Source organism: Alosa alosa, chromosome 12, assembly GCF_017589495.1.
Source record: "Alosa alosa isolate M-15738 ecotype Scorff River chromosome 12, AALO_Geno_1.1, whole genome shotgun sequence".
NCBI lineage: Eukaryota > Metazoa > Chordata > Actinopteri > Clupeiformes > Clupeidae > Alosa > Alosa alosa.
The window spans coordinates 30,706,532-30,778,620 of record NC_063200.1 but is presented as its reverse complement, the minus strand read 5'-3'; the positions used below and the strand labels follow the sequence as shown (position 1 = coordinate 30,778,620).

General features: G+C 41.8%; 2 protein-coding genes across 2 annotated transcripts; both read left to right on the top strand.

Annotated features, from left to right (window-relative positions):
* Window positions 1–20,575: 20,575 nt before the first annotated feature.
* clic3 (chloride intracellular channel 3) lies at window positions 20,576–25,489 on the top strand. The gene is made up of 6 exons (XM_048259002.1): window positions 20,576–21,507; window positions 23,033–23,142; window positions 23,439–23,564; window positions 23,798–23,904; window positions 24,119–24,294; window positions 24,590–25,489. Exons 1-6 carry the CDS (start codon window positions 21,472–21,474, stop codon window positions 24,752–24,754), a joined length of 720 nt encoding a protein of 239 aa, XP_048114959.1. The 5' UTR covers window positions 20,576–21,471; the 3' UTR covers window positions 24,755–25,489.
* Window positions 25,490–26,243: 754 nt separating this feature from the next.
* On the top strand, window positions 26,244–68,711 carry pnpla7a (patatin-like phospholipase domain containing 7a). Its single transcript, XM_048258660.1, is given in 36 exon segments — window positions 26,244–26,356; window positions 27,047–27,142; window positions 27,453–27,540; window positions 27,820–27,902; window positions 28,226–28,314; window positions 28,621–28,761; window positions 29,096–29,255; window positions 29,591–29,671; window positions 30,279–30,407; window positions 32,514–32,594; window positions 33,461–33,602; window positions 33,778–33,858; window positions 34,157–34,242; window positions 34,480–34,632; window positions 35,396–35,473; window positions 35,816–36,021; window positions 38,785–38,916; window positions 39,248–39,371; window positions 43,348–43,461; window positions 43,908–43,974; window positions 44,127–44,276; window positions 46,756–46,819; window positions 48,145–48,313; window positions 50,280–50,462; window positions 54,965–55,083; window positions 56,860–56,958; window positions 56,960–57,014; window positions 57,771–57,887; window positions 58,227–58,296; window positions 59,075–59,191; window positions 59,882–60,030; window positions 62,649–62,801; window positions 64,613–64,729; window positions 64,976–65,060; window positions 65,768–65,880; window positions 66,689–68,711. Coding segments are annotated over 35 exon segments (4,041 nt in total). The 5' UTR covers window positions 26,244–26,356; the 3' UTR covers window positions 66,839–68,711.
* Window positions 68,712–72,089: the final 3,378 nt, after the last annotated feature.

The window sequence follows — 72,089 nt, the reverse complement described above, 5'->3', positions numbered from 1 at the left end:
GAAAAGCAAACAGGTGTAAAGGGAAATTAAAGGGCCATCACCGTTTTTTTTTTTGGTGTCACAACCTGGTGGCGAATTGATATGGAAATTAGTGCGTGACGTCATCTAGCGACATTTAGCGACTTTTGGAGCTGGATTTAGCTACCTTTCCATTTGAAATAGTTGGCAACACTGCTGCAGAGACCTGCAGAAAACATGGCCGAAGGTACCGAATACGCAGACGGATGCAATATGGAGGACTGGGATTTTGAAGAAGATATGGTAGAAAAGGATGTTCGTGGTTATCTTTATGAGCCACAATATAGGGAGGGAAAGTGAAAACCAGCGCCCCAAGTGGTTGCGTTCCTATCAAAGAGCAGCTCCAATGTTAAGTCCCATAGACCTATTTAAAAAAAAAAATATTGTGAAGCCAAATCAGCGATGTTATCCACCAAAAATATTTTTCAGTGTCTATACAGTAATAATATTCTAACTGTGAAAATGTCAGACCCTATTTTGCCTTATTTAAGAAAATCGAAATTGCTCCTTTTGTTTCATAAACGAACTACAAAAGAAGTCACGTGACTTTACCCTTAAACGTTACTCACGGTAGCATGGTTTGTTTATTAGCCTGGTTAGCATTGACACTTAACACTTACAGCTAGCTCTTCATGTGAGTAGAAACACAACACCAGTTATCCTGACATAAAGGTTTTCACCACACGGTTTACATCACGTTCCGTTATTACAAAAATATGTTAAGCCAGTTAAGCAAATTGCATATTGATCAGTTAGAGATTAAAAGCCCAAACATGTGACGCCACATGCAGCTGTAGTTCCTCATCACCGTGTTACGACAAAAACTCAAAACAATTCAACTGATCCTAAAAATAAGGTATGACCACTTAAAGCAATAGAGGTGACCCCAGTGCCTAACATATGGAAGGCATTCAAGATCCCAATGTGCACCGAGATATATTTTTCTAAAAAAAAAAAATCCCATCCACTCCGCTAAACTCTAGGAACGCAACCACTAGATGGCGATGAGATTACTTCCCCTCCCTATAGCGACGAGCAGCTGAGGGCTATGGAGGAACAGATGGTGTGGAATGCACTTCCACCTGTTTTGTAGTGCCTTTCATCCGTTTCACCAACTTCAAGGGTGCTGGCACTGGTATCAAGGCCAGGTGTACTTGGGCATGGTGACTATAAAACAAACAAGAGGTTTCTTTTCAAACTATATTCCACTAATTTAAATCAGACAGTAGTCTTAGATATACTAAAGATAGGTGTAGTGGTGAAATAAGAGGTGGGTAGGCTAAACTGCAGTAAGGAAAAGCGCTACTGGATGTTTTTTTTTTTTTTTTTTTTAAATACATAAGACATTCAGAATATATGAGAATGGTGAAGATTACTGTTTACAAGTGGTATGGCTACTAGTAGTAGATAGTTCCCTGAGTGCATACACACTATTAGGAAGTGCATTGAATGTATCAAGAGGTGGATAAACTATTTCTGAAATTCAGTGGTGGATAAACTGCGTTTACTTGCGATTAGAGATTGTAGTACTCTGCAGAGAGTAGTGCGCTCAGCTGAACGTACTATAAGAACTCAACTCCCTGCTCTACAAGATATCTATTCCAGAAGAGTACTCCTAAGAGCCCAAAAGATTCTGAAGGACTCTTCTCATCCTAACAATGGATTATTCCTACCGCTGAAATCAAGAAGACGCTTATGTAGTCACAAAGCCAGAACTGAGAGGCCATCCCCAGGCCATGAACTCTGAACTCACACTATACTGACTTTGCACACATTCACTCCTCAGCACTCTCAAACATTTCCCAACTCTGAACTCACACTATACTGACTTTGCACTCATTCACTCCTCAGCACTCATGACCCCCCCACACACCCACACCCACACACACCTACAAGACTTTTTAGCACTTTTACATCCCTCTCCCTATGCTACAGACCTTTTATTTATTTTTCTTATTTCATCACACGCCAAAAAACACACACACACACACACACACACATATCTGACTTTCTCCAACTTTTGCACACTTTTTATTGATTATTTTTGATTTCTCCTCCATCTACCCATGTCCTTGATTGCCTAGCCTTTCTGCCCCCATCCCCAACACACACACACTTACATCATCACTGTCATCACTTCACATACATACAGCACACTGCTTGCTACAGTAAGCCTCCTCTACATACTTGCTGCACACTGCCCCCACCCCCCCCCACATCCACAGCACATTGTCTTCAGGATCTTCTCCAACACACATCCTCTACATGCCTTACAGCACACTGCCCCCACCTACCCACACACACACACAGTCACTGCTCCACTCCCCTCCCGCCCACACACACATCTTCACTGTCATCACTCACATACATTACATACAGTACTCTGCTTGCAATAGTAAGTCCCTAACCCCAAACACACACACTTACATCATCACTGTCATCACTTCACATACATACAGCACACTGCTTGCTACAGTAAACTTCCTCTACATATTTCATGCCCCCCACATACACAGCACATTGTCTTCAGGATCTTCTCCAACACACATCCTCTACCAGCACACTGCCCCCACCTACCCACACACACACACTTACACACACACACACTCTCCCTGCCCACACACACACATATTCACTGTCATCACTCACATACATTACATACAGTACTCTGCTTGCAATTGTCCCTCCCCGCCCCCTACATACACAGCACATTATTTCATCAGGAAGCTTCTCCAACACACATCCCCAACATACTTACAGCACACTGCCCCCCAATACACAGCACATTGTCTCCTCTCCAACACACATATTGCACACTGCCCTCTCCCCACATACACAGCACACTATCCCATCTCCCCTGTCATCCCCCCAACACACACACCAAGACCCTGGGGTTGGGTTAGCCCCCTTGAGCGTGGATCTGCCCAAGGTTTCTTCCTTGGTAGGGAGTTTTTCCTTGCCCCTGTTGCTCTTGGGTGCTCCTTGTTGGTGCCCTCCACCCAATCCCAATCCTCCCCACCTTTTTATGCAGCCCTTGCCTTAATCTACTAAACCCTCTTCTACTAAACCCCATGAATGCACAAATAGGCTGACACCAGACATAATTTCACTGCATTTCTTACTTCCAGTAACTATATGCATGTGACAATAAACTTCCTTGTATCCTTGATTAGCCTCCACTGCAGCCATGATTAGAGATAATATTATTTAGGCTACTTACAAACTGTTCTTGTAAGTTCAGTAACGTTAAAAACATTTGAATAACGTCAGACTAACACAGTAAAACATGGTGGATTTACATCGCTAATAGCAAATTTATGCAGTTAACACCATAGACTGTATATAGAACAGTCTATGGTTAACACACAATGGACACGATATTCATAACTGTCTAACGTTACATTGCTAACTTTGCTTCCTCGTTGCTGACGAGTGGAGTTAGCGAGGCAGCAAGCGACCAAAACATACACGATATTTACTTTATAAACAGCCAAATCATATGAGATGTGCTGCTTTACAGCAGACGACTATATCAGTGTGTTCTCAGTCGAGAAGTAGAGTCGAGTCAGAAAAACCTTACCTCCAGGCAAAATCGTTTTAGCGCAGCTAGCACTGCTAGTTCCAGAAGTTCCTGGCTGTTCGTCGACATCATCTGGCAAGGTATCGACGGAATTGCGGTTTTCACAAGCGCGGGTCTCTTCACTCCTAAAGGGTTCTTCTACCTTGAAATGTAGACTGCACACCGTCAGATGTTTTAGTGCTTCAATGGCAGTGTCCTCTCCGAACTTCGGGTTATTGATAGCCCGTAGCCACTTTTTGCACAACTCCAACTCTGGGTAATCTATGAAAATTTACTCCCGTGTATTTTCCTTGTGCCGGCTGAACATCCCGGTAACATGCAAGTGCACACCATTTCGAAACACAAACGAGGAGTAATTCACTAATGAGTTCGCAAACTAAGTCTTCACTAGAAATGGTTTGAAATGATTTCCAGGTAGCGTAGAGTGGAGCTCAACGCTCGAGCCTTGGTTGACAGATTATGGGCGGAGTTGAACAATTGAGTTCGACAGTGGGAGTGGCCTGCGGAGCTGAGCATTGTAATGCACTATGAGGATTGTTATCTGCAATCCACAAGCACTAAAAAGTCGTTTTCTGCCTTTTCTCGGTCAAGAAGGCACCAAATTAGACATTTATGCTACTATTCTACTACATATATGACCCACTTTCAAAACATATTCATGTCTCCACTGGTGGAATGTCCCTTTAAGGAGAGACGAGAGCATCACATCGTCTTCACTAACAGAGTGGAAGTCACACACGTTCTTTCACATGTAAGTAGACAATCACTTCTGAAACATCACTTTTTGTAAGACTGTTAAGTTTATCGATGGTCTATGGAGTTGGTATCAAAATGATTAGATAGGTCACAGCAGTGATATAACTCAGTGCATGTTAAGTAAGTGCATGTTAAATGAAGACTGTCAAATTGCTGAGCAATAACAATGCTTTCCCGATAACGTTCACTCCAAGACTCCAACAGTAGCGGTAGACATATTAATATAACACTAGGCCTATATTAAAACTAGAAAATGTAATTCCAAGGCAGGAATTACCATTGCATGTAAATGCAAAAAGGCTGCTGTGTATAACATTATATAACTTACAGTATGATTCTTGAAAACCACTGTGGTTGTGGAGGATGGCGATGGTTAGCAGCTGTGAAGTGTTTTATTCTCAAGATGGCATGGTGTAGGCTAGCCTACTATCTAAACGGAATCTCTACGGAAACGTAGGCTAAATATACAACTATCTTATCTACAGTCATCCAAAAATGAAATGGCAGAGGCAGTAGCGAGGAAGGGGGGTGCTGCGGAGGCTGCAGCCCCCCTCCTCATCAGCACCTCCTGGTAGGGGGCTGCGGACTAACATGATATTGTACTTAAATAACATAACATATCATAACATAACATAAATACTGTTATGATATGGGATTAAAATGATGGGCAGTGTATAAGATCGAATGATTAATTATTTTAATATTTCGTTGATAAAAGGCTAGCCTACTAGGTCTACAGCCTAGTGCTCTCAAAAATTAACATGATATATCAATAACAGTGAAGCTATTTAAATGTATCTTTGTACTTTCGGTTTTCCAAAACCCTTTGTAAAACCCTTAAAACCCTTTTGACCCGTATGTCTGATTTTCATGAATGAGGTAGGCTACCGTTGGAATCCTCGAATGAAGCCCAGTTCCATGCCTTGCCAGCACCAGTTCTAAAGGTAATGTAAAAAAAGATGGCAGAGCGCTTCGCTTTTTTTTAAAGCCAATCCATGTTGATACAGGTCATTAAAAAAAAAATAATATAAAAAAAAATATATAGGCTATATATATATATATATTTTCCAAATCCATTCAGCCCAGTTCAATGCCTTGCCAGCACCAGTTGTAAAGGTAATTTAAAGCCAAACCATGTTCATATATGTCATTAAAAAAATAATAAAAAAAAGAATTTTCCCAATCCAGTCAACCCAGTTATATGCTCAGCTAGCTCCATTCAAACCTAGTCATGTGTACAGTTGTATAGATTATAACATTGAGAAACACACATTCATACAGATATTAAGCACATCCACGCAGCACTACCATTCAAGTTGAGTTACTCATCATTGCCCGGCAAGAAGTCCACAATCAATTCAATTGTCTTGCCACGATCTGTGGAGCTTACAGACAACGTTAAACCAGAGACGGTTGATAAAGAAAAACAGTACCGTTCACGTCTCGTTCACATATACTTACAACCAGACCCGCGTCACACAGAGCAGGTTGTTTGCGCCATGCCCCTTTTGAGGGGAAAACATTCCCTCAGAACAAGCCAGAGTGAACCGGTAGACATGTACCAACCACACAGCTAAGAACCTAAGAGCTAAGAACAGCTAAGAGTTTCTTTTGCCTACCATGTCCTCAAAAAAAATCCTGACTGAAGAAAATTATGGCTACAAGCCATAAGAAGAGAAGACCCGTGATGACACTTCTGGTCACTGAGTGGGGTTGTTGCACCACTTCGTAGCCTACTCGGGAGACTGAAGGGACATGTTTTTATATTAATTGAATTAAGCTTTTGTAGGTATCTTTCACGGTCAACGACCGGCAAAGTGGTTATGTATTGAGTGGTCATATTGATTTGTGGTATTTTTGTTATTATTTACTCCCGCGATTTCTGTACTAATTACGTTTATTGACCCTAATTTGGCGTTGGAGTTAATGAGAGGGGTTGTTTGTTTTCCCCGAAAGGGCGGAACGCTTGTCACGAGTCAAGTTCCCGGATGTGCCGGTCGTGATACACAATCTTTTGGTATACAGATGGGCGCCATCCTGGGAAAACACAACTCTCTGGGATGTGGCGTAAATCTCGCGTGAAACCTTGTTGCCGGAACAGCAGGGAAGAGGCAACAGGATAGCAGCACCAAAGATACACACGAAAGGATACACACGGAGGCAACAGGATAGAATAAAGATACACAGGAACGAATTTGAAGAAGACATCGAAGAACAAACCCTTTTAGTTTGATGGACGCCCTTATCAGTCTATGGTCTAACTTATGAAGCGGTCGGGTCAACGCCAACAATAAGTAAAGTTAGGCTAACGTAAACGTTAGCTATTTGCTGTTGTCATATGCAACCTATTAATGTTAGCTAACATGCTAGGCATTGAAAATGAATGCGTTAGCAATAGCCACTGCTTTTTTTGAGCTGACAAGCCCTGGAAATGCGTTAACGTAATCAGCCAAATTGACTCACTTCTTAAGACCCTTGGTATGGTGTTACAGCGATGTGGAGTCGAAATGTAAATTGTTAGTATGGTTTTAATGTGTAAACAGACCAACCGCGATTTTGCAATGAAGTGAACGGAGTCATTTTAGGTACTACTTTTACGAGGTCTGTAGTTCTGTCAAAATGTATCTTATCTTTGAACAGACTACATGGTTGTCTTCCTTAGACTTCGTAGATGTAGTTACTACAATTTGGAGGCGAAATTCGAAGTGTAATATGGTTTTAATGTGTAAACAGAACAACAGCGATTTTGCGAGCTAGAAAAAAGGAAGTGAATGAATGAATAGTTACTGCTTTTCTGAGGGCTGGCGTTCTCATAAAATCGACGTAATCTTTGAACAGACTACCTGGTTATCTTCCTTAGACTTCGTAGATGTAGTTACTACAATTTGGAGTCGAAATTTGAAGTGCAAATATGGTTTAAATGTGTAAACAAGACGCCTGATGTTTAATATATGTTAATGAATGGGCACAGTATTATTGTGTACAGTAATGGGCTATCAGTAGTATGCAAACAGTTCATGTGTTATGCGATTTACATAAACTAGTAAACATGTTAAACTAGTAAACAACAGAAATGTTAAAAGCTGGTATTGTGTTTCCTGAATTCTTACATTCAGGCATTCAAATGAAATGTAATTAAATAGCATATATATACTCTATCAGTGTATGATGCTTGCATTTGACTGTATTCTGGCATTATCTGCAAAACAATAATGGGTCAAAACATCCCAAAACAACTCTATAGGCACCCATATAATTGCTGTTGTTTTGAGAAGTATTTTTCATGCAAGCATCATGCAACAATGCAAAAACAATGAAACTAGTGTAGGCCTAATTATATTTTACATTAGTAAAGCAGTACTCTTTGATGATGTGCATGCTTTCACAAACAGTGGATGTTGTTTTTTGTGAACAATCTTAGCACTTTAAACATTGACTGTTTTGAAGTGCATGTATAGCAATATTCATCTATCATGTAGGCTATTTTGCAGAACACTAGCTAACTAGGCTACATCCTAGCTGACTTAAGTCACGTGGACGGCTCCACTCTTGCCTTTGCTGGACGGCTTAAAAAAGATAGGAGACGGACTTGGCAAATGACATTATGTCATAACGATTGTTCCAAAAATGATGAACTAGGAACACCATTACTATAACATCATCTTTGTAGTTCAATGTATTGCTGTTTGGGATCTGATAGTCAAGGAAAGATGCCAGTGGTGTTGTTAGATGAAATGGGTCATGATCATAAAATGTAAAGTTATTAAAACTGGTGGTAACAGCAAGTGGAGATAACGTTAGGTCATAACGCTAGGCTACTGTAATTAACATTATGGTAAATAAACACCCATAAGTATTTCTAGACTAAAATATTGCAAAGCCGATTTGGTTACTTTATTTGTCTTGCTTTTATCAGTTGTAACATAGTCAAAACGCTAAGAATGTCATAACAGAACATGAAATAATAACTTAGCTGCCACACTTAGAAGCTAGCTATTCTAGCTAACGCTTATCGTGAGCTCATAGTGCTAGGGCTAATGTAACTCGTCAGTTTGTACGCTGCCCAGCTTAATAAATGTAACTTTTAGGCCTACATGTCTTAAGTTAAAGAATTGAAAGAAATAGGAAATAAAAAAACTTGAACGGTATTATCTGTTTACATTCAGATCTTGCCAAAGACTTTGCCTAAGTGCCATCTGTCAGCCCTGTTCAGAGTCTATGGTTGCTATAGCAACCGCTGCTGTGCTTCATACACTGAGGAGATAAGCATGCAATTGTGGTTGAAATACTCCCAAACACAAAGAAAACAAACCAAAATATATCTATGCAAGAACATGGGATGTTGTTGTATTCCAAACAATAAGCCAACAGTCGGAAGGGCATTACCACGGTTAAATCTCACTATAATCTCCTAGCTGCGCGATATGTCCCATTACAACCCATTGATTTGATTCGCGGTTCTTGCCGTCCACTAGGCTATTTTGCTGTGGCGCGAACAAAACGTGACGTCACTTGCAAGGGGTCAATAGTAAAAAAATAATAATAATTGTGATATCATTACAATTTGATGGGGGGTGGGTTCATGTAGGTGGGCCCTATGACCCCAAAGTATGCCTTGACTGGGCCTCAGGTCAAAGAAGTTTGAGAAAGGCTGATGTAGACGACAAAGCAGCAAAGAGGAGGTGTCGGTGATCATTTAAACAAGTTTTATGACCAGGTCGATGAGGGTGGGAAAATCGTGACATTTTCTGTGCAAACTTTGCCCGCACTTCAGTCACATTCAGTCACATTGTCTTTTAAGAAAATGCAGTCCATTTTTCGGTTCCAGCAGCCAACAACCTCAGAACTGACCCTTCAGGCCTCTCAGGAGGCGCTGGTCTTTAAAGGTGCCATGTGTAAGAATTGAGGTAAAAATATCCAAAAGATGAACTACACGCATCAAAAGAATGAGTAGAAATATGGGCGATGATGTCATTAAAAAATAACAAGGTATAGTGCTGCAGAGATATCAACCTGAATTAGCATGCTAAATTACTAGCCACAGCCCGACAGGTGTCATAATACCAGTTTCGCCATGGGAGGCAGTGCGCGGACAACATAACCGCTTAGCCAAACTGCAATACACGAAGTCTCGGTTGTTACCTAGGGTAAACCAGCTCACTTTCTGGAGGTATACTGCCCCATCTTTTATGAAATGTGGAGTATGAATTGATTTTTGGCGGACATTACACATGGCACCTTTTAACCGCAGCCAGAAGAGAGTCAGCAGAAATTTGATTGCCTTTAAAAATCTGACTTCTTAAAAAATCTTAAACTGGCTGTATTACGTGATTATTTCTGAGATTCTGATAATGCTTTTAACCATGACCTATACACAGTTCTGGTTTGAAAATGTATCTCTTAAAATAATCACTTTATGCAGTCAGCTTAAGATGGCTTTACTAGCAACTAACTAATTACTCTAGCAACAACCTAGAAACCACCCCCCTGTAATGTCAACCTAGCGACCACCATAGCAAACCAGCATAGCAACCATGTTATTTATGCGTTTTAGCTTATTGATGTTGCGCTAATGCAGATAACTTTTGATCCGCGGTGCCCGATTTTCATAAATGAGGTACTGTTGGAATCCTTGGATGAGGCCGAGTTCCATGCCTCTGATCAAACCCACTCTTGCAGTTCCTCGGAACCGCAAATCTAGTTTATTATTCCTGTTCACCCACTTTTTGGACGAACTACTGCTCCTAGACCGTTTGAGCTATCGACGCGGTTCGAACTCCAAAAATTCAGGCCCGAACCGGTGTAACTTGCTTGTTACTTTCGCGGTCGCTGGCCCTTGTCGCTTTTCATGGGTATTCCGCTTTTCTGGATTTTTGGGCCCCATTGAAATGAATGGCGGAATGTTCAAGGATTCTAATTCCGATTGTGACATCACAGCTCTAATTGTTTAACCCTTAAAGGAGTACACACCGGTGTAACGGGAATGTTGGGAAATTAACATTCTAAAGAATATCTGGGTTCATTGAATTCAACATAGAATTTTAGAACCTTCAATTGTTAAGTGAACTTAGAATGTTCAAAAACCTACACCAAAGATCCTTGATTACTAGCAAGATAGAGCAACGTAATTTGTTACTATGGGAGCAAAACGGACAGTTCCGGTCTGCATAAGTGGGAGTGTCACCCCACGCCACTAAATAAACTTTCTCTTAATAAGCAATAACAACAGATAAACATAATTGTGTTCACAGTATTATTGTCCATAATCATGTATGATACCAATGAATCATTCTTAAGGACATGATATGAATAATTTAATAAGTCATGTGAACTGAAGCTAGCTAGCTAGCTAACGCTTAGCTTAAAATGCTATACAAGTGGATGGTAGTAGCTATGGCAATACAGCTATGCGCTAACAAGTGACTAGTAGTTGAAGGACTTCGCTTAAACTTAATATACTGTTGCAAATTCGCTTTGAGTATAAACTATCCACTTTAACTAATGTCAGTAGTGTTATTCAGCTAGTTGTCATTTCAAAGAAATTACACTTCTCCGCTTAAAATGTTACCTTAGCTAAGAGGCTAGCTAGCATGATAACAACCGACAGTAACTGGCAGCAGCATGGTCTAATATTAAGTTATTTTATTACAAACCGAACACTAAAAAATTACACTATTAGGCTTGAAATGATCCCAAACACTTACAGATTATGACACAATTTTCCAAAACCCTCAACAAATCCAGAAAGACAAAATGACCAATTTATTGGTAAAATTCCACAAGTCTCCATTGACATTAGTGCAGCAAGGGCTTACTCTGGTCTGCATAAAGGGGATTTTCCCCTTGCAATAATCGAACGCTGAAATTGTCGAACGTTTGCGCCTCTCGCTCCGCTTGAACCCTCTCTGCCTACACCTTTAAGGGTTAAGCTTTCACCTGGCAGAGTTCTAAGCCATCTGGCAGTGTCTAATGGGTTGGGCTGGGCTGTCTGTGTATATGAAGGTGTGTGCATGTAACTTTTGACCCGTATGTCCGATTTTCATAAATGAGGTACCGTTGGAATCCTTGGATGAGGCCGAAGTTCCATGCCCCTGATCAAACCCACTCTTGCAGTTCCTCGGAACCACAATTCTAGTTTGTTACCGTTGCGTTGTGGCTTTTGCTGAGAAACAAATAGTTCGCAACACACGCAGAACTTGAATCAAACACAGCTGATCAACCGTCTGCCTTCACTTTTGAATGAAAATCGCGCCTAATGCACATTAATTATGTAAGGGATAATGTATAGAACGCCGGTCATTCCGACAGGGCGAACCGCGCCTATTGCCTAATGCACATTAAAAGGGATAATGTCTATTATCATTTTATTAACAAATAGTTCGCAACACATGATGAACTTGAATCAAACACAACCGTTTGCCTTCACTTTTGAATGAAAATCCATTGCCACTGACAGCGGTCATTATTTATAGTCAATGGAGCGTTCTACTTGCATTCTGAAGAACCGCCTATAATTAACGTGCAGTAGGCCTAGGCTAAGCAGAATTTAGGCATGCATGGCTGCATGTGACATTTTTACAGATCAAAGTAGACCAAAGCAACCGGGGCTATTCGAAGTGTCAGTTTATTGCACATAATGTTAGTCATTTTGAATCATTTGAACCACATGTTGAATAACCACTTACCCGTGTTTGTTGGCTTGTTGTTGCAAAATCCGCGGAATCATTTTATGCAAACTGCATGGAGTCTTTATTGTTGATAATCATGATAATCATCCAAACATCCTTGGCCTGTGAGTCTGTGCGTGGCTACAGGAGATGTTCTTCATTTACCAACGATATTTTGCATTACATCCAAAGAACAGACTACATTGCACTTGCGAGCCTAGATACTACTTTTAAAATAATACATTTATTCCAGTCCAAAGACATTTTGCTCTTTTTTTATTTTTATTTATTTTTTAACTCACAGCAGCCTGCAGTGCACATCGTCGTGGTCCTGGCGTCATCAGTCACTGTGGGCGTGGCCAGGCGTCCTGGCTCATAATTACGTGGAAATCATACGGAATGTAGTGCACTACTTTTAGTAGCTTTTCGTACGAAAGTTTAATGAGAACAGCCTGGATACATAAGCAAACGATGAAACGAAAAGCAATGAAGCAACGAAATGCAGTATTGAAACACGTGTATGAAACATATTAAATATGCAAACACTGATCCATAAACACTGTTTTTGGAAAGCTAAATGTTGACAGGTATGCAGTAACGTTAACGTTAGCACGTAGTAGTATGTCTCAATTAAATTTAGTCAAAAATGCCCTCCTCCTCTCCTCGCCTTTGATGCTTTCCTAACTTCTAGCTGCAGTGTAAGTAGGGGGTCTTGAACAGGGATGTAGTGGAGGCTAAACGCAAGTAAACGCAGTTTCCACTTCTGAAATTTCAGAAATAGTTTATCCATCTCTTATTAGAGTTTATCCACCTCTCAAAAGAGTGTATTCACCATTACAACTGTTAACATTTAAAAATCTCACTGTATCTGTGTATCCAGTGCCGGTGTTACATGGCAACTGGCACCCATGTTAACTTGCTGCGTTGGTGACGTTTCACGAGTGATGACGTTTCTTTGACAGATGTGGCCGCTTAACATGTTAACATGGGAGCCAGTTGCCATGTAACACCTGCGCCTCCGACACGCGACATCACGACGCGCTGTGAGGGGCACCGCGCCTGGGGGCACCAAAAAATCTGGGTCGTGAAAAATCACTACAATAGGCTACTCAGATTATGAGTTCTCAGATTATGAAACACGGATGTGCAAATGTGTTTCGCACCAACTGCGCTGCAACGATTGGAGCAAAAGTGTCGAGTGCATGACTCTTGAAAGTTGTGACTCACAGGATAGGATTTGTGTACCTGTAAAAAGGAACCCGTAGCCCCTATTTTGTGTTAACGAGATATAAAAAAATATGTACAACTTCAACTTTACTGTTACACATTTATGACTTTAGTGTGCACATGCAAAATCTGCAGTTAGATATGCTCGCCACTTTTGCACCCAATATACCTTCATAAAAACCCTGCAACTGAACATGATATGATTTTGCCAAATTAGACAGCTTTAGATAAATTTACTAGTTGTTCTATGCCAGTGTTTCTCAAACTTTTTCAGACCAAGGACCAAAAAAAAAAAAAAACTAGATGTACCGCATAGCGGTACAAAAATATGACCGCCGGGCTTCAGTCCTGTACATCCGTTCGGCCAAAATAAATCACACTTCAATTTGTCTCCATATTTTACTCCATCCCCACTCTTGAAACTTTGTGTATGCTTGTTTGGCATGCCTGAGTGTGTGTGTGCGGCTGCACAGAAAGTACCCTACTGGTGCTGAAAAGGTGAATAGATTGTAGAATAGCCAAAGAAGATGTAGAATTGTTATAAAACCTTTAAAATCTCTAAACAATCACAAGTAGGGCAGTTCATCACAGTTCATCCATTGCAACTGGATTGATGAAAGGTCACTTACACCTGTAGGCTACATTGTATTTGGGAAAAGCAAAAGGTATCAGCATAATGTTATTTATTTATTTATTTTTTATGTATTTATAAACAAAAACATCTCTGTCAGTTCCATGCCGTTTTCAACAGCTATCAAAACAAAGGTCATTTTTGGATGGATGGATTTTTGTGAATGTTTCTTCTTCTACATAAGATTTTAGTCATCTTTAGTTCATGTAATACTTTATTGTCAATGCACAAATTAAGTAAAAGTAGTCTGAAACGTTATTGTTAATGCACAAATTAAGTAACAGTAGCCTAGTCTGAAACGAAATGCTGTTTTACATCTAACCAGTGGTGCAAATAACTGACATGTCCAAATGGGCCTTGATGAAATGCGCCGCTAGACTGTTCATACACATTTTAACGGGCCAAAGTTGAAAAGCTTTTGTCCGTTATTGTTAGTGCAAATATAGGCTGATTCATGTTCCCTTGCATTGTTTAACTGAGGTCCATGGCTAGTCTGGCTTTCATCAGACCAAGCTCAATCTTTTAAGAAATCAAAAATAAATAGCGGGGCAGATCAGGCTGGGTTCACCCAGCCTAGTCCATAGGCAACCGGATATTGTTTAATTTTTCCGATTGAGATATACACGCCTGGCTATTCTAAATGCAAAAATGCATCAGGGAGTTATGACAAAACGTAACTAACAAACTAGATCCTAATAGAAAGTTGTTAGCTTCCCCTAAGCTACAGGTAGGATTATAAGGTAGGCCTATTGACAACATAAATTGTCAATAGGCTATGCTGGCTTACACAAATAAAATCTCCTTTGAAACCAATGGCTTACTTTACAGTATCAAGCGGACTTAAACTGTCATATCGCGGGCTTAAAAAGTTGTAATAACATTCACGCAGCTCCATGAGTCAAGGAAAGCGAATGAAGTAGCCACTTCTAAATGGGACCCACTACACAGTAGCTTAAGGTGTTTTGCTAAAGCAGCCATAATGAAATGAAGGTGTCATTGTTTGATACTTCACACACACGGCTTTTAATTTCACAGACTACAACTACCAAGCTGTAATCAAAGCACATCGATTCCCTCTCACACCCTGCACGCACTTAAAACAAAAATAAACAGGCGCCTCTCAGTCTCACGCACATGTATAGGCAAAACTGTATCAGACCGGGTGTAACGTTGGTAAATCTTCCATTGCACAGAATGATTTTGTAGCACGCGGCAATAAAATGACAGTCGAAAGATACAAACAGTGCTGCTATCAATTTGTTTGGTATAACCGTGATTTATAGTTTTCTACAAATGCAATCAATCAAATGCCTCCATCACTCAACCAACGCTTAACGTAACATTACCTAGGTCCTTATTGATATTAGAAGATTAACGCATTCTGCAGTAAAACCAAGCATGTCCGAAACATCCTTAGATTTATTTCGCTTCAAGAAGAAATGGGAATTACACTTCATGTGAACATCGCCCCATCCTTATTAGATGTTCGCTGCGGTAAATTACAGTCCTTGTATGAAGGGCCCATTGTTTTTCCAACCCACTTTTAACTTCCAACAAAATTACGCCTCACTGCAACGACGCGCCATCTAGTGGACAAACGACTACTTCGCCAATACTGAAAATGCAGCCATGATGATGAATATTTATTTTGGCTTTCTTTTAATCCTACTGATTTTCATTTTTTACCGGGGCAAATCACAAATGAGTGATTATGAGCCAGGTTGATGTGGGCCCTTTGAGACCAACATACCATAAAAGATTCACAGAGAACTCAGGTCTGCCCTACCCTCCTTTTTCGGGGTCCAGTCCAGCGGGGGCTGCAGATGAAAACGAAAAATGACGGTTCCATGCTATCCATGTGGGGGTACATGCTCACCAAGTTTTGTGTACCCGGTCTTTCAGTGTCCCGAATCCTTTGTTGGTGTACGCCACTAAATGTACACATAAATTATTTTATTGTAAGGCCCCCCATGAACGAAAGTACACAAAACTTGGCATGCATTCAGAGGGTGTCATAATGATCCTACTCTTTAATTTCGTGCAGTTTTGACCTTGTCAGCCAGAGATATTGAGATGAAAACACCTCATTTTTTTGCTTTTTAATTTTTAACTAGGTGGCGCTATACATGAAATAAGTGGTAATGGGATGGGTTGACATGCCCTTAAGACCAACATACAAAAAAGGTGGACCTCCTAGGCCCTACGGTTCTCGAGATATTCACAGAAAACTGTCTCCGGCCACCTACAGGCCAGTTGGTGTATAGTAACATAAATTAATTTATTGTGTGGCCCCCATGAACGGAATTCCACAAAACTTGGCGTGCATACATAGGGTGTCATAATGATCCTACACTTCCAATTTTGTGCAGTTTTGACTATGTTAGGTCACAGATACCTTCAATTACACCACCTCATTTTTTACTTTTTGTGTTTAACTAGGTGGCGCTATACATGAAATGAGTGGTTATGGAATGGGTTGACATGGCCCCTTGAGATCAACATACAAAAAAATGGTCCTCCTAAACCCTACGGTTTTCGAGATATTCACAGAAAACTGTGTTCGCCCTACCCTCCTTTCGGGGTCCAATTCAGCCGGAGGGGCTACAGATCAAAACGAAAACGATGGTTCCATGCTATCCATGTGGGGTTACATGTCCACCAAGTTTTCGTGTACCCGGTCTTTTCAGTGTCCCGGGAATCATTGACGGAAATTTGGGTATGCGAAAAAAAAAAAAAAAAAAAAAAAAAAAATCTGACTAAACCTATATGACCGCCGGCCACAGCGGGCGGTCATAAGACCTACTTCAATAGTAAATTACACAATAGGCCTACTCACTGAACCACTTTGATTGTATTATTGTGTCAGAGAATTCATATGATTTAAACTGGCATGGCTTACATAGGCAGTGTTGCTGAAATGTTTGGATTTACATACAAGTTGGTTCAATATTGCAAACAACTCATCTTTATTATATTTTACCACGTCTGCTCGCGGACCACTTGGGCTACCAAAAAAAACTAAGAAATTCTGAATGGTTTTTATTCCTTTGGTGGTGGTGGTTGGTTGGGGGGGCATTTGGGGGGCATCTGTAGCGCCAGCCCTGTGTGTATCTGTAAGCATCTTTTGCAGCGATTTTTGTGTGTGAACATATCAGTACCCCTGACCACTCGGTGAGTTTCACGTCTTTGTAAACGAAAGTTTAAGCGTTTTAGAAAGATTGTTCTAGTGCACCTATGCCTTTGTAAAGGTAAACTACCACAGAAACCGAAAATTCTCAGGACAGCAGCATGTGTCCAAATTTCAATCTTAAACGTTCTTTTTAATCATAAACTATCTGAAAACAGGGCATTAAGTGTAAAATAGCGAACTTGTCTTTTAAAGGTTGGATATTTCCTAATTTTTTTACTAAAGGCATTAAGATCAATTTCCAAAAAATGATTTTATATTGCTCTTTTTTAGTCAACTTTAGCATGGGTTCAAAAACGTATGAGCCTAACTGTATTTCTGAATTTCTGGCATTCTGGCATGGTTTACCACCGACAGCGAACCGTTCTTGAACCGGTTCCGTTCAGAATTATTTGAACCTTGGTGCTATCAAGGGGGCAGGCGAACGTTCGAGGAGCGTAGACACTATGGCGGATCTGAGGCTAAATAGTAGACCAGTTCACCTAGCCATCCCCATTGAAGCCCATTCAATTTTGGCGCCACTTTGACATCAAATAACGTTACAGCTGAGGCGTTTTAAGCCTTTATATGAACTTTTTCTATATCCGGAGTAATACAACATTGTGTGATTGGCGTCATAACCTCGTAAATGACTTAGAAAAAGATTGAGTAATAAACTTTTGTGACGTAATAAGCATACAGCCAGAGCGGATGAAAGCGTCGCACAGGAGCAAAATAACCGTATTCTCTGGATAAGAACGAAAGCATCGGAGCACAACATTTCAGCTTAAGTTTTGATGGATTGACAGTAGCCTAGGCTATGAATGTGGCGAGTGCTGTTTATGTTAAATCACATTTATCTACGAACAACTAGGACATTTAGAACAGTAATGTAGACATGGTGGTAACGAAGTAAGTGGCTACATACCCAATCTCTCGGCGCAGCTATCACAAGAGTTACACAAGTCAGACTACGCGGCTCACGTTACATTTACGCCCCTAAACCTGCGCAGAAAGCCCTCACGACCAACAGGAAACGGTTAAAATTTGCTTCACCCGCCTCGATTGACGTCTACGTGATGACTCTGTCCTTATCTTTTACTGTCTATGGGTGCTATCTAGTGAACCAGCCCGCATTTCCACCAGTTTTGAACAGAACCAGGGGTGCATCATAGTGGGTGTTGCATGCAAAACAAAAGTTAACAAAAGTTAATGAGATGCATGAATGGGAGAATGATGGGCCTATGACCGTAACAATCATACCTGTCAACACTCCCGTTTTTCCTGGGTTTCTCCCGTATTTCAAGGTCATCTCCCAGCACCCTCCCGTTTTGTTATTTCTCCCGGAAAACTCCCGTAATTTGCATGGCCATCAAACTTCATTTTAAAATAATTGATCCATTCAGGTTGCCAAATACACCCTACACATACACGATCACTTAGTTTCAATTTCAACCGTTTTGTCAGACTAAAACCTGGCAACCCAAAACCCAAATAAGGAAGCGGGTGCCGACTGCACAGCCTGAGTCTCGTCGTAAGCAAGCGGGCTAGTTGAATGGCCTACTCCAGAACTAGCTGTTGTGAAATTGTTGGGAATTTAATTGATTAACACATCACATAAACTGTTATTGAGTGTTGTTGATACACTGAACTTGTGCCCTCGGAACCAAATCTGACAGCAAGCAGCTTTGGAGTTTTGGAAGTAGGCTGCAGGCAGGCAGCTGGTGGATGACATAACTGGCATGCTTAAGGTTAAGGTAAAAGCAACGACTGAAATGCAGTGTTGAAACACGTGTATGAAATGTATTAAATATGCAAACACAGATCCGGTATAAACACTGACCCCCCCCCCACGAAAAAAAATCTCCCGTTTTTGGAAAGCTAAATGTTGACAGGTATGGTAACAATGGCAGTAACAATGGCAGACATTAGCTGTGTAAAATGATGGGTATGTTTGCAGCCTAGTGCTAGTTGACTAGTTTTATTTACTCATGGAAACAGTTGATAAGGAGGGAAAACGTAAACAGCTATTTTCTGGTTCAAGCTCCAAACCAAAGTGCTACGTTCTGAACCGTTTTTGTTTGGTCGAAATGCTCTGACTGGTTCAAATGATGGATCGCGATCGGGAACGGAGCGGTTCCCTGTCGGTGGAAAAAGGCTAAATGAGAACAACAATAGATGGATGGGTTTCTGAAGTTAAAGCTGGTTTGCAAAAAATAGACATTATTAGGCCTAGGCCTACATCGAAATATATTAACATTTACAGTGTCTACACAATAGCTTTCTGATCAACTTTTTCTTATTATTTTTTTTAACTCATTGAGTGTTAAAAACGTAATATTACGTTTTTCCTTCCCATGCGTTGAGTGCCAAAAACTTAATATTACGTTTTTAGCTCTTTTTTTTAAAATTACGAAACTAGACACTCTAGCACACCTTATATGTGATTTTTTGGAACTCTGTGATGAATGGAAATGAAATATATGACGATCGTGAAACTCATGAAAACGCACAATCTGGACATTTTATCTGGACATTTTATCATAACTTGCGTTGCCGCTTTGGGTCGAATCAGTGAAGCATGCACGTCAGGTCAAAACCAGGCCATTTTCGTGGGTCTTTCAGTAGGTGGCAGTCTCGCCAGGTCTCGTTGATCACTTCCTGGAAGGTTTACACAAGTAAGTAACAGCAGAGAATGTCTAATAAGGGGAGAACCTTCACTCTCGGAACTCTTTGGGTGAGTCCAGAATGAATGGAGGTCTATGGAGCTGTACCCCTCAAAATCCACTTTTCTCGGGATATAATTTTTTTTCAAGTAATTTGAATATTGTATTCGAAAGGGGAGACAAAGACAATACACTTGGTTGAGTATATTTTTTAAAGTCACTTAATTGTTCTAAAAAGCCCTTCAAACGTGTCAATGACGTCATTCATTAGCATGATCATAGCATAGCATCAATGCTAGCGTGTTATGGGCAACAAACGACCCAACCTGTAAGAAAACGAAAGGACATGACTCCCCGGATTATTTCACTTTTGATTGATAATCCATATCCATTTTGGCGAAAAAATAAAATAAAATCTGAGGGTTTCAGTTGTTAAATAGGTGAAAACAATAAATGTAGCCATGTAGCTCCATAGGACCCCATGTATTTTGGACTCGCCCCGGATCGCCATCTAGGTGAACTCTGGTGAACTGCAGCCAAATTCGGTTTGTATGGGATTAATAGAGAGTGGGGAGGCTCTCCGTAGACGGGCTCTGGTAACAGGCAACACTTCATATTTCATGAAAGACGTTATATCTCCATTTCTAGAAAAAAAACAGTGATTTTGATGAAAACTAGCCACTGTTTAGCTTGGGATTTCTCAAGAACAGAGGCGTGTAGAAATACACGGTTTGCACCCACCGAGAGCTTAAAGTCTCACCTTTTAATCGAGCTATTGTATGTGTTCTTAGCTATAACACAGAATATGCTGTGGCTGTACAAAAATCATCAACAATGGTCTAGATTGCTGGCACTCTAGGACAAAGCTCCCGAAAACAGCTTGGCATTCAATGAGTTAATTTGTTTTAACAATAGGCTCTTGCTGGCCTGTCACCTATGGAAAATAATGTCACTCTAATGCTAACCAAATTCACCACTAGAGTGTGCTGTTGGATAACATTTTCCAATGTTGAACGCTTCAAGAGATTTAGCCTATTCTTCACAGTTAAATGCCTAGGCTACAAGAAATCAAGAGCGATTTTCATTTTGGAGCAAAGTTTTAACAAAGGAAAGAAATAATTTACAGAAATAGTGTTGACAAGAGTTTAAAAGAAATTATATAAATAGTTTAGAAACTGTCATTAAGACAACAACTTGCATCTTAAGACCGTTTTAAATTGAAATGCAGCATCTTGTTTGGTCGCATGCCAACTGTTTTCTGTTTAAAGCATCTGATTAAAAGCTCACAACAATGTAAATGATACCGCATGACAGTGAAGAATGTATGTGTGTGTGTGTGTGTGAGTGAAAGGTTGCACAAGTTGGACAGGTTTGCCCAGTGGATGCATGCTCAAACAGCTGAAGACAGCTGGGTGTGTCAAACAAGGTGGGAAGAGGACAGAAAGAACGATAGACAGAGAAGAGGACAGCCTGAAAAGCATTCATTGATCTCGACCACAGTGTAGAGAACAAAAGGAGAAAACACTACAGTGATATTGACCTGCACGTCCGTCAACGTTTTGCTGTCCAGCTACAGGCTTGGCCTCAAAAGGACTCGGAGGAAGCCTCAACACCAACATCCTCACAGGCCACTGGTGTATGTATCAAATTGGATGAAAGACTTTCGTTCTTGGCGTTTGGTGTCTCTCTGAAGTGGACAGCTCATAAGACGAGCAGAAGTGGAGTAAAACGAGAGGAAAGGAGGAGGAGGAACACATAACATGGCAGAGGCACCCAAGATCGAACTGTTCATCAAGGTAAAGAGTGAAGTATGAAGAGTAACACAGAGAAAATGTGTTGCGTCTTGGCTCTAATGATAGACTACTTATGCCTTACTTTCCACCATTCTGATCAAACTTACTTTTAGCCTGTTTTTAACATAACAGCAAAACAGTTTCTTATAGTGTACTGACAATCACTACCTTTTTCCCATACCACCCTGTATCACATTTAACCTTAGCTGAACAGGAGGAGCTTTGTGAGATTCTTGTCTTTAAACTAAAAAAACAGGTCAAACCACCTATTATTCTTTCTTATTGCTGTTTCAAATACTAGAGGGTTTTAGGGTTTTGCGCTGATCAGTATACGTTTTGCATTGGACAACTTTAAAAAACAAAACAAGTGAACACATTATTGTTAATTAAAATGGAGGGGTTTCAATCATATAAAATGGCATGGTGCATGATGTGTGATCAGTACATGACACAAACAAGAGGGGCAACTTATAGTTTAATAGTGAGAGGTACCATTTCACATGTGTCCCATTCGTGTTCCTTGTTAACTGTATATGGGACAATGCAAGCTGAATTGCCATCAAAATTGAGTTGTCCAAAAGGGTGTGAGCCTGAAGACTTGTTGCCAGAGAAATCAAACACAGGAAGAAACAAAAGAAAGAAGAGTGCATATCATTGTGAGTGAGTCGACTTGAAAAAGGATGGAGAATGTGAGTGTGTTATCAGTATTGCTCATTATGTAAGCAACTAGCCACCCAATGAGAACAGGCTTGATCCATTTGTGCTGATGTGACTTGTGCTCTTGGTGGCGATGCCTGTGCTCATTTTCTGACACATGAATAGCTTTTGACAACTGCAATGAAGCTGACAGCTACAGAAATATATAGAAATATATACCCAGGTATATGCATGAATTTTGTTGACCTGTATGATGTGCAGTGTAGAGTACACATCTATTTTAGTAAGCCAGGTGCAAACGCATGATCAATATATATGTTATTGATGAGTGATGCTTCATGACATTTTGTTTCTTTCAACTAACAAAGAATGACATCACATCTGTGGATTTCCTTGCTTAAAAGCTCAGTGAAAATATGTGAAAATATTCAATCATATAAAGAAGAAGTAGAGCAGAGGAAAAGCTCAATCTGGCACACAATTCCTCCCTTGGAATACTTTATTCAGTTTCTCACCAACGTGACATTCAAGCCATAAAGTACATCATCAGACATCAATGGCAGTTTGGACATCACTGGAGTTTATCTTACTGTACTGACACTTATAGGCCTGAAGGAGTGAAGGCCTATATCTAAATGGGTTTTTATCCTTACACCAAATGTGGCAAGAAGAATGTAGAAACAGCTGTCATACCCTTCAACATGCACGTTGTGGTTAAATTCCAACTATGGACTAAAAAATGAAAGGTTTGTTTTTACAAACCAGCAGGGAGTAAATTCATTGCAAAGCAATATGTTTGCTATATTATTGGTGGTACAAGTAAATGCCTTTAACTCCTGTTCTTTGGCCTGTTTGTCTGTCTCCTCTGTAGGCGAGCGATGATGGAGAGGGCGTGGGAAACTGCCCATTTTGCCAGAGACTCTTCATGATCCTCTGGCTGAAGGGTGTTCATTTCACCCTCACCACTGTTGACATGAAGAGGTACATGCTGCTTTTACTGAGCAAACCCCATACCTGTGAATGTCATCACTTTAGTCAATACCATTGTAATGTGAAGAGGAAAATGATTGACAAAGGACATTTTCACTCAAACTTGAGTTAGAACTAAGGTTATTCTTATTCTGTTGTCTGGAAAAAAATAGGAAGCACTTAGTTTATCAGCTGTGTCCTATCACTGATTTGAAATACCTGTTTTGCTTATACAATCTGTTTCATATCTAATCAGTACCAGTAGTTCAACATGGTGTTTATAATAAGCCTGATCTCATTCATCAAAGGGCTCCAGAGGTGCTCAAAGATTTGGCCCCAGGGTCACAGCCTCCTTTCCTTATCTACAACGGAGAGGTACGCACTGACACCAACAAGATTGAAGAGTTTTTGGAGGAGACTCTGGCACCCCCCCAGTAAGTGATGACTGACAATGCTACCTTCCACCCCTGGTCCACTGCACAACACATGGTAGATGTTTATCTAATGGGATGTCTGTAGCAGAGGCAGGGAAGCATTTTCATTTACTAATGGAAAATACACAGACACAGGCCTTTAACTGTCCGGCAACTCTAAACTGAAAATATATTAATCTGATTTCTTTCATGTCCTTTACCACTCTGACATTGCATTGAATTCCAATGGCCAGGTTTCCCAAGATGAGCTGTCGCTACAAGGAATCCAATGGTGCTGGGGATGATATCTTTCACAAGTTCTCTGCATATATCAAGAACCCAAATCCTGGACTCAATGAAAGTAAGGATCTCTCCTGTTCTGACTGATTTAAGATATTTTGAAAATGGTATAACGGTGAAAAATGTTTGTAACTACAGAAAAAAAAAAAAAAAAAAAAAACACTTCAGCACAACAACAGTGAGGTATTGTTACCTCACTGTCACAAAAAGAAAATGCTCTAAAATGCTGATGCATAAGTATTGTGATTCTGAGATATTTTTGTATTCTTTATCAGTGTTGGAGAAGAAGTTTCTGAAGAGTCTGATGAAACTGGATCAGTACCTTCTGACTCCGCTCCCATATGAGCTGGACAAGAACCCAGACTCGTCAGTGTCGACACGAGATTACTTGGATGGAAACGCTCTCAGTCTTGCTGATTGCAACCTGTTACCCAAGCTGCATATAGTCAAGGTTCGGCCACAATACCCACAGTTGTATCCTCTGAGAACATACTAAGATTTAATCTCTCTTTAAGCAGGGGCGCTGTGGCGTAACTGGCTACAGCGCCCATACCACACTCGGGTCCACCTGAGTCATTTCCCAATCACGATCTCCTAGGCTACTTGCTTCTTTTCACTATCTTCACTGTCCTCAGATTAAAAGCCCTCCAAAATATTAAAAAAGAATGAAAGGAAATCTTCTTGAGCAAATGTGAATTGTTTTAACTGCTTTACCCAATGTGCTTCTCTTAAACTCTCTTTTATAGGTGGTGTGTAAAAAGTACCGAAGCTTTGAGATTCCTGCTGCTCTGACTGGTCTGACCCGCTACCTGGCTAAGGCTAACGAGCAGGACGAGTTTCGCTACACCTGCCCCAATGACTCAGAGATTTTGCTGGCCTATCACTCCGTGGCCAAATACCTCAACAAGTGATTTAGGATCAGGGCACAGCCAGGCAGGAACAGGAACACTGGAATGTACAGGAGATCATAAACATTGCCACAACAACAATATACTACTACTACTAATAGTATATATTGTAGATCAAAATTGTAATTTATAACTGTCATGAAATTTACCATATAAGCACTGTATAATTAGGTAAAAACCCTAAGCACTGATGATCACACTGTAGTAGGCTAGGCATTTGCTGTGCCTGGTAGACTTGTGGCAACAACATTATTCTGAAAACACATTGAAAACACCTCAATATCAATGGGTACCTGGACAAAATGCTAAATCATTTCTTGCCATTGTTCCTAAATACATTATCATTGCAGTTTACAGGTTTTTATTTCTTTGGCAACAAATTACAGCTTTAGGTATATTACACCTTTAAAGTGAACATTGGAGATTTCATAGTTTTGGAAATTATTTCACTGTGGCAAAAACAATTTCTAACTCCTATTTTGGCTGATAAAGAGACAGCTTTCTATGGGTGTGATGGTTCACGCAGGCATTGTCATTTCTCAAAGGAAAGGAAGGAGGTGGTAAGGTCTGTTCTCATCTTTCTGACTGCTACCTATCCAGAAAATATATTCCTCTGACTGAGAAACAGCCTTTGAACGCTAACATAAGAAATAAAGTGAGCCAACAGAAAATATTTGTGTCACCTTTACTGTATTATAGACCTACTTATAAATCAATCATAATAAAGTTTTTCATTACCAAAAAAGAAAAAAGTGTGTATCATTATTAAACAAAACTTTGAGTCTGCTTTTATTCAGTAGTTTATAAGCCTAGTTGTATACAGAGCTTTTTTCTGTGGGGCGTAAGAATCTTTGAACGAAAAGATCACATAGCCTACAACAACAGCAATAATTTCCACTTAAACACAGACCCACACTATTCGGCAGAACCAGCTACATCTATCAACATACCATATTTATGGGCAGACATATAGACTGTTGCTACAGCTCGACCTGTATCTGGCTGTCTAACCTAAAAGGCACACACCAGTTGGTCAGTGCCTTTTAAGGTAGACAGCCAATGCCAGTGGTCACCGACCATGCATTATATATAATGTAACCTAGTTTCATTGTGAAAATCCTTTTTTTTTTTTTTTTTTTCTTTTTTTAAATTCCAGAGTGGTTAAGTTTTTTTTTTCTATCAGGCTATTTTCATCTGATGATTTTTTTTAATTCATATCAAGTCAAGTCAGTTTTATTTGTATAGAGCATTTAACATGCACATAGTGCAACCCAAAGCGCTCAATAATATTGAATATATATGTATATATTCAAAATCATCAACAATCTACTAAATAAATTAATAAATTCAACGTTTGAAATGATGAAGGATGTTGAAAAAACTGCTTCCATCGCAACGAGGATCCCAACAAGCTTGACTCTGATAGGATCAGGCGCACCGTGAGTAACCAATAGCCATGCGACGTGATTTGCTACGTTCCACACTGACAGTAGTCGACATCAACAAATATTGCACACAGAGGGAGGGTGGGAAAGTAACGCTAGCCATATGAAGTTCTTTAATATCTGAAGCCGTGGGAAGAACTCTTAAAAAGGGGGTTGTAAGGTAAGGCAGATGTGTCAATATGGGAAAATAAGTAGTTATCTGTAATGTCATGATTTAAGGAAGCATGAAAATAGCCACTATTTCACTTGGCGTGAGTAAACACGGTGGCTGGCTGGCTAGCTATCTTATTAGCTCCGAAGGTGTACCCATAGGGTGTACCGCAAGAAGATGCGTCTATTAGCTTTTAACGACAACATTAAGTTCAAACTGCGACTGGCGTGTCTAGATAAGATAATGCAAAATGACGACTTCTATGCATGGATGTTAATAATGTAATTCTTAGACAATGTGTTGCCACCACCACAATGAATAAAGAAGTGGAATTAGGGCATTGCTAGCTAGCCCCCACACATAGGATACACGCATAACGTTAATATGAAGATGTTACCCAGAAGGTTCTTGTAACTCAATGTAGCTATATTGCCCTGTTTCTAGCCTAATAAACAATTGCCTCACTGTAACATAGTCCTGTGTAATGTTAGTGAACATTAGCTGGCAAGGACACAATTTCATTCGTCTTTTTACTCACTGGAAATGTGTTACAGTTGCATACATGTTGGGAGCCAATAGAGTACTTTACTACGAGGTAATACAAAATAGCTCGACACTTCAGTAAAAAGGGTTTCTTGGTCATTTTTTCACTGGTTACATGGTGAAGGATTGTAACAGTGTTGTGAAAACTTTTGGCAGATGTTGGCAGAAATGGATGAATGGACGAGTTCCCCAGGGAAGGACTTCGGACAACGGCTGCAAAAGTTTGTGGAGGAAAGGATGCAAACCACCATGGTAGCTCTTGTTGCTCTGGGTACTTATGGGGAAAATATATGTGTTAAATGTTAATCTGTAGGTAGGCCTATTATGAACGTGGAATCACCAGTCATCACAGATTACATCAGAATGTTTTAAAAGTTTTGATGGTTGACAGTAAAATATCACTCATTGTTCATGAGTCAGTTTTACTCACACCAAGTCTATGATCAATAATGTTATATAACCTGTTCTAGTCTGTAGAAAACTAAGGTCCTCTTAATGATGTGTTGATGTTTGTTTGTTTGTGTGTGTGTGTGTGTGTGTGTGTGTGTGTGTGTGTCCACAGCTGACGGGTGTGCTGATTGGTGCAGTGGTGGCAGTTTCACTGATTGGCATCGCTGTGCTCTTTCTCTACCGGAGATACAAACTGGCTAGTCAGTGTCTGAACACCCAATCCCCAGACAAGCTTGTAGCATCTCATCTAATACAAATAATGAATAGAATATACGCTAATCCCCATCCTTTCAAAAAAGCACATTGATTTGAAATGTTTTTCATCACATCAATTCTTTGAAGTTTTCAACTGAGCCAAACAAAACATTTTGGATGAAATGTTGTGGATTACTTTGAGTAGTTTTAGTAGGCCTATACCACGATTTAATGTGGTTTGATTGCTGCCTCTTGTTCATGTTCTCACTTGTGTTCGCAAACAGGTGGGCAGCAACCTGGAACCCCTCGATATCGTTTTAGGAAAAGAGATAAGGTGATGTTTTACGGACGAAAGATCATGAGAAAAGTAAGTAAAGCCCCCACCTCTGAAATAACTCCTCCGTTTTCTGTCCTTCTGCGCCTCCCGCAGTGATGGGAATTGGCTGCTTTGAAATAGCCCCCCTTTGCCTACCCCCCTATTGTGCAATTGTAAACCATATCCTTTGCAGCTCAGCCAGCTCCAACACATAGCATATTTTTTCCAATGTTACGCAATTCACAGTTGCTCATCTTCATATTAGTCATAGTCTTTTCCTGTCCAGTCAGTTTCCATCAATCTTTTTCTTATATCTGTATTGATTTGTATTCTCTTTCCCTAATCTCTGCGTCCATCTTTTACACCTCACGCAGGTCCAGACTCTGTCCTCAACCCCAGGGCCAACATCCATGTCCAAACAGCGTCCACGCAAAAGGCCCAAAGTCCTAAGCATCGCCCGCAGGTATCCAGCCTCGTCACTCCCCGCCTCTCTGCCTTTATCCTAACCTGAACCATAGGCCACCACATTCTGCACAAGAAGGAAGGAGTCATTTTCAGCATTATGCATGATTGTCAGTGTGCTGCAAAGCAATGTTTAAATTCTACTGACCATCTCACAGTTAAAGATTCTGTCCCTTCCAACAACAAGCCTATTTGCCACAATGTCTGTCTTTGTCTTTAAAGAGGATTGGAGTGTTTCATATGAAGGGCGGGGTGTCCATTTTGTGTTTCTCTTTGTAGTTAGTCACATGGTTTGTTTGTGTTTCAGGATCCTGCGCATCAGGAAGGAGCCCCCCACCCTGCAGCCCAAAGAGCCTCCTCCGTCTCTGCTGGAGGCGGACCTCACCGAGTTTGATGTGCAGAACTCCAACCTGCCCTCCGAGGTGCTCTACATGCTCAAAAATGTCAGGTCAGTACACACATCTCCCTCGTACTTCCCCTCTCACTACTGTTGAGCATTATCAATACATGGACATGGACATATTTAGGTACTTACATATTTACATATTTTACATATTTAGACACAACAGAACACAACACAACGACATATATACAGATAACGACAACATGCTCATGGATTTATTTAAATTGTTCTTGATGTACCCGAGGTTGATTTTGAAAAGGATCCTTCTACTTTGCTTTAATAGTTAAGGTCAACATGCAGTGTTTTGTACACTGATGGCTCATTCCATACATGCAAACATGAAGTACATTATTTATTTGTGTGCGCATGTTTGCTATAGAGTGCTGGGTCACTTTGAGAAGCCACTGTTCCTGGAGCTGTGCAGGCACATGGTGTTTGTTGAGCTGCAGGAGGGCGAAGGGCTTTTCCGCCCAGGCGACGACGACGACAGCATCTTTGTGGTGCAGGATGGACGCCTCGAGCTGTGCATCCATGAAAATGTGAGAACCCAAACACTAGGATAACCCGGACACATGGGACATGCAAATCTTAACAACAGCATGCACAGAAAATAACTTGAAATGAAATGGAGCTTGTAGTGGGTAATGTAATGATAAAATGTATTAGCTGGGTTAGGATGTACAGTCGGGCGTATAGATATCATCATCAACTGTCACAGCTGTCATTTCTCTCTCTCTCTTTTTTTTCTCTCTCTCTCGCTTTCTTACTTTCTCTGTCTTTCCTTCTTTCTTTCTTTCTTTCTTTTTTCTTTTCTCTCTCTCTCTCTCTCTCTCTCTCTTTCTCTCTCTCTCTCTCTCCTGCTCTGTGTTTACAGGACGGCACTGAGGCAGTGGTAAAGGATGTCCACCCTGGAGACAGTGTGCACAGTTTGCTTAGCATTCTGGACATCATCACTGTGAGGCCCTTTCTTTACTATGCAAGACCTTTCTGTCTCTTTGTCTTATTTTCATTTAAATAAAGAACAGTCAGGTGACTGGAGACCCCTTGTCCCTAATCCACAACAATAAAAAAGTAAAACTGATTCATAATTACATGATCAAGTAGGAGGATTGAGAAATGGTGACCCTCTACTTAGAGAATTTGAAGTAAATTGCACCAATAGTGATTAAGTTATCTGCGTAGACACACACAGACACACACACACACACACACACACACACACACACACACACCCACACACACACAAAGAAGGACCCAGTTAACGTACCCTTCGCTGACGGTATCAACTCACATGATCCGTCCGTCACTCTTGTCCTTTGATATTTCAATTTCAATAGCCTTTATTGGAATTGGTTTTAATTTGTAAGTTTGTATGTGTCTGTATCTTTTGTAGTCTGTTTGGTTTGATATTGCTTCGTTTCAAACCAAACAGACAGATATTCTGATCTTAAACATGCCTTTCATTTGTCATTTTCCTTGTTATTTTGACTGTCTTTTAATATTGTTCTTTTTAAAAATGAAATGAGATAAAATGAAATGAAATAAAATATGTTTGTTGCCAGGGTTACCCAGCACCTTATAAAACGGTGTCAGCCCGTGCCGCCTCTCGCTCCACCATACTGCGCCTACCAGCCTCTGCCTTCCAGTCTGTCTTCAAGAAGTACCCCGAGACCCTTGTTCGGGTCATACAGGTACTGCAAAGATGTGCACACACACAGTGTGTGTAATTGCCCTTTCCTCTCTTTCTTTTTCAGATTCAATCAATAGCCAAGCCTATTTATAATCTAAAACAATATCACCAAGAAAGCAACCTTTGTGGGGAAAAACATCACCAACAGAACAGCCCTAGAGACCATATCACTGGGATTATCAATCAGGCACCTTTCTTCATCTGTGTTTTTTTTTAATTAGGCCCACAACACCTCCAGAAGGCTCAACAGTGGTGTCTGGCATCCCAGTCCCACCCCCCTCCACACTCATGAGTTCTCTACCAGTGGTCAGGATTTGGAGGGTTAGCTTCAGCCAATTAGCATTGCATTTGGCTGCCTACATTTTTGAAAACATGGCGTTACGTGGTTGCCACTTCTGGCACCAATTTTTACATGCTGATTGGTAGATGACAACTCATACACGATTATAGTGTTGGGCACGAGGGTCTTCGCGCGTCCATGTTGGTTAAGCATTTTACAAATAAGCACAAATAAAACGTCTGCCTATTTGGATTGAGCTACGGATACTTGACTTCATGCCTACATAGTTTAGGCTGTATTATACCAGGCATTGTTGTAAATACAAGAAAAAAGTAAATGTTGTTATATTAGGTTACTATTATTGGTTACACTTTACTTGAAGGTATCTACATAAGAGTGATATGACACTGTCATGAGCGTGTCATAAACATTATAAACAAGTCATAAACGTTTATGACATAACGCTTCTTCTGTCATTAAGTTTTTGTCATGACAGGTTAGGGTTAGGAGGGTTACACTTTACTTGACAGTGTCGACATAAGAGTGACATGAAACTGTCATGAAGGTTTATGACATAACGCTTCTGTTATTAAGTGACATTCGGTTTTTGTCATAACAAGTTAATGTTAGGATTAGGGTTAGGTTTAGGGTTAGGTTTCAGGTGACATGACAGTGACATGACAGTGTTATGTCACTCTTATGTCGATACTGTCAAGTAAAGTGTTTTATAGTCATTTTCGTTGGATAGCCTACATATTGCGCACTTAATAGCCTAATACAGCTAGTCCAAAGCATTTAGGTATCATTATTTGTATAGCCTAAAGTGAATCCTTACTCAATATGCTCTGTGTTTATTATATTATCACATATGAACATCACATTATAGGATTTCGAGACAAGGGGCAAACTTCTGCACCACCATCCCCAAAATGTTATCCCAACCAATGAAATACATTTGCGCCTATAACAAGGGTAGGTGAAGCGTGTTCCCGAACAACTTCTTTTCCTCTGAGGGAATATCCGATCTTCATCAACGACATACCGTTGTACCTTATGTTGTCTCCGTCAGTAACGTGGAACCTGATTGGCTAATTCTAGCTGGTCCAGAAAGGAGCACCCATGAAACGCCATTTTCTTAAAGATAAAGTCATTGCTCTTTGTTGCTGTGGCCGTTTATGATCTAATCAGCAACATAACCACCAGACAAACTGCTAGCCCCCACAAATACCAACAAATTCATCAGTCTATACTTTTCGTTGCTATGGCTGTTTGTTGTTCATCAAACTCTGCATGGGGAGCAAAACATCTTTGAGGTGTTTAAGCTGCTTATTCATGCTATCATGCTATGCAGGTATAAAGCACTGGCAGTGTTCCAGATATTGCTCTCTTGTTCTTGAAGAATGAAAGTGTTAAAAGCCTAATAATGTATGTTATAACCGGCATGAATCATGGTTTTATGATGATGTCACAGCACAAAGTATTTTTCCATGAGAGAGGTTTTTAAGATGAAGATGAAATAGGGGATTTTGCTTCCTCAACAACCTCTCCCTGGCCTCAAAGACATGTAGACCTCTTCAAAGAAAGTCATTTTTAATCCATTGTGACACTTAGCCGGCAGCCATGTTAGATCTCACAAGCTAAATCGGTGCCCTGCACATTTCCTCATTCCTCAGAGTTTTTCCTCATATTTCCAATAGTTTGTTTTCTTTTTGGTAAAAGGCCTCAGCTCTGATGTGTTACGCATGCATACGAATATGTGTGAGACACAGGGTCTCAGAGGTGTGTGTGTGTGTGTGTTTTCCTGTGTGTGTGTTTTCCTGTGTGTAGATCATCATGGTGCGTCTGCAGAGGGTCACCTTCCTGGCACTGCACAACTACCTGGGCCTGACCACTGAGCTCTTTAATCCAGTGAGTTACAACACACCTATACAAACGGCCAGACACACACAATCTTTCTGTGTCATTATATTCTTCTATCTTACAATTACAAATCTATATTCTGAATGTTTGTTTTATACTAAACTGCTTTTCATTTTTTTTAAATGACACCCAGCATAAAAACACACACACACACACACACACACACACACACACACACACAAACACACACAAAAACGTCTGTCTTTTCCTCCCTCTCACTGTTTTCTCTGTCTTTCCCTCTTTCATGGTCATTCCCCTCTCCCTTTCTCTTGCTTTGACCCACTCTCCCACACATACACACAAACTGATTTCATGCAACATTAAGCTCTGCACTATAATCACTTCAAGGTAAGTGTGACAAAGGACACAAAAGTGTGTCTGTGTGTGTGTGTGTGTGTGTGTGTGTGTGTGTGTGTGTGTGTGTGTGTCCCTTCATTTCATCAGTATGGTTTATGATGCTCACACAATCTTTAGAGGACATTCCTCTGTAAGCCCCACAGGCCTGAAACTCCATCAGATCTAAAGCATTGCGCTTCCAGTCTGTCAAATGGCCCATTTACACACGCACACACACACACAGCTGTACACTGCCTGGCGCACATGCATTCACAGTCACTCAGTAAAAAACATTCAGCACTTAAAACCGGAAGGTTCACTGAACTAGCATTCAGCTATGGTGAACAGATTCCATGCAGTGATAAATCAGTTGTGTGTACAGTGTTTCACTGCCCTTTAAGGTGGATTTAAGTGCATGAACAGCCCATAGGTATGTATGACCTCATGCACCCCTTTTAAGGTCATGTAAGCGTCTGTGGGACTGCAAGACTGAGAGGGCTTTGCTTGTGGGTTGGCAGGAGAGACAGGCGGTCCCCCTGACTGCAGTGGCCAGTGTCCTTGGAGAGAGCAGTCCCGCCAGGATGCCACGTCGACCACATTTCCAAGCCAGTCAGGATGAGGAGAGTGTGGCAGGGCTGTCCGAGTCGCCATCAGACACGGGTTAGAAACACACACACACACACACACACACACACAAGCTATTCCTTACCATTATTAAACTAACATTAGATTAACTCACTCAAACTCCATCGAATACAAAGCTTATGTATAGTTTATGTTGCAAAGATTTAATGTTTGTGTACATTTTTTCTTTTGGTGTGGATGCATGCTTCAGATTCAGGTAAAGTTGGAGGAATGGGAGATAACGCATTGAATAGCCTTCGCAAGGTCCGCTCACTATCCGCTGAAAGCGCAGGTATGCCACAGAGACACACACACACGCACACACACACACACTGCCCTGGAATGAAGTGCATTCTTTGAGCCGTGCAATGTTGTTGGGTGGGGTCCAGCAGATACTAGCCCATCATGCTCATTATGTCAAGAGAGCTTTCCATCTTTGCCTGTGCACTCAAAGTCGACTGTTCGCCGATATGCAATAAGCCTCGCACACACACTGTGCAAAAAGTTCATTGTTTATGTGCAATGTAATCAGAACTGTTTTCTGTAAACTGTAAACTCCTTTGTCTCCATATGTCTTGCTCTTCCCATAGTGTCAGGGAATGACTTGAACATGGCCTACGAACGAGCTCGGGTCAACTTGGAGGAGGCCCCTTCAAGCCCAGTCATTGTTCATAAGGTACAGCCAGGGCGTCTGCCACCCATACTGCACCAAGACTTGGCTGTGGTGGAATCACTGGTCAAGTATCAAGTATTGGGTCACAGTTTAACATTTAGCCATCCTCTGCTGCTTGTTGTTGTTTGTATTTATGTATTTATTTCTTATTAGTTTCTTGACATATGAGACTATGATTTTTGTTTTGTTCTGATTCTCTCATTCTAAAGCTCTTTTATTTCTCTCTGTGCCCCCCCTCAGTCCATCCTTAAGAAGAGTGTGACCATGCAGCACACTCCGTCAGCTGTGTACCACTACATGGAGAGTGGTAGACGCCCGGACGTCCACCCCAGCAAGGTGGGCGCCATCTTCCAGGCGGCCAAGAAGGACCTGCTGGGCATCATCCCGCTGCAGGTGAGTCTCGGAGGCCTCCGACCCAAACCTCACGTCGCTCTCCCAACTTCACTTCCACTCTGACTGTCTGTGTCGCTCCTCTCTACACCTCTGCCAAACTGTGCTCTCATTTCTGCACTCTACACACCACAGTGACCCCCCCCACACACCCCTATGCTCACGGATCAGCCTCCAATGTCTTCCCATGTCCAAACTATATTTTGCGCTTATTACTTTCCTGGATATCCCTGACAATAAAGAATAGATATAGGGAAAAAACACACCAGATGGAATGAAGCAGTTGATAGTCAGGTGAAAGTGTAACATGCAGTATTTTGCATGGTTAAATGACGGGCCTGTAAGTTCCTTTGCATTCAGATTCCAAGCATGTTTGGTTCCTTTGTTTATTTATATTCTGTCACCAAAAGCAAATTGTATGTGTTTTGAGGTTTACAGCATGGGTTGAGGATGATGTGATGTAACATCATTTTTGGAATGTTTTGAAAGCTACGTGGTTCATAATTGGCAAGGGAGTCAAGCCAAAAGCACTTTCACAGCATCTGTCACATTCCTCACTTTTACATTCTTTCCACACAGTGCACTCTAGTGGGCAGGTCCTATATTGTGTACCATGGAAGCATGCATAATACTTTCTCAGATACTTTTACAAATACAAATGATAAATGTTGAACTCATTTAATGCAGCCACAGTACCACAGTTGCCATGGAGAGACTAATTGTGTGTGTGTGTGTGGGTGTGTGTGGGTGTGTGTGTGTGTGTTAGGACCCAAGTCTGCTAGAAGGCAGGGTCACTCTACACCAGGTCAAAGCGGGGTCTGTGGTCGCACGTCAGGGAGACCAGGTGAGGTGACCAGAATTTCACAGACAACTTCATAATCATCTTTTAGCATTTTCTCACTCCTCATCGTAATATGGCCCAACTGCACCACCGCAAGTTGAAATTAACATTTCATTATTGCTCAAAGTAAACAGCGTGGTTGTTGTTCCTTGTATTAAGTAATTAAGTACTGTTACAAAAACATTTTGTGGGCCATTTTCAAGCAAAAAACAATGGGGTTTGGTACATTTGAATTAATGTATCACTAAATTACGGTAACACGGTCCTTCTTTCAAATTAATGACTTTTTTTAGTAGTTAGTAATTAAGTAAAATTTCCGTGTGTGTTTATGGGTGTGTCCTTCAGGACGTGAGTGTGCAGTTTGTCATCTCGGGGGTGCTGCATGTGTACCAGCGCATGATTGACCGCGAGGAGGACACGTGCCTGTTTGTGACCCACCCGGGCGAGCTGGTGGGCCAGCTGGCCGTGCTCACAGGGGAGCCCCTCATTTTCACTGTCAGGGCGCACCGCGACTGCAGCTTCCTCTCCATCTCCAAAACACACTTCTATGAGTGAGTACACACACACACACACACACACACACACACACACACACACACACACACACACACACACACACACACACACACACACACATACATACATACTAGAGGTGTTGAAATTAATCAAATAATCAATGCATCACAATGCGGACATGAACGATGCTGCATCGATGCAGTGGCCGACAATAATCGATTATAACGTAATAATGTCGCTCGTTAATTTTCCGGTCGCGCTATAAACATTCAAATGAAAAATAGCATTCTCAGTCTAGTTAGGCTACAGATAATGTTATTTTTTGTCCATGTTTTTTGTCCATGTTTTGTCCGTCTAGATCAGGGGTCTCCAACACACTGCCGGCAGGCACCAGGTAGCCTATGAGGCGCCCGCAGTGCAACTTCTAAAAATAGCCAAGTCGCCTACAGATCAAGCTCTAAAAACATCCTCCATTATGAAGTTTTTAATAGATATTTAATTGTAGACCAGAACCCTTTTAAGAATGTATGTAGCCATATAGTACATCTGTAACATTAACTTGATGTTGGTGATGGGCTACCTTACAAATTGTAGCTGGGTTAAATTGTAGCCTTTGGCTCCGAATCCTTTTCCCATTTTTCCCCTAATCCCATTTAACAACAACGGAAGCGGAGCGCATACACGCTGCTCACACGCATAGACAGTAAAAGAAAAAAAAGCTTGTTCGTCTGGTGTAACCAATAGAAGCTCTTCTTAAATATATATATACTCTTTTGATCCCGTGAGGGAAATTCTTCTATTGGTTACACCAATTAGATATCTTTGCGAATGTTCGGTGGCCATTCCGTGTTCGTCCCATAAGGTTCGTGCATGATTGTTCAAGGACTGAAAAACTTTGGGTCACAGACTTGAACTTTAGGTCACTAATTGAATCGAATCGGGAGATCAGTGACTATTTACACCTCTCACACACACACACACACACACACACACACACACACACACACATATATATACTGTACATACACTACCGTTCAAAAGTTTGGAGTCACTGAGAAATGTCCTTGTTTTCATCATTAATGTTGTAAATGACTGTTGTAAATGAATGTTGAAATGGCTGATCTTTAATGCCAAATCTACATAAGTATACAGATGCCCATTATCAGCAACCATCCATCCAATGTTCCAAAGGCACATTCTGTTTACTAATCTGATATAATTTTAAAAGGCTAACTGAGAAAACATAGGAGAACCCTTTTGCAACTATGTAAGCACATAATGAAATCTGAAAACTGCTGCCCTGATAAAAAAAAAACAATACAACTGATCTCAGCTGGTATTCTGTCTAATGGAGTGGAATAGACATTTCAAACTGACCCCAAACTTTTGAACGGCAGTGTATATATAAACACACACACACACACACACACACACACACACACATACACCTCCCCATCCCCCATCCCATCTCTAAATCCAGTTCTGCAACCGAGTAGGTCTGTAGAACTTGCAGTACATGCACATAGGTATGTATGTCTACATAAACAAACATACACAGCTGTATGACCTGACCTGACCTTACAGACTGTTAAAAAGTATTGTTGAATATGGCATTATGTAGTTTATTTGACGTTATCTGAAAATTATATTCATGTACATTTTGGCTGAATATATTGGCAGATTATATACATCAGAATGGCCCAATGTATTGTCTTGCATGTCCTTAGTGTCCTTATCCGTTATTTTTTACTTTAATGTTAATTGTGGGTCGCTGTTTTCACTGAACATCTACTAAGATGATTAACTTAGAGTGACACCTTCCACAAAGCATATATCTTTCTGTACTGTAGTGTTGACGAGCTACTTTTAGATCACAGAGGAGAGGCTTGTCTCATTTATCAGCCACTCTCCTGCCTGGATCAGCTTGAGTTATGAGCACTGCCACCTTTCGTTGATATTTCACTTGAACGTCACTTCGGTGCCATTGATATGAATTACACTGGGGGCCTATTAATGTTGCCTCGTTTATTGGTTAAATATTGCTTTCATTTGTATCCTTCCCTCCGCTGAAGGAGAAGGACAACGAGAAAGTATGAGTTCTGTATTTAACTGTGGGTGGTGCTGTAGAGATTCCAGGTGCTATTCCCCCATGGTCACTACCAGGCTGATTTATTATCAGTGGCTCTGGAGGGGTAATATTGACTGTCTCTCTTGTGCATATTGAGCAGAACCAGGCAGCGTACCAAACACATGCATTGTTCCTAAGGTCATTAGATAACGTTCAGTGATTCATCTGTGTCAGTGGTGGCCAGAGAGCATGTTAGTGAAGCGTAGAGGCTGGAAAAGTGAACATGTGTGTGCCATACACAGATAAGCATATCTATCTGAAGGGTACACAAACTGGAGATAGGACACAGGAAGGGGACAAAAATCAGATTTTTCATTATTTTGGATCCATTTTGTTAAAGTGCTTACCGTAATTTCCCAACTATTAGCCGAGGTTTATACATTGATTTTTGCTACATTTCTTTAGCTATGAGGTTAATACATGGGGCAGTTAATATTGTATTAATATGTTTTTTTTAACTTGCATAAAACACTGTCCTGTGTGGTTTATATACAATGCGGTTAATACACAGGAAATTAATGTAGTGCATAAGCAAAATGACCCATGCATTTGTCTATCCCTCAGTCAAACATGAAATAACTCCCATTAAAAATGTTGAAATCACATGAGGTCTTAATGCACACACTTCTGTCTATTTTTTAGTAATTAAAATGTAAGTGTGTGTGTTCAGGGTCATGCGTGCTGAGCCAACAGTGGTGCTGAATGTGGCTCACACAGTGGTGCGGCGGATGTCCTCGTTTGTGCGGCAGATCGACTTCGCCCTCGACTGGATGGCGGTGGAGGCCGGACGGGCTGTCTATAGGTCAGCCATCTCACTCCCTCCCATCAGAGTGTTCTTTCTTTCTCTTTTTCTTCTCTTTTCTTTTTTCTTTTCTGTTCTTTTGTTTGTTTGTTTGTTTGTTTGTTTGTTTGTTTGTTTCTTTCTTTCTTTCTTTTTCTTTCTTTGTATTATTTGAGTATGTGTGTCTGTAATGTTTTTGTTTGTTTGAAGGAAGAATTAGTCCACAGGTTATTTAACACTTCTGATTTACACTCGTCCACTTAAATACTTTTTTTATTTGTTAACTACCACCTCTAATTTGTCCATCTCTCCTCCGTCTCTCCATCCCCCCCCCTCTCTCTCTCTCTAACAGACAGGATGATAAGTCTGACAGCACATTTATCGTGTTGAGCGGACGCCTGCGTTCCGTTATCCTGAAGGAGGACGGGAAGAAGGAGCTGACGGGAGAGTATGGCCGTGGTGACCTCATTGGTGTGGTGAGCTCTGCTGCCCCTTGCTGGTGGGCTCTGGGATAAGCCCTCCACACTGCATTCCTCATCTACATGTGGCTCTCTCTCTCTTCTGGCTGAGATGCTTGAAAAAAGGCACAAAAAAAAGGGAAAAGCGTCAGATCCTGTAAATCCTTTTGTGAAAACCAGAGGACAGCCAAATGATTGCTAGCCAGACAGTGTATGCATTTAAAAACTGTTAGATTAAATGCTGTTATCCCTCAGCATGCAAATACAAGTAACAAGACAAATACTTTGGTAATTACCACCATTTAAGAGACTGTTTGAGAAATGTGGCTTTCTCATTTTTTTGTGACTGCTTGCTTGAAATCTTTGCATTAGCCAAAGCTCCTGTCCACCTAGTAGCATTCCAAGAGTGACCTCATTTTAGCGTTGATATCATGACCTTGACAGTAACCTTGAGGCCCACTAACTTTTAACGGGAGCTGGATGTTCCATTGGAGCTCACCCTTGAGCGACTGTACAGAGGGCAGTTACGTAAAGCGCTTAGATTAAGCCCCTGCTCACTGAATGCCACTGCTTCACACAGATGTGGAGATGAAGGCATTGATTGGCTTGTTTATCTATCTATTTATCTCTCTATCTATTTGTGTGCCGGCTCGACTCTCTTGGCTACCTGATGGTCCTGTGATAAAACAACAATCATGTGGGCAAGATGGAAACATGTCACACCCCAAGTTAGTTGTAATATGGAGATGGGATTAGAGGTAGACGCGAGGGACAGCTAGTATGCTGTATTAAGGTTCATGCTGGCTATTGACTATACACCATCCAAATATTCTCAGCAATATCTCTGAAAGAACATTCTAGTATAAGGATGTGTCTATACATTTAAACACAAATAGGCTAGTCAATATGAATGTAGGGGCCATGGTTAACCTGAGGCGTAGATCTGGAGTAAAAGTTGACCCAAATTATTTTTTTTGGCTGAGGCCTATCTTTGGCCTATCTTTATAAATCTAAGTGATTGCAAAACTTTTTACACATATTTCACAGCCTGATGCCTATTCCTGCCATACTGGGGACTGCACAGGCCACTAACGATGACTTTATAGAGGCTACGTAGGACCCATAGACCATAAACATATTTAATATGTAAAAAATGTAATCACTCTTTTGAGCGTTTAGTTTTCTCTGCCATCTTTACTAAGACCAGAGGCTCTGTGCGTCTAAACAAGGTGCTGCTGCAGTGTGTGTGTGTGTGTGTGTGTGTGTGTGTGTGTGTGTGTGTGTGTGTGGGAGCCGCTCCGCACACAGCCTCCGAGGGAGAGAAGTTCTCCAGAATAAAAAAACGGAATTGATAGCGTCAGAGCTCATCAATACTATGGTCTTTGATCATTTAACTCTGGGGCCTGTTCCTGGATTACGGTACCGTTGGTTGGTACAGCTGGTTGAAGGCTCGCTATCAATACAGTTCCAAAGTAGCTTAAGGTTATTCACATTTTCTCTCCAAAAGTAACCTTTCATAGGGATTTGATAGATAAGAATTTAATCCTTGCCATTTTCTCGCAGTAGTTATGATGTTGTTCCCATCACTCTTCCTAAAGTTAGCCTGCACAGGGCAACATCCACTGGGATTTGCCGGTAGTGGCAATTGGCAATTTGATTGACACAAGGGGCGGTGCTAGACATGTTGCACAGCAACAACACCAGCGCCTACCTCTTAATTGGCTTAATATGCCCGAGCATCAGCCGATGCCTCTATTCTAGAGAATGCATAACTTTTGAGGTCCAAAGAAAAGTCAAATAACTGTTCATGGAAAATCACCAGGAACAAAAGTCAGTGTGACGTTTTTTTGCAGACATAATCCATCTCCTCTTGATAGGTCATATTGGACATTTGGAGACCTTTGGAGAAGTTTGGTACTGTTTTAAACCTAAATGACTTTACATTGCTCAGACTGGTATTGGTGATCTTTACTAGAGCCAGCATGGTTGTTGCGCCCTTGAGTACACTAGTTCTGGCGCCAATGCCCAGCCCTCGTGTGGCGTGATGTCACAGTGGTTAGGTAATCGCCCGCTCCCACAGGGCTCAGCACCTGCTCCTCTTTGCCTAGGCTGACATCTCCGGTGTCTCCACGGCGACACCCACACTACCAAGAAAAACTGTCTGTGCCGATGCCATGGTTACGGAGCTCAGGAGATGGGGAGATTTAAACACTGTGACTTTACCTTGTGTGCGTTTGTGTGTGTTGTGTCTGTGTGTGTTTGTGTGTGGGTAAGGCCTTGGGAATTGAGGGCTATTCTAATGCTGTGGTGGTGTTAAATTAGACCTGCTTGCGTCACTTCTGACAGAGTCATCCTGCTAGGAGGTTTCACTTGCAAAGCCCGCTAGTCCCAAAGGCCATGACAAATGGAAATTAACCTGCCAATCAAAGTCCGCAAACGGTGTTGCAGTGTTGCAGTGTTCGTCCACAGAGGTATTCAGAAATCAGAATAGAATGTAATTGTACATTTTATGTTCCATATGATGAGATGAAGGCTGAGTGTAATACACTTGTTATGAAGCTGGTGTCTTTTTGTGAGTTATTCCAGAGTTTATTTGCCTGACTTATTCGTATGTATTCTAACGTAATTGTGCTAGAAATGGAATTTAATTGAATTAAATTCAGTCAGAATACACTATAACAGTGAAACTCTGCAGATGGTGAATGGAGTATTGTCCTTGATTCTTGTGAAGATGGCTTTGATGTGTGTAGACTATTTGTTTGTCCTTGTACTGTGTGTGGGTCATTGAGAATTAAAGGAGAATTCCGGTGTGATATTGACCTAAAGTGTATTGAAACATGATACCGAGTGTGAACGTATGTCTAATAGCCCATCTCGACTTGTCACCTGCACTCCAAAATCTGAGAACTTTGCTAGTTCCAAAAATAATTCAGTGGAAATGCATGGATTCCAGTTGCTGCTACTGGAAGAAACTGGAATCCATGCATTTCCACTGAATTATTTTTCCAGGAATCTGAATCCCATTTATCATACCTGTTCATTCTTACCGTTGCTTTCGACTTATCGTGACTAAATTCAAGATGGCTGCAAACGCTTAAACTTCGTGGAAGATACTGTCTGTATAAATCGCCTTGTAAGTAAACTACCAGTGCTTTTTCAAAGTTCTCAATGTCTCGCTTTTAAATGTCAGGGCCCTCGAAGTCTACCAATGAAGTGTGGAGATACATTGAGCCTCGTAAATGGGTGTAAAACAGTGATTTATTTGCATGGCTAGCCCGATGCGGGCACCACTATTGAAAAGCTGTTGGTAGCATCGGCTAACTAGCCAGATTTTGGAGTGCAGGGGACAAGCCGAGATGGGCTATGAGACATAACGCTCACACTCGGTATCATGTTTCAATACACTTTAGGTCAATATCACACCGGAATTCTCCTTTAAGGCTTTTAAAATGTGTTTTTAAAAACATCTTTTAAAAATGGACAAAATGCATTTTTTTAAGTTGGAAGACTTTTTAAACTTTAAACTTAATACATTTTTAGACTGCAATTTTTGCAATTTCACCACACAAAAAATGTCAGGTGGCACAACCAAAAGCTTCTTAAAAAAACACTGCTTTCTTTTTTTTCTAAGTGTTTTTTTTTTTATTTGTATACCTGAGAGTGTCTACAGTGATTAACACATTATTATTTTGTAGTACACCTTGGTATTTAAAAATAATACTTTATTAAAATGTGAATAAATTCTTTTAAAAAGTATATTGTTTAACAGAATAATTAGGTACAATGCATTTTTACCTGGTTGCACCACCTGACGATGCGCAATGTCATGTCATTGACCTGAGTATGTTCATGTGCCTGACTATGCACCTGTGTGAGGATGCTTTCATTGTATCGTGACCATACTGTCTGTGTGTGTCTGTCTGTGTGTGTGTGTGTGTGTGTGTGTGTGTGTGTGTGTGTGTGTGTGTGTGTGTGTGTGTGTGTGTGTGTGCAGGTAGAGGCCCTGACTCATCAGAACAGAGCCACCACGGTGCATGCTGTGCGGGACTCGGAGCTGGCCAAGCTACCAGAAGGAGCCCTGAGCTCCATCAAGAGAAAGTTTCCTCAGGTAGTGTCACCTCTAAAGCCCCTCTGCACCCAACCTCGCAGTCACTGCTGCACAGTGCTGAAGAAGCGATTTGTATCAGTCAACGGCTGTGGTGTACACATTATACCTTTAACAACCCAAACATGCCCAGCTTGCACTCTACTACTTTCTCTGTTAAATATTAATTGTTAATCATTGTAGGTTAAATGTTATCCCTCTATGCTTGTCTGACTGTTGTGTAGCATTGAATGTTCTCTGTCCACACTGTAGCCATTAAATATGGCATTTATTGCGTTATGTGTCTCGTTCAATATAGCAGAACAACACACGTGGCAAAAAGAAAAAAGAAACAGGGTATCAGACAAAAGTTATTTTCAAAAACGTTGTAACCGATTAAATAGCTGCACTGTTTGACTTTTGTAAGTAAGCATATTGGCTGAAACTGTTTTGACCTACTTGTTTTTCAGGTGGTTACCCGCCTCATTCATCTTTTAGGGCAGAAGATCCTTCAGCAAGTTAATGGTCCCTTATCAGGTATGTGTGTGTGAATTTGTCCTCACATTCATGGGAGCGTATTTTTGAGATGGTTTGAATGCTGCTGTTGCATTTTAGGTTTTTAGGGTGACTAAAAATAGCATCAGCTATCTAATGGTGACCTGGAATGTCCTCCTCTGCTCTCCCTCCAGCTCGCAGCCTGGCTCTGCACACGCCCGGGAGCAAGTGGGATGCTGGGAACCCGGCGTCCAATCTGTCCACCGTGACGGTGCTGCCGGTGTCCGAGGAGGTGCCACTCACTGCCTTTACTCTGGAGTTGCAGCACGCCCTCATCTCTATCGGTGGGTACACACACACACACACACACACACACACACACACACACACACACACACAGTCTTTTCCACATTGACACTCAACCACGCTCATGTAGCTCATACCACAATGGGGAAGTTTGAGTTAGTAGGGCTGAAACGATTCATCGAGTTACTCGAATAACTTGATTACAAAAATTACTCGAGGCAAAAACCCTGCCTCGAAGCCTCGTTAAATTCCTATGACGCGCACTATACGCGCAGGGATCTGATTTTTCCACACGGACCGTTGTTCAGGAAGCACACCACTAGCGCGTGAATCGTGATACATTCTGAATTTAGCTGGCGCGATGGCGGAATCAAGATGTCCATAAATGGCAGAGAATGTCTAAAGTTTTCAAGTAAAGTTTTGGGATCATTACATTCTCAAAAAGGAAAAGAACAAGCATCTGAACCGAAAACATCCACTCCATGCTGTTTCACCAAGCGTCAATAAAGTAGGCCATCTATCAGTCTATCTAGCCTATCTATCATCTACGTAGCCTATAGCCTACATTGATGTTGGCTGATTTTAATCACATACTGTATTTGTAGCGATGTCGTGATATAATGTTTAGCTTTGATGTTTTTAAGTAGTAAACTTATTCACGTTCAATTGCAAGACAGTATGCCTAAAAAAGAACCCCTTATACACACATGCATGCACCCTCATCTTTCCTCACACACCACACAGCGTGCACACACACACACACACACAGGTTGCTGGGTTACCATAGCAAATAGGCTCACCCCAGAAATTATTTTTAGTAGCCTAATAGTAAAATTATTTGTTAGTAAATGGTATTTTTTAGTAATTGTAAAATTATTTGTTAGTATAATGGTAAATGCTGCAGGTGTAGAAATCTACATAAAACAGATATTTACTTTGATGTCAGGTCTAGATAACGGCATGAAACTTGTTGTGCATATTAATACATTACATTGCTTTCCCTCTTCTCCCTCCCAGCACTTCACAACATAGTATGGACAGCTTTGTTCGCCCAGCTAAGTCATGCACAAGAGGCTGCAATTTTACAGAGAGCATTTTGAACATTATTTAATTGTTGGCACTGGCACTTATAAACACTAAATGGGTAAATTGCAATAAATGGGCTTAGTTTTGTAGCCTGATGTTGGAGTTAGAATAAATACCTCTGTGCCAATTGCTTGATCATTTTACAGCCATGTCATTTTCGTTATGCATTATTTGTTTTGGTTGTTTAAAAATGCAAAAAAAAAAAAAAAAATATCCAATTAATCGATTGATAAAGTGCTAGATTAATCGATTACAAAATGAATCGATAGCTGCAGCCCTATGAGTAAGCTTGTTTTTTTTCTTTGACTAAAAAGGCAGGTAAATTTCCATCGTAGTAGCAGTGGTTTGGATTTGATCTACTGTCTACTATTGCATAAATCTTCCATATAAATAGCTTTACAGCTGCATGTTTTGCTGAACTGTTTCACATGACTTTCTGGCTGCATATACAAAAGCCCCTAACCTAAAGGCTAATAGAATATCAGTAAAAGGCACAAGAGGGTGCTCTAGCTGCTCTTAAAGGTGAAAGAAGATGCTATATGTAATCACTTAATCACACAATCACTTAATAATACCAGAATGTGTTTCAGAACTATGTCTTTCTATGGATTATAGTAGATCTGTGAGTTTGGTCACAACACCCTTTTCTGCTGTTTGAAGAGCACTGGTGTGATTGCCTCATTTCTTGGCAATCAACAAGTTGCTTTTGTGAGCGGGAGTCCGTGCACAGTCGTGTTCTTACAGTAATGTCCTGACTGTCTGACTGACCTTTCGCTCAGTACCACATTGCTAAAGCACTCACGTCTGCTCAGGCTGAGATGGAAGGACTGGCAGATTTGAAGAAAGACAAGTTGGGGCATGAGTTGACGTCACTCAGGTTTAATGATCTTTTTGTGAGGCTCAAGAGGTGTCGGGGAAACAATGCACAGGGGTGGGTTCTGTTCTCAGTACTCCCAATGCACTCCCTGCACAGTCCGTCATTTGGACGCAGCGGACACGCCTGCCTGGGAAACAAATACTTTTGTTTTCCAAAAGAAGCATCGTTACTAATGAATGCAGAGCCTTGCCCAAAGCCATTAAAGGCATGAGCTAGCCTCTAGCGTCTTTTAGCTTGCTGTCGGTCAGCTGCTATATTGAGGCTCATCGTCTCATCATTTCATGCTGATGTGCTCAAATGAATGTGTGTGTGTGTGTGTGTGTACACTCTCCATTTCTCTCCATCGTTATGGGGGATTGCATAATTAATGCATGGTAATTAGACAGAAATCAAACAAGCTGCGGTTATTTTTAGCCTTGAAAGAAGAGCTTTGAATGTTGGTGTTTTTGAGAAGACTCAAAAATATGTAGTCCGGCATCCCTCTATCCAGACACAGACACACACTCGTGAGAATGTTTTTCTATTGTGTATATGATGCTGGTGTTTGTTTACAGGACCGACACTCCTCTTGACAAGTAACATCATCAAACAGCGCCTTGGGTCCGCAGCTCTGGACAGGTGTGTACTTTAAAATGTTTATTTTTCTTGTCTTGTGTGTGTGTGTGTGTGTGTGTGTGTGTGTGTGTGTGTGTGTTTACAAACTTTCTATTCAACATGCAAATGTTTTCTTTAAGTATGTAAATGTCTTCGTATTTACTTAATTCTTTACTGTGTACATCCAAAAATAATGAACAACAACAACAAATACTGGGACTGAGACCACCACACACACACACATATACACACACATTAAAGTATCCGTTTGAAGCAGGGAGATGAAAGCTGATTTTCTGAGTGATGTGGGAAATTAACAACACCATCAACCACATATGCACACACACACACACTCACACACACTCACACACACACACACACACACACACTCCACCAAGAGCCCCTTCATGCTGTGCTCTGTCATCCCCACCCCCAATCACCATGAACAGCCTGTCTCTCTTATGATGATTATTCAGCCAAAATGCATGGTGTCAGAATGAAACATGCAACTGATAATGAAACAACTCCAGTGTGTCTCCTTACTGAAGGTGACCCTCCGCGGTTCACTGTCTGTCATAGAGAGAAAAAAAAACATAATCATCTTTTAAACAGTAATTGGTTCCAGTAAAGCAAGGCAGTGGAATTAATCAAGAACATCAAGCATGCACAGTTGGCATGTCCTTCAGCACGCAATCCTGCACTGGTGCTCTCCAACAACCCGGTCATGAGCCACGACAGATTGGCTCATTGACAGAACCCAAAGTTATTGCGTAGTGATATAAACAGTGGATTATAGTAGTATAGTTATTTATTAAAGTGTGAGGCATTGTGACAAATACAAACTAATAGGTAAATGTGTGTGTTGTGGCTGTTTGTGTTGGAGGTACCCTTGTGCTGTGGTCTTTAAGTTCCTGCACTTTGCACCGGTGTCTGGGCTCTGTCCATTTGAGTCTTCTTTTGTCTGGGTAATTAGTGGAGGACAGTACGAAAAAGGGCCTTGGCTTTAGAATTGAAAGTCTTTAATTTTTGTTAAGCTTTCATTATAATGACATACCAGAACAAGAATTATAAGGTGATTAACTAAAGCTGTGTTGGCTGTTGGCTATACTGCTTCAGCACCAGCAAAGCAGTCTCTACACGTCCACCTTAGATGGAAAAATACTCGGTCTGTTAATCGTCACCTTCATCATCATCATCATCATCACCACCACCATCCATCCTTAATCCCCATCATTCTCATTTCATCCCTAATATGTATATTAAGGATCTTTGCTAATACCGCCATCAAGGACCTAGTTCATGATGGCCATTTGCCCTTTGACCCCCTCTTCTCTGTGCCTGTTCCTCAGTGTGCACGAGTACCGCCTGTCCAGCTGGCTGGGACAGCAGGAGGACATCCACCGCATCGTGCTCTACCAGACGGACTCCACTCTCACGCCATGGACGCAGCGCTGCATCCGGCAGGCAGACTGCATCATCATCGTGGGCCTGGGGGAGCAAGAGCCCACTGTGGGAGAGGTAAGGTCAAAGGTCATGACCCTACCAAGGTTCCGTGGAGTTTTTGATGAGCATGCTGCACTCCTTTTGATTGTTTTGGCATTCTGTTGGATTTTCAACTCTTTCTGGCCGAGTGTTTTCAGAGTATTTTCACAATGTGTTATTCTTTGTCTACTAGCCCTTTGTGTAACCTAAAGCACAGTTTCTGAACTTTCTGAAGCAAAATGGAATACACAGTACAATCTGTGCTCCAGTGGCAATACATGTGCACAGTTTTTTTTTCTTTTTTTTTTTAAAGTACAACATTTTTGACCAATTTTGATCTTTAGTAAATAGATATTTATGTTATCTTCAAGTGCGGTCCTCTTCACCCCTTAACTTAAGCTCACAGGTAAAAGAAAGCATTGAATTTGACCGATATTTCATCCTCCCTGATGTATATGGATAGTGTGTCCTTGGCAGCCTTGAAGCCTTCCGAGCCCCTTCCCAGAGGAGTAGTCTCCAGCATGGCTGTGAGCATCTCATCACTCTGAATGTGATCTGGGCTCAGGGTATCAGGATCTCTCAGGGCCTCCCTGTAGGTTTGGTGAAGACAAGCCATGTGCATGTGGAGAGCACCACGGGAGGGAGCCCAGTGTGTTTGAGGGGAAATTAGGATGTGAGGGGGTGGGGGTGGGGGTTCGTTTGTCTTCACTTGGCGTGTTTGCAATGGGCTAGAGGGGGCCTAGTGCCCAGAGCTCTTACCTCGGCGCCTTAACAGCAGAAACCATGAATTACACCGGCCATGAGCTAAAGGATTGAGAACTGAAGTGATTTTGTGTGTGTGCGTGTGTGTGAGAGAGAGAGTGTGAGAAATCTAAAACCACACTGAAGATGCAACTTCAGGCCAGATCGATGAGTGTGCAGTCTAAAACCACACTGAAGATGCAACTTCAGGCCAGATTGATGCATGTTCCAATCCCCAAATGAGCTCGTACTGGATTTTCTCTCCCCTTTGCATCACTTTCATAAAAACACCCAACTGATGCATTTTGTTTGGGCACAGCTGTTGCCCTGTTTGTTATAGCTGAAGCCTCTATGGTGTTTGTCTAGTCAACTTAAGCTGTATGCCTCCTGTTCAGATGCTGTATGTGTGGTATATTCAGGCACAGGTAATGATTAACGAGTTATGCCTTCCGAATGAGTGATGGACCTATACATGCAGTCGTGGTTGGGATTGAACTTTTTTCTGAAGGGCAGCGTCTTCTGTATCCTGGTAAAGTGTCCCAGTAGGAGGTCATCTTTTTAAGTGGGGAGTTTGAATGAAGCATTTTAATTTAGTTTTTTGGCTGCTCGTCACTTGTCACGTCTGCCCTTGTCGTCTGTGAAGTCAGCAGAAACAAATGAACCTGTCTGTCCCCCCTTCTCTCTGACCGCCCCATCTCCGCCCTTTGTTTTTCTTTCTCCTTTCTCCTTCCATCTCTCTCTCTCTCTCTCTCTCCCTGCACAATTGTTGTCTCACCCTTTCTTGTTTCTTTTGCATTTTATATTCATAGTATAAGTATAGTATAGTATAAGTATATATACTTTTTTGATCCCGTGAGGGGAAATTTGGTCTCTGCATTTAACCCAATCGGTGAATTAGTGAAACACAAACAGCACACAGTGAACACACAGTGAGGTGAAGCACACACTAATCCCCGGCGCAGTGAGCTGGCTGCTTCAACGGGCTTCGGGAGCAGTGAGGGGTTAGGTGCCTTGCTCAAGGGCACTTCAGCCATGGCCCACTGGTCGGGCTCGAACCGGCAACCCTCCGGTTACAAGTCCAGAGTGCTAACCAGTAACCAGCTGGGCCACATTGTAAAAAATGTCTCCTTCCCTCTCTCTCTCTCTCTCTCTCTCTCTCTCTCTCTCTCTCTCTCTCTCTCTCTCTCTCTCTCTCTCTCTCTCTCTCTCTCTCTCTCTCTCTCTCTCTCTCTCTCTCTCTCTCTCTGTCCCTGGTCCTTAGCTGGAGCGGATGCTGGAGGGGAGTGCGGTACGGGCTCAGAAGCAGCTGGTGTTGCTGCACAGGGAGGATGGTCCTCCCCCCAAGGGCACCGTGGAGTGGCTCAACATGAGGAGCTGGATCTCCAGACACCTGCACCTCTCGTGCCCGCGCCGCGTCTTCTCCAAGAGAAGCCTGCCCAAACTGGTATGGGCAAAGACACACACACACACACACACACACACACTTACTTACTCACTCACTCACTCTCCACTCTCTCTTTCTTTCTTTCTTTCTTTCTTTCTCTCACTCCTCTCTCACCCACACACTTTCACTCTCTCTCTGTTTCTGTCTCTTGCTTTTTCTGTCCTTTTTGTGTATACAGTATACACACAGACACACACCAGACTTTTTGTGCCTTATTTTTGGTACAGCTGTGATGCATTCTGCTCCAGAAACATGTGCTGGTTATGCATTATAGGGGTTCGTGTGACTGCAAGTGCAGTGTGTGAATAATGGGTGCATTCGAAAATTGCTGAATTAATATGCCTGTATATTAATGAATATGCTGAATATGCGCATTTAAGCAAAACAAGTAGAACATACTGTGGTTGTGGTTGGTTACAAGTTCTGTAGAATTTGCAGTCAAGCAAATCTTCCTTTTCTGCCAGTCAGAAGAGCCAGTGGAAAGAAAATGCAGCATACGGCATAAATGGGTGCACCCGCCTTGAACACTGAGACTTCTTCAATCATCAACACCTAAAATCATGAAATGATTACAGCCTTGATTTAAATTCTGCAAATATGTAGTGCTAAGTATGTCTTCCATTACTTTCAAGTAATGCGTTGACCCTTCTTAGCATTGAGTGTTCAAGTTCAAATTCCACTCCTGGAGGATGCCCTTCTTGAGTGCCTTTGATGTTTTGATTAGAGATGCACCGATATGGAATTTTAGGGCCGATAACGATAACCGATATGTATTGGTTTGTTGTGGTCGATACCGATACGATAACCGATAATATTACTCTTGGAAAAAAAATTGTGAAAAGTTATTTGGGTTAAGCATTTAATAAGCATAATTGTATTGCAGTAATTTTACCTACCACCAAATGATGGACAGAACTCCTAATAGTCCTCAATAGTACAGCAGTCAACATAACAGTAGCCTAACCCTACAGTATGTGTGGCTCCTTTAAGTGAACCTGACGTCAGTGAATTGCGAGTGAGTGGCTAGAGAGTATGAATCGTTTTCATTTAGGACTAAACACTCATAAACGTCTCAGCTGGGAATAAGCTACAGTATAGCGACCAAATCAGAGTTTGTGAGGGAAATTTAGGTTTAGTTTCAACTGCGGGTAACTGCAACTCCTCAGACTGTATCTTATGTCCGTCTACTCTGTTGTGCACAACCTGCTGCAGCAGAAATGAAAGGGGTTAGCCCCGGTTAGGTTTTAAGGTTTTAATAACTTATTATGATGACCTGTCTGGAGCTGAAGCAGGAATGGTTAGCATATTTCTACGTAATAATACAAAACCCAAGCTAAAGTAATGCAAATATAATACTAAAACACAACTTAGAACTAGGCCTACTTATGTACTCGTCCCACTAACGAAGTTTGTTTATTTGTTTCCCGAATTAGCGGTAAAGTGCAAACACATTAGCACAAGGCGACTCTAGATAGGGCTGAGCTCCGCTCTGGTAAGGTTAAATGGCGGATCATTCACGAGAGGATTTTGAGATGCACAGATTCCCAAATGAAAGCATATCCACAGATTTTGTTGTGAAATACATTCACACGCATATCCACAGAGTGGTGAAATACATTCACACCGCTGACATTATATTGAGGAAAAAGTATAGCCAACCAAGCTCAAGTAGCTCAGTGTAGCCAGCCGGACCTTCACGTGGAGGCCTGTTAGGACTTAGGCTTAATATCGCTAAAATTATCGCCAGAATTCTGTTAATATAATAATATTTTCATTTTTTCACTTATCGGCCAATAATATATCGGCCGCCGATATATCGTGCATCCCTAGTTTTGATAGAGACTGCTATGAAGTTATAGTGTTATCAATGAAGTACAGTCCTCGCACACCTTCACTACTGCCATAGCCACTGATGTTTGCCTCATTGTTTGGCCTTTGGTTGCTGGAGTCAGTCAGTTTTGGATGATGTATATCCAAAAAGATATCCACAAAGATCGTTTTTGGTCTCATCAGGCCAGAGTAGGGAATCTTCACCTCTGTCACTATCGGCCTTGTTAAAGTCTAAATCAGGCTTGTGCTGTGCTTCAGCAGTGGCTGCCTGCGTGGATCACCACCATGCACACTACTTCCACATAGTGCACACCTTACTGTGTTAGGAAAGCTCTTGCTCCAGATTGACTTCCCGCAGCCTTGGGCACTTCTGACACACTTTCCTTTGTGATTCTCTTCTACATTTCCTAGCAAATATTGATCATCAGGTGAAAGCTTGTGACAATGACCTGAACATTTCAGGGAGCAAGGTCATAACTCATTGCATCACTTCCTCTTTTAACCTCTGTAGCACTTTTGCTGTGGCACTCTGACTGACAAGCAGGGATTTATATCTATTTTTTTTCTAATACTTTTGCACCTCGTCCTCTTTTATGCTAAGAAACCACTTTCTTCCTCAACTCTCCAGACGACTCTTTCCTGCTGACTGTGTGACCTCTTCCCCGTGGGACTTTGTGTCCGTCTGTCACTCTATTTTGGTTCTGGTTCCCACTTTCCCACTTCTTCTTTTTAACGTCCCTCTGTCTCTGTGTTCATCTGTCGCCATCACGGACCTATATAGGTCACTGGTTACCGTTCCTCTCCCTCTGTCTTTGTCTCCATTCACACCATTTGCTGTCAGCTGTAAATCTGAGAGTCATTCAGTTAAATTGATGGTGTTAATCTGATGGTTAATCTATGGATCAACTGCCCTCAATTAGCCTCAGAAATTGTATTACCATTGATTTGTGACTCTGAAGGATGGACTTGTATTTGCAACATGCTCTTTTGGTAGGAGAATCATCAGGTAGAATCCTCCAAAGATATTTGTATAAAAGGTGTCAGATGGATTGTATTTATTTATTATATTGTAGGTTTCACATTGGAAACCTGGGACAATGTTTAAAGCAGCCCAATTAAGCTTTATAATACAGGAATAGGGTGTTTTTGCAACTACAATCAGACAGCTTCTTCTCACAAGATCTGGAGGTATACTGACTTGATCGTTATTTCCTCATGGATCAAATTCCGATTTTAGATGTTACTCAAACCAATGCATCAATCAGTGAACCATATCAGATAAACACGTTAATGTTCCATTGTTGTGAGCTAACCGTCATACCAGCCACAAAGCTAAATAGCGCAGTATGATATTTGGGCTCTGTCTATGACGGATTGATTCTTAAAGCAACACCAAAGAACTTTCCCTCTGTTGCACGCACGCTATTTGTTTATCCAGCACCGGCTTTGCAAATAACAATGTCCACAGATAAGGTAGAATATGTTGCATGATTTTTGAAAGTATGATGTATTGCGACATCAGATGCAAGTCACATTTGTAGTTTTTTATTTCTCATTCCATTGAACTACAGATCCGCTACCCGATCTGGCAAACTTACATAGTGTGGTTATAGCAGATAGAGGGCCGCGAAGCGAATGCAGAAGTGCCGTTCAACCTGTTACAAGTTGATGAAACGATTTTGGAAACATTTTTTTAAGGTACAAAAAACTCTTTGGTGTTGCTTTAATGGTACTTAAAATTACTACAATACTGATTGTATTATGTTTTCTGTTTCATAACTAGATGACTGTTCTGTGATGGAACCCTCAAAATCAGTACATGTAATTATTGTCACTGAAGATTACAGCCTTATAATCTTCAACCACTTGGTATGCATACTGTAGCTAAACCTTGCATCCACTTTGATGTGCATGGAAGGTTTAGCTTTAGCAAAGGCAGTCATCGATTGATTTGTTTATTTGTTTAGTAATTTATTATCAATGGACATTAATGACTTTAACAATTTCATATTTACTATGCCAGCCTGGCAAGTGCAAAAGACACTTGGGGGGGAAGGGGAGAGGAGAAAGGAAGATACAAACTAAACAAAAACAGAATAAGCTAACTAAGCAGAGCAGACAGAGGTCTACACATCTACAGGTATCCTTACGAGTGGAAAGATATTAATCATGCTTACAAATGTGTCCGCTAAAGCTCTTAGTCAGCCTAATTAGCCTTTTAACAAGGAGCGCTGATAATAGCGCACCTCCTGTGTCACATGGACTCCACGCTGGTATCTCGTCGCGCCTCTAACCTTAAACCACAAGTCCACCACACTAATTACTACCCACCGCCGCACCTATAAAAAGGCCATGTGGCCAAACGACAGACTCCTCTGTCTGTCTGTATTAAATGATTTGCGTGCCTGAAATGTTCTCAGTCCATCCACCTCTGACCGTGAGAGTTTATTTCACAGATACGGGGAAGCATGGGGGCAAGCCTCAGCACATCCTCGGCTCTCACCTGACCGCTTTACTGCCCAAATGCACTCTTTTATTGGATTGATGCTGAATTAGATGCTTGTGCTGATTTTCACAAGATGCATTGTGTGTGTGTGTGTGTGTGTGTGTGTGTGTGTGTGTGTGTGTGTGTGTGTGTGTGTGTGTGTGTGTGTGTGATACTCACTCACCAGAGGGAGATGTACCAGCGCGTGTTCCAGAAGCCGGCGGACCGTCACTCTGATTTCTCCCGTCTGGCTCGTGTGCTCACAGGCAATGCCATTGCACTGATACTGGGCGGAGGTGGAGCCAGGTACACACACACACACACACACACACACACACACACACACACACACACACACACACACACACACACACACACACATACATATTCCCTGATGTTGACCATTATTCCGTCACATACATACACACACACACACACACACATTCACACTCATACACATTCCCTGATGTTAACCATTAGTCCGTCACACACACACACACACACACACACACACACACACACACACACACACACACACACACACACACACACACACACACACACATACACACACACATACACACACACACACTGCAATATGCCCACCTACACTTCTGCATTTAATAATGCTTTATCTGTGCAACCTTATATTTTGCCATATGTACACACTCACACCCATAATTATACACAGCCTGACTCACCAACAGCACACCCGGCTGAACCCGGTGGAAAAAAATAATAATCTAAGGCTAATATGATGTTGAGATGGTTGTTGAGATGACGAATGTCTTTTCTGAGTCACTACTGTTCTGCTGCAGGCCCCCCTCCCACACAGACTGTCATGGCTCCTTCTCACCTTCTCTTCAGTCATCCTCTCTGCCTCCTCTCCTCACCCCTCTTTCTCTCTCTCAGTCCTGCTCATCCCTTCTTCCTCCCGCACTCATCTTTCTCTGACAGCATTCTATCTGTCTGTCACACCCTTATCATGTTCAGGAGGTGCTGAAAGGTTGGTTTCAGATTTTCCTCTCCTCCTCTGTGCTGTTCACCTATGGTGCTATTTTGTTTCAGTCCACTCAACTCTCAACTTTTACATTTCATTTCTCTTTATTTTTTCCTCTCAAATCTGTCTGTAATTCTCTCCTCTTTCACTATCTTTCTATGCCTTTTCATGTCTAGATGTGTTCCTCTGCTTAGGAAACGTGCCCCAGTCTTACTTTGGTTACAGTAGCTCCCGTGTAAGTGACTAGAGTCTTAAGAGAAGTGGAGTTCAACCAGTAGGTCTGTAGACCAAATGCATACAGAGGTCTTAGACGCTGTGAGACCTTTAGGGTCCTGCGCCCACCTGTCGCCTTTTTTTTTTGTGCCGACAGTGCCCTCACCCTCATTTTCAGAGCACTTTGGTCAAGTGTTTATTGGTCAAGTGTTGCTAGGTTACCAAAAAGCAAGAGAGAAGTGAAATTTACGAGCGTGTAGCTGTTCTAAAAGTTGAACGGATTTCAACTTTCAGCGCTCTGAGCGATGCGGAAAAAAAACGGTCAGTGTCAAAGGCTTTTTTTTCCACCGAGGGCGCTGACCGCTGTGAACACTGAACTTCTTCATAGGATTTGTATAGAAAATAGTCGTCGGCGCAAAAAACGCAATTGGTGGACACACAGGCCCTTATCCAGTAGACGTCTTAGACCACTGACCCGGATTTACGTCAGGTCCTGCTGCGTGCCGCTGCAGCTTTGACATGGTTGCCAGAGATGACCGCTTGCCAAAAACACCAGTCAATTTGTGACTACCAAGTGTCCAGCGGCATCATGTTTCAGAAGCATCAAAGACGTAGCTCGTGCCTTGCCTATTTTAGCATGGAGAATGTTTCTGGGACGCTTCTGAAAGCAATGTCGCAGTCGGAATGGAATGCGGCTGGACCTGCTTTAAATCCGGAGTGAGGCATGTCCAACTACCTCAGAAGTCCCTGAAAGGCTTCAGAGTGTTCAAATGTTTATTGGTGAGTGAGCACCCACCCATGCATATTCCTCTGTCATTTCTCTGTCCCTAATCTTTTTTCTTGATCTCCCTGTTGTCTGCCTGTCTTAGGGGATGCTCTCAGGTGGGTATCCTCCGTGCCCTGATTGAGGCGGGCATCCCAGTGGACCTGGTGGGCGGCACCTCTATCGGCTCCATGATGGGGGCAATGCGAGGACCAAGAGCTACAGCCAAGATTCGCTATACAGACGCGGGGGTGGGCCGTGGTGAGACACCTCACACACACACACTATACACACACACACACACACACACACACACACACACACACACACACACACACACACACTATACATACACACACACACACACTATACACACACACACACTACACACACACACACACACACACACACACACACACACACACACTACACACACACACACACACACACACACACACACACACACACACACACACTATACACACACACACACACACACACACACACTATACATACACACACACACACACACACACACACACACACACACTATACACACACACACACTATACACACACACACACACACACACACACACACACACACACTATACACATGGAAATACATACATCCACACAAACCCATACACACTTGGCACAAACAAACAAACAAACAAACAAAAAATTGAAATATTACTAAGACTATATTTGATGTTTGTTCCATGATACAAACAGATGTACACGTGTGCCATACCAAAAACTACTCAGTACATCATTTCAAAGCAAAAAAAGCCATGCACATGTTGGCTGTTTAAAAATGAGAATGCCCACCCAAGGACTTTTTCTGACAGGACTGGAGTAATTTTATCATCTTCTCAGAATTAATCACCCACTAGGTTTCTCGGTAAAACCTGCGGCCTTTGAGGCGTTTAGAGGTCATTTTGAAATTGCCTCCCCTGCGGCTCGTCAGCCTCCATGCCGACGGTGACCTGTGTGTCTGACCCCTGTCTCTGTCCAGGAAATGACTTCCGTGTTCAAGAAAGTGCTGGACCTGACCTACCCCATCACCTCCATGTTCTCTGGAGCAGCCTTCAACTCCAGCATCAGCAACATCTTCAAAGGCAAGCAGATCGAGGTCAGTCCCCTCCACTCCACACACACACTCACACACATTATTCTCCCAATCTTCCTCCCTTATCTTTCCAGAGAGGAAAAAGAAGGTACAGAGTGATATGACCCAAAACGATGCACACACACACACACACACACACACACACACACACACACACACACACGCACACATATATGCACCTTATTCTCCCAATGGAAAGACAGAGCGCTGTTTCCTCCTGTATGATTTCCTCTGTGAGGACTGGGGGTTGTGGTTGTATGAGGTGTTGATAACGATAGCGGTGGTGTGAGGTCAGGTGGTAAATGTGTCAGTGTGGTGAATGTGTCTTTGTTTGTTGAATAGGACCTATGGATCCCTTACTTCAACATCACCACTGACATCACTAACTCCACCATGAGGGTACACACAGACGGTGAGCTTCACACTCATAACGTTCCTGTGTGTCAGACATGTCATTTAACACTCACCTTTTCCTTGCGCTAGCTTTGATCTTTCAGCCCTGTATTTGATGACTGAGTATAACTACTATACGATTACGATACGATACGGTACTGTACTGTACTATATGATACCATGCTACTGTATACTATACTATACTATACTATATTCTAAAACTGACAGTTCCGGTCCTTGTTTGTGATTGTGCTGGATTTTACAACGGCATCGAATTCAGCCAAACATACATCTTGACCGCATTCTGTTCTATATTACTGCGCTACCATGACTTTATACAAAAGTTAAAGTAGCTGCGTCTCGACGTTGCTTGGCAACCATCCAGATAGAGGAAATATATTTCTTGGCGGAAGAATGATTATCTATGAATAAATCGTTACATTTCTCGTTGCTTTGCTTTTACTTTATGAAACTTTGCCAGGTATTTATAGCAACAGTTTTAGAAAAGCAATAGCAACACCCCTTAGCTGTTGTAGAATCAGCGTAACCTACGGCCTCTCGGGGCTTATTGCTTAACTATACTATACTATACTATACTATACTATACTATACTATATTATGACTGAGTATAAGAGTAAGAGTACTCAGTGTAACTATTAATTGCCTCTCTCTAGCAACTCTCTTCTGTTTTGCCCTTTTACTCCTGTCTTAATTTTATCTTTGTCTCTCTCTCTCTCTCTCTCTCTCTCTCTCTCTCTCTCTCTCTCTTTCCCTCCCATCCTACCTGTCTCTCTCAGGCTCTCTGTGGAGATACGTGCGTGCCAGCATGTCCCTGTCTGGCTATCTGCCCCCGCTGTGCGACCCTAAAGACGGGCACCTGCTGATGGACGGTGGCTATATCAACAACCTGCCAGGTGCCTTATAGAGCCAATAACCCCTCCACCGCTAGCACCACATCGGTTATTGCTTTAGCCATAATACAATAGCAATGCATAGCTGTGTTAATAATATCCATAAAACACACACACACACACACACACACACACACACACACACACACATTCTGACACCTGCATTACACAGATAAAGCAGCTTTGGTTTTGGAAATGCAATATCGTAAAGTGATGTTTAGTAAGGGCTATGAAAAGTAAATGGGTTTCATGAACGTGTAGTGCTCCATATTTATTCATTCTGGTCTTGTGACTGAGACTAACTCAAAGTCAAATCAGTGATCTTCCATTATGTGTGGCCATTGTTCACAGGCTTTACTGTAACGGTGGAAAGACCTGAAAGGTCTTTTCAGCTAGATTTGTTGTACTCCTGTACATTGTTTTTGTGATTATGAAAATGATGATGATGTATTACAAAATGCACAAAAAACTTGTCGGTATACCTAATGCAAAGTAAGTCTGATTTGAGAAGTATATTTTAGTAATTTCAGAGATGATCCAGTCATATTAAGATCTGTGTGTGTTGCCAAAATGATATTGAGATATTTTTGAACCATGTCTCTAAACTGTAAATCCGCATACATTGCCATTTTCCCATAATCCTTGCGTTTGATATCTTTGTTTCTTTGGATCCTTGGATTTCCCCACTAACAGCTGACGTGGCACGTTCCATGGGGGCTAAGGTAGTGATTGCCATAGACGTGGGCAGCCAGGATGAAACCAACCTCACCAACTACGGGGATGCGCTCTCAGGGTGGTGGCTGCTATGGAAACGCCTCAATCCCCTTGCAGAGAAAGTCAAGGTGATGGACGTGTTGGGTTTGCATACATGTGTGTGGGTTTGCGCGCATACAGTACGTGTGTATGTGTGTGGGTATGTATTATGAGTGTGTGTGTGTGTGTGTATGTGTGCGTACGCATATGTGTGTGAGTGTGTGTGTAATGCACACCAACACTGCACCTACATAATACATCAGCCACTGTTACGTTTAGAATTGAGTTAATTAAGCCAATGGAAAAGTAAGTGTAGTTCATTAGTGATCTACACGCATTCAATTAAAGATCGCTGCACACCAGGAAAAATAATGTACAATCTCATAAAGAGAACTGTCATGTATGGTACTCTGTTTGCAATGCATATGCAGTTTTCAGGACACTATGTTAGAGTAACTATGTGGCTGAATACAACTGGATACCAAAGTTGCATTCATGTTCCAGGTAGGGATGTAACGGTATGAAAATTTAACCTCACGGTTATAGTGACCAAAATTATCACGGTTTTCGGTATTATCACGGTATTTTTAGAAGTGTGTGTTCAATATGTTTTTAGGCCTACACAAGATGAAATAGTTTCAAAAAAGTGTCCCGTTCAGTTTTCATGTTTAGTGGCTATGTGCTTATATCTTCTTACCTAACATTACTTGGAGGTTGCTATTACTGTTATTTGGATCAATAAGTGAGACCAGGCTTGGAATTTCACCATTCTGGGGGCAAGGCCACTTGGCCTTCAGTTGGGCATATTTGGTGGAGGGCACAAAGGCCACATGTTAGGGCACCAAGGCCAAAGTTAACTATACAGTAGTAGGCTATAAAAATGATCAAATTTGTATAGCCTATTCACTGCAGTAGACCTGCATCACTGTATGAAACATTACAAAAACATGAAACATGACATATTACATAGAACTGCAAATCATCTGATCATCTAATATTTACAGATATCTAGGCTATATTTAACATTTATTTTATATTTGGCCTGTTATGAAATCATGTATTCAATTTAAGCACAGTTCAGCTTTAAGAAACTCAAATAGCCTAGATCTAGCTTAGCATTTTGTGATCTACTTTCACAAACTCTTAGTCAGCTGTCCTCTGATTTACCGATATCTAGGCGATATTTGTATTTATTTTGTATTTGGCCCGTTATGAAATCATGTGGAACAATTTAAACGCATTGTAAAACTTACAAGCCCAAATTTGGAGACAGCCATGCATGTCAAAATTTACTGCAAATTCAAAACTGGATTACTGGATAACTGTAGAGGGGACTGCTTTACACCTTTGTGTTCGGTAAGGTCTGCTGTTTAATCTGATATATGGTTTGTCATGTGTTAAACGAAAGGTTCGTGAAGTATTGCACCGAGAGGAATGGGTAGGAGATGGCCCATAAAACCTTCGGTAGAATTTATTATTAAATTGAATTATATTATTTACTTTTCTCATGAACCGTTCACCACAGCAATTCGGCTAACATCGTTTAAAGCTGAAAAAAGCTCTTTCATGTGATACTTGTGATGTCTGTGTGATGGGTAGGCTACTTTCTTGTAGTTAGTTCAACTGAGAAGAATGGGTGAATTTAGGCGCACTTTCTTTCTTGCACTGTCACTTTCTCCACTCGTAAAGACTAAATTAATTTTTGCTGTAAATATTTTGACAGGCCACAGGCTAAATAAAAATCGCTATTAGTAGGACATAGAAGCAGAATATTGAAAGAAGGGCACCAAGGCCACTGTGGCCTGTAAACCTCTGATTTTCAAAGGGACATCACGGCCAGCGGGGCAACGACGTGGCGCCGTGAAATTCCTACCCTGAGTGAGACCAAATTGAAAGTGTTGAAATAAAACTTTAGGCTACTGTGTTCTTCTGATAGCATTGACTGGAATGGATTTAATGTGGACCGCGAACATAAAAGGCGAGAGTGGCTAAATGATACAGTGCAAGTTTTTGGTGAAAATGTTCCGCCTAAAATCAGTTGTAAAAATCAAATAGCTTGTAGAAATCTAGAATCAAATAGCAGTTAAAACCATCAATTAGACAACAGAATCAGTAGGGTACCAATTTTGCTTCATTGTACCAGGCCTACTGTATGTCAAAAGCAGGCTCGGATGAAGCTGGAAAGGATTAAACACGGTTTCAACACCGTGGTAATCAACCGTGATAATTATGATTTCAAAAAAAACGGTAATTGTTATCGTCAACATTTTTATCACGGTTTATCATTATACCGGTAATCGTTACATCCCTAGTTCCAGGGTATTGTCATTAGGCAGTGTCAGCAAAAGGCCCTTGTCTATCTCCCAAATTAATTAAAATGTAACCAAACAGACCTTGCAAATTAGTGAAGCCTTAACATTTGAGTCAATGAAATGAAATAGCGAAATAATCTACTCCTACTGGTTGCACCCCATTTTATTAATGTTCCATGTCTGTTGGTGCTTTTTTCTGTAACATTTTGGACATTTTATCAGCTGCAGCAATTTGTGGAGACGCAAAGACAATTAGTGAGACAAATGTGCTGTAAGGCAGGTGTTGCCAAGATGTTCATGCGTGTGGTTGTGCACGTGTACTGCACATGTGTCGCGTATGTCCGCTAAAAAGGGCATGCTGTGTCTTTGAGCTTCCGTGTGTGTATGCGTCGCAGGTGCTGAACATGGGAGAGATCCAGACGCGGCTGGCGTACGTGTGCTGCGTGCGGCAGCTCGAGTCTGTGAAGAACAGCGACTACTGCGAGTACATCCGCCCCCCCATCGACCGCTACCGCACGCTGGAGTTTGGGAAGTTCGATGAGATAGCGGTGAGTCTGTCCCCATTCTCCCTGTGTCCCGGACAGTGTCCTTATGATGAACCCCTTCATTCTGAAACAGTGGTCCACTGGTCCATTGATTACAGATCTTAAGTGTAAGGAATGTAAATTTGAAGTGAAATCGATTAGAAGCCATGAGAATTAATGCGTTACGGAGCCCATTCACATAAAACATTGTGTGAGTGTGTCAAGCTTAAAGTTCTCAGGCACTGTGCTAGAACTCAGACGTGGGCCTGGCTATTCAAGATTTGCAAGTACATAATTGTGTGTACTTTACAGTGTTAGCTAAATGGGTTCATTTCTTCCTTAGAAGTGATGAAATCAGTGTATTTCTCATGTATACAGTTAGCTGTATGGATTTGGTATGTAATAAAGTAAAGCAAAACGTTTGATAAATTATTGGATTATACTGATGTTTCAAATGAACTTTCACTTTAATTAGTGTTACGGATGTAGGCCTATTATGTCTTGTGTTCAGGGCTCAGGCAGCCTATTCAAATGGAGAAAAGTAGTCACTCTGCAGTGTGGTATTATAATGAACATGGACCAGAGAAATGAAAGGAAAGAGTTGCCTGAGGGGATCAGAAAGAACATTATAGCAGGGTTCCTACGCAGTATGGAACCCTGCTATATAATGATAAAATATGAAATTTGATTTTAGTAATTTCCAGGTCTGGATAAGTATGGAAAAAAAACAAGGGTATGGAGAAATATCCAGACTATTGCATCTACAGTACTAATCACTTCACTCAGGTCATAATGAACCATTCCTACTGTTGTGTAGCTTAACTGTCAGTCCCCAATCCCCATCGTCAAGATACAACTACATGGGGGTCCTGAGGAAAAATTCTCTCCCACAAGGGGACCCTGATGCCAAAACCAAATTGAGATCCCCTGGTCTATGAAAGTGCCCTACACTATTGTGCACTGGTATGTTTGCATAGCTCTGCTATTTTCGGCTAAAACATTGGTAGACTTTTTCTTTAGATTTTGTGAAAGTTACCAAGACATGGATACTGCATTATCTGATAAACTGTTATTGCACAAAATACTGTCTAAATTGATTTCTGATGCCTCTGCCAGCAGTCTATCATATGTAGGCTATGTTGTATCTATGAGCTCTACTCGGTGAAAACCAAACCTCATGGTTGTATTTATTAATTGATAGCTATTACGCTAGATAGAATGGCAAAAGTGTTCGTCTGAAGTTGACAACAGTTGGATTGAGTGAGTGCCCGTACAAACTGCCAGCTGGCTCGACCCAGCTAAATAGACGAATATTAAGTGTCATTTTTTAACTCACCTCAGTTTTCCATACCTTTGTTTTCACTGAGTTGTCCTAAACCGGAAGTTGCCGCAATGTCGAGAAAATGGTCATAAAAATCTACCGAGAAGTTTGGAAATTTGATTATGGAAAAAGTATGGAATTTTGAAATTGAAAATGTGTAGGAACCCTGTTATAGACAAGCATGTTGGAAGTTAAGCATATCAGACCTACTCCAAGAAGATAGCTGTTCCAGTGCACATTGGTTTCACATATTATTAACCAGTTTTTTAGGCCTATTTCACACCTCGTCGGAAACTGGAGTTTTTTGGATAGTCATATCAGCTCTATCTTCAGAGATGAAAAATGAACAACGTGTCTAAGAAAAGAACACAATACGTATCTTGAAAAATGGAGGCTGCACACCAACACACCTTTAGACCCATCCAAGAATGTTAAGGAACTAACAGTGGACTATTACAAAGTCCGGACCTAAATGTCACCTCTGCAAAGCTCTGAAAAGTGTGTGTGTTCTCAGGAGGTGGGCTACCAGCATGGGAAGACAGTGTTTGACGTGTGGTCTCGCAGCGGTGTGGTGGAGAAGATGCTGAGGGACCGGCACCAGGAGGAGTTCCACAACACCCAGAGCAACAACGTGAGACGCCACACACACCATGGACGTAACACACACACACACACACATACATACACACACACACACACACACACACACACACACACTTATTTTCATTTGGTAGCTGGACAGTTCATTTCAATAGACGGGACTAACAAATGATTTCATACCTGTAACCTCAGAGAGAGACGGAAAATAAAAGCAAGTATCTGGGTGAAACTGTTATGTCTAAGTCAGGCTGGTTGTTTTTGTCTTGTGTATGCACAGGTGGTCACCTGTCCTAATGCCTCGTTCACTGACCTGGCTGAGATCGTCTCGCGCATTGAGCCTGTCAAATCAACTGTAGTGGACGGTAAGAGCAAAGGTCAGCTAAAGGTCCTTCCCTTAGTTTAGATGTGATGCCCTAATGGTCTTTTGCTGCCACTACTCCCAGACTGTTGCTTATTGCCCTGAGAGATCTATTGGATACAGTTTTATTTTCCTCCTGGAATCTTACTGTTTTTTCAGGGTCATGCAACTAATGTTGATTGAAATAGTTTTCACATAAAAATAAATTGTTGTGATTTTAGCAAGTATTTCTGTTAAAGTTGCTCTGACAACCTTACGTTTGTGTTCCACGGCAATGCACAGCTCCTCGCTTGATAAGGAGCATGTCCTTTTTTTTTTATTTGCCTTAAATTACAAATTACTCACTACTGTGATTGTCTTATAGACCGCAACATAATAAGAGGAGGCAGACAACAAAAACTCAATCTGAATTTTAAGTCATTTATTAAACCTAGAGTGAAATGAAAGAAATGTCTGGGGTTCAAATGAATGAATGAATGTGTGCAGATGGCATGTTATTTGAGTGCAAATGTGTGTGCCTTCAAAAAGGGTGTCATTCAAAAATGAGAAAGGAGCATAGGCTGGAGCAAAAGGTGTTGAGGTGCTTTTAGAGACCCGCACCTGGTGCCAGGTGTGGGTGATCACCACTTGCACAATGCACACTGATTCACATGTTATTAAGTTGAATTGAAATCCAACCATTCACGTGTGCTCTGGTTTTCTCTCCTTCAGAAGAGTCTGACTACCACACGGACTATGAAGAGGAGCTGGTGGAGAGCGCTCTCTCAGACCTGGAGCTCACTGGTCGCTACGGAGACCACACCGAAGAGGAAATTGCGGATACAGTAAGACAACCCCCATCCTCCTCCTCCTCCTCCTCCTCCTCCAACCATGCCATGGCCTAAATAACTGACTGTAACTTTTCCTTTGGACGTAGTTATAGTTGGGATAATGAAGTAGCATTTCCATGCACCCACAGTCTGGATGGAGACTGTATTTGTCCTGTGGTGGGTGTGCGGCTGCATGTTAAGTAATTAGCCAGGGGCAGGTGTTTTTATCTCCTCTTTCTCTCATAATCTATGAAGAGCTCAACTCGGTTTCATTCCACTTGAGGCCAATTAGTAGTTCAGGAAGAAAGGAGGCGTTGAGTTGATTACACGCCAGGTGTATATATTTTGCCTCGTCAGGGCTGGAGAAAGATAAGTTAAGGCTAACAATTCATGGGTTTCATCAGGTCCCGTTACACAGGTGTATTAATCAAGCACCATGCAGGATGCATTCATAATCAAGGTGCATGATTGTATACACCTGTGGAAAGGGACCTGATGAAACCCATAAATAGCATGATTACATGATCAGTAATATTGCTTTGTAGTGTAAGGACACATCTACCTGTTTTAAAGGCAGGGCTACACCGTCACATTCTTCGGAGATATCCAAACTCTCAATGTGTTACATACTGTAGATGTCTGGCTACTGAGCTGATTTTTAAAGGGCTGATTTGACAGGGCCTTGCACTACCCAGTGAGGGCAGAATGAATCTCAAGCCAGCAGCATTGCACTGAGGTTGCGCCATCTGACATGCACTTCTTTGACACTGGACTGAGCTCGTTTTCCATTAACAGCCCACTACCTCTGTATCCTCTTCCTCAGGATGAAGAGTTGGAGCTGCTCCGCCAACACAACTCTTCACCCCCTTTGGAGAACGTGGGGCCTTCCTCTCCCCTCCTCAGCCCTGACACCGACACCTCCTCCAGCCTCAGGGCCAGGAAGGGCCACAGCTCCACACCAGCCAGTCCCTGACCTAAGCTGACCTGACACACACACACGCACTTACACACACTCACACACACACACTCACACACAGACGTACATACACACACAGAAAGTCGGATTGAATTATTCACCTTCCTCATCTTCTGGGCCAGGAAGGGCCATGGCTCCACACCAGCCAGTCCTTGACCACACACACACACACACACACACACACACACACACACACACACACAAAACAAGCAAACAACTTACTAAGAATACATTTATATGTTGTCAGGAATACTTTTAGCCTGAGCCTTAGACACAGACACACACACATATACACACACACATATACAGTGAATTGGATTGAACTCTTTTGAGTTACTACCCCAACTCCTGTATCCCAGATGCACTTGAGAATACTCAGCACAATCATGGACATTATAACACAATTGCATTAGCCTTCCCGTGCAGCTTCCCAAGTCCTGATGAGAAGGGAAGGCTCATTTGCCTATGCTAACCCCTTAGGCTAGCATCAGGCTAAAGTCCAATCATTTGGGGCTAGAGGTGTTTTTGATGTTATTGGTCTTCCATCGGAGGATAGTTCTAGCCTCGATTTTCCTCCATTAGTTAGGACGTGTTATTTTCCATACTGTCTTTTGGATAGGGTTAAGTGTAGATGTATTGTTTTTGATTTGTTTACTGGTTGGCTCTTTTGTAGGATTTTTTTTTTCAATCCAGTGTCTGAAGAAATCTCCCACATGATGGTAAAGTGTTGATTTTCCCAAACAGCTAATAATTATGGGAAATAATAATTATGATTTTTCTCAAATCACTTAATAATGCGACTAGATCGTCCAGATGCCTTCTCAGAGTCTTTTTTTTATACAAAAAGCTTGAACATTTTTTCATGTATGCAACGAATATATGCAAAGATCATCCAGTAGAGCTGGACAGTACATTTCAATGGACAGTCCATAGACGTGACTAACGAAGAATGATTTCATACCTCTAACCTCTGACACACAGACACATACAGTACTAACACACACACATACACACTATTCTCACATAAGCCTATCAATGCAACAATTGTTTGACCAAGGATACCATGTGTTCTTCGGGCCTCAGAAACAAAATCTAGCTAGCGCAGAGAAGTGCCTTCGCATTTATTCATCAATCATGATAATGTGATTACTCCTAACATTGATGCATCGTAGGTGCTCTAGGGTTCAGATGTCTCACGTATCCACTATTTAGTAAAAATGAATATTATGATTGACTGGAAGGTTTATTGATGTGAACGATTCAAACATGAATCAAGCATGTAAGTGAACTGCCATCGAGCTTTGGCTAGCAAAACCAAAGAGTGGTTTAAAAGGTCTGTTTTGGAAATCGGCCATGTAGTGTTGCCGAGAAAGTTGCCACGGTCCTCCCTTCAGCACCCATGTCCATTCCAGCCAAGACTAAATGATTCTTTGTCTCTGCACACTCAGGGACTTCCGTCTCGAGTGTCCCTGGACTTGAATCACGCCTTCTACTGAGCAATCACTATTCTCCCTCCATTGTTATTAGATGTGACCTTGTCTGGTGTAGAAACACCTTAAGCATTGGTGGTCTGGACACAAGGCTTGAAAGAGCTTGAAAGAAAATAATATTGTGTGTTAGGGTTACGGTCCCGAACAGTTTCCATTGTTTGGGAAAAAGGCTTGGTGATTGTGCAAGAAGTGTAACGTGAATACGGAATGCCATGGAGAGTTTGTTTGTGAAGCACTTGTTATATAAAGGAGAAGGGTATTTGAGTTGTAAAAAATAAGACATAATGTGATGTTTCGTATTATTGTTTACTACCTAACAGATGAGGTGCAATGACATCACCTCTGTTCAACATTTATTAATAAAAACTGTTACATATGCACCTGGTTATTTGTACTTCTTGACTTCCTTAATACTGGCTGTATTTTGAGTTGGCTGAAAGGCTGAATGTGTCACATCTGTTTTTCTCGACAAGTGATGACCTTTGTCATTGTGACAGAGCTGCATACTCATGTGGTCACTCTGATCTTTGAGTCATCGGGAAGTGTATTGAATAGATGGCCTCATGAATAGCCACAGTGGCCGCAGATGTATCTTGTTGGAATGGTACCATTTGGACACTCAACACACTCAAGGTCCTGAATTTCATACTACTGAACACTGACTGGGAGCTACAGAACATTGTGTGATACTGAAAACTGATTGACTGTGAACACCGGAACAATGTTACGTTTGGTTTCAATGTTTGATGTTTTGTTTTTCTTCCTTCCGAGTGGCTGCATCTTACTGGGGCCCAATTTCTGACAGGATATCTGATTTGTTGGAGCGGTGCCACTTCAAGACGGGATAAATGACCTTCCTATCATCTCAGCTTTTTCAATCACCGCAGTGGATAGAAGGACATTTTATTTTATTTTTTTAGATCTCCGACTGAGTGGTAGCCTGACGAACCAGACCCACATCAAGATGTAGGGTCTGGGAACTCACCATTTGCAGTGTTCAATCCGAGGGGCGGGATAAACGGTTGTATTACAAATTCCCTCTGCACACAATAGGATAGCGCTACAACTCATGAGTCCCATGCGTTTTCCCACCAGCGGAACTAGTTGGCTTGTTGATCAAACTTTTGCCAACTTAAAAAAAGCTTAACTGACGCGCTATTTGCCAGCAGCAGCCATCTTCTTTTTTTTCAAGTAGCAGGGAATTCACACGGAACCGTCGCAACTCTGCCATTAAGACCGCCTACCGACTCCATAAACGTTGTGATTGGCCTGATTGAAGTTTAATTTTTCTAGCTCGCAAGCCAACGGAGAGTTGCTAGACTACCCTGGCTGCAAATTACATTTGCTGCCGCTAGGGTGCGTCTAGATTTCTAGGCTAGCTGAGTGGCTTTCCTGTGTTCACACAAATCTCACAGCCAGCTACGGCCACTCCTCCACTACACTGCAGTCTGACCTGAGGGCTAATATAAGCTAATGGCTAATTATGAAGATGAATGGAAGGCGAAGGGGACCGAGTAGCACTGAAGTCTAATGCAACCAACAGTCCTCAATCAGTGTCAGCTTCTTGCACCTACTGGGTGCCAACTGCCTGTCTGAGCTCTGAGGCCGTGCCTCATGTCTGTAGAAGTACGTTCGAGCGGCAGGTTTTATCTAGGCTAAATCCACTGGAGTAGATAAAGACTGACGAGAGATAACTGAAGCGGAGGCTGATCTAGTCTGCTGTCTTTAAGATGGGACACTGGGTAATTTAGCACCACTTTGCTGGCCTATCTCTCCTCAATCCAGTCACTGTCTCTCTTCCTCCACCGCTATGGGATGCGTCCAGTGTGTGTGTACTGTATGAGAGAAAGCGAAAGAACAAACATCTGTCTTGCCCACACAGCATGGCATTGTTTCTCCAGTCAACGCTGTTGTGGCTCAGTAGCCAGTATGTGCAAACAGATGCAGTGGAGGCATTTGCCTCATCTCCAGTCTTGACTGTATTACTGACCTGGCATGTTTCATATGTGTGATAATATCTCAGGCAGTGTGTGCTGTGTCACAGTGTTTTTTGTTCCGTGACACACACACACACACACACACACACACACACACACTGTGTGTAGAGGACTTTTAATCTCATCCATCATTCTCTAGGCATACAATACGTTGAGTGATTCTTCATCTTTCATTTCCCTGTCTTTAAATGATAAATGGTCACAGATGACACATCAGTCGCATCTAAACAAAATGCTGCAGTCTCTTGCATTGCCAGAGCTCACACACACCCACAAAGAAACTAGGCCAAATCCCAAACCTCAGGGCAGAGTTAAGAGGTCTACTTACACATGTGAGCACCCCTCCCTTCCTCTCCTCCGTCCCAAAAAATACTCCATGTCTTCCCATCCCCAGCATGTCTCTGGACCCCTTTGCCATATGCTCTAAAAGCACCGTTAAGTGCTGATTTAAGACCAATTTTGTAGGTTGTCTTACTAAGAGCACTTTACCTGAAACAAAATGGCAGAGGCAGTTTGCAATTTTAATAGGGCCCAGACTATTTTCAGTGCTCTTGAGTGCTCTTCTGCTTAGCTCTTAATATCTGATAATCCCAGAAGATGGCCCGTATATTATCTTAATTTGTTGATCCTGTTACTCAAGACGTAGGTGCTTCTGTGCACTATCAATGTTTCACAAGAAGTTATTACAGTATGTTCAGCATACTGTCACTTTTTCTGAACTGGAAACTGAACTTCTTTTCAGCTCATCATTGAGATTCACATGTTAAGATATTGTGCCATGACTATAAATGTTCATCACCTATTTTTGTAAGATTTCACAGTGAAGCCTGCCAGAGGATATATACATTCTCTGGTCTTCTAAATATATAGGGATTATCCCACACGCGGCATGCCTGTTTTAGCAGATCCAGGTTAAAGTGGCATGTCCCATCCTCCCACCCTCTCTGCGTGCTCCCTGCAGTGCCTTGCTTACTACCCCCACAACCCACCCCCTCAGCCACTCCCTCCCTCTGTGAGGTGGGCATAGGAGCCCGGGAGACCCCCACCACCACCACCCTCCCCTATTTGTGGAGGAGGAGAGGTATATATGTGGAGGGGGGATTTAAAGATGAGGCGGCAGGAGTAGTTTTGTTGTTGGCTTTATTGCTATTTGCTCAGGGATGCTGTGCTTGTGGTTGTGCTGAGCTGAGCCCACTGCCACTCTTGAGGTGTAGGGAAGGGGGGCGTTTGAGCAGCAGCAGGAGCATTTAAAGCGCTGGCAAACAAACAGGCTTATGGGATGTGGGTTGTTTGCTGTACGTGTTTGCGTGAGTGGCTATCCCAGTTTCTAAGGATTGCTGCACAACATTCCACTTTTAGCTTAAGGTTTTCTGGAATTAAGTGTTGGGTGTAAATTGAAGAGACATGGATTCTCCAAACACAATATTTAAGGGCCAACATTTGAGCCTTCTCAAATCAAATCAAATCATGACATCCATTAACATGATTGAGAAAAACAAGGACCAGTTTCCAAAAAGATAAAAAAACTTTCTGTGCCTCTCTGTTCATATCCTCTAAATATTTCATTTTGCAGATTTCTTGAATGTGGTTCTCCTCCCCTTGGATGAGACAGTGGGAGTTTGGGCGAAGGGGAGGGGTTGGGTTGGTGGTGCTACCAGAGCATGAGGCCCAAACGTGACAACGCAACAATGATGCAGCAGAATACCCATGATGAGTTCCTGCAGTCACCACTAGGGGGACCAGAGGACACGGAGCAGGGGC

Coding starts and splice junctions, on each gene's coding strand:
- clic3 (XM_048259002.1), top strand. CDS start 21,472: ATGGCAGAGGCACCCAAGATCGAACTGTTCATCAAG. Junction 23,905..24,118: donor AAATCCTGGACTCAATGAAA/GTAAGGATCTCT, acceptor ATTCTTTATCAG/TGTTGGAGAAGAAGTTTCTG. Junction 24,295..24,589: donor CCAAGCTGCATATAGTCAAG/GTTCGGCCACAA, acceptor TCTCTTTTATAG/GTGGTGTGTAAAAAGTACCG.